Raw genomic sequence first — 72,089 nt, forward strand, 5'->3', positions numbered from 1 at the left:
GGGTCAAAAGAGCAGTAGAGCTGGATGTCATCAGCAAAAATGTGATAAGAAACATCTGGAAATCTCTGAATGATTTTACCGAGGGGAATCAAGTACAACAAAAACAATAAAGGACCCAGAACAGAACCTTGAGGGACTCCACACAACAGATCTGCCGATTCAGACCTCATTTGATTGGCAGATACACTAAAACTGCGCCCAGAAAGGTAAGATGAGAACCATTCTAACACAGACCCAGACAGTCTTCATCCCTCAGTCTTCTCAGCAGGATCTGGTGATCAACTGTGTCAAAGGCTGGGGACAGATCCAAAAGAACCAGAACAGTGAATTTACCAGAGTCAGCCGACATCATGATGTCACTGGACACTTTCAATAAAGCTGTCTCCGTAGAGTGATGTTTACGGAAGCCAGACTGAAACTTCTCATGGATGTCGCTCTGATCCAGGAACAGCTGCTCAGACACCACCTTCTCCAAGATCTTGGACAAGAAAGGGAGCTTAGAAATAGGCCTGAAATTACTGAGGTCAGTTGGGTCTAAGCCTGGTTTTTTCAGCAGAGGCTCCACAATGGCATGTTTAAATGCTTTGGGAAAAACCCCTGTGGAAAGGGAGAGGTTCACCATACTGGTAACCCAGGGGCCAATAACATCAAATACTTTGATAAAAAGCCTACAAGGAAGGACGTCATCTGAGCAAGAGGAGGGTTTCATCTTGTTCACTAGTGCCGAAATATCACCCAAAGATACAGCAGTGAAGGAAGACCAAGAGGAGGAGATGGGCTCAGAGACAGTAGGGGTTCCAAACAAAGGGGGAGAGATTTTCTCTTTGATCAATTTAATTTTGTCAATGAAAAATCTCAACAATGCTGTCAGTTTCAAAGAAGACAGGCGTGATTTGAGGAGCAGGAGACACGAGAGAATTAATCGTGTCAAACAAAACTTTGGGGTTTTTCCTATTTGCTGCTACCAGTTTCAACTTTCAGTTTTCTGATGTAATCAGATCTAGCAATTTCTACCATCTCATTGTAAGAAGTCATCAGATCCCTGAGGTGAAGTCTATGCACCTCAAGTTTAGTGGACTTCCAGAGACGCTCAGTCTTTCGACAAAGTCTCTTCAGACTCAGGAGATCTTCATTTGTCCAAGGGCACCTTTTTTTTCTGAATTTTCAAGTTTGATCCAACAGGTGCCACTTGATCCAGTATTTCAACACAATGACCAGTGAAACAGTGAATCAAACTGTCCACATCTGGACAGTCATCAAAGGAAAGATGGTCAAACATAGCAGAAAAACTGTCTGCAGTATCGGCTGAGATGACACGCCTCTGAGACCTAACTTTCAAAGGCTTAGGTTCAGGGATGAAGTTCAGGTTGAACAAGACAAGAGAATGATCACTCAGATGGACATCATGTACAGATACATTAGAAATGTTCAGGCCAAGAGTAAACAACTAAGTCTAAAATGTGGCCTTTTTGATGAGTGGGTTCAGAAACATGTTGCTCAAAATTAAAGGCTTCTGTTAAAGTTAAAAGTTCTTGAGCAGAACAAGATGTGACGTCATCAACATGAAGATTAAAGTCTCCAAGAATAAGAACAGATTCCATTTGAATAATGGAAGATAAGAAGTCACTAAAGTCTTTCAAGAACATCGCCGCAGGACCAGGCGGGCGGTAGATTGACTCACAATAGAAAGGTCTTGTAGAACCAACCAAGATCATCTGAGACTCAAAAGAAGTGAATTCCTGTGTCTGAATCACTTTGCAAGAACAACTCTCCCTAAAAACAGTAGCAAGACCTCCTCCACGACCAGAGAGGCGAGGCTTCCCCAGGACAGCGCTCCCTACTGGACAGAGTTCGTTCAGATGAATAAACTCTTCCTCTCTCTGCCAAGTCTCAGAAAGACATAATAAATCCAAATTAACTCTTGTGAAAAGATCATTAAGAATAAAGGATTTATTAGTAACGGAGCGAACATTTTATATTTGAGGGGGGCAAGCAAGACATTAAGAAGACCCACATTCACTACCGATGACGTCACTGACGACACCGCGTCACTGACAGGCGCGCAGAGCGGGATCTTTTGAAGGTGCAGCGCTAGCTGCTGAGGTGCTAGCTAGAGCATTGCCACCATGATCTCCATTGGTAGGGGCAGGAGGAGTATGTTTTTTAAAAGCTCTGAAAAATGGATGCATTGTATATGTAACCTCAGAATGATCAGCAGAATGGAATGCAAGCAATCTCTAGACTAGTGTTGTATGTCACTTGTTTACAAGGCTGAGTCCCTGAGGAGAATGAGATACAAAAAGTTGGGACAAGTCTGCTGACAGTTTTACAGGAGTGGAAAAGTAAAGATGGGTTTGTAAAATAGCAGCCAGATTGCAGAAGTTGGGTGGGGGCGGGGCTTTCTTTAGGGGTCTGCACGCACAGATCATTTGTGCTCAGTCTATGGCAGGGAGTCGACAGTGCTCTCTCCCCATGCTGTGACACATGACAGGGACTGTGGGCCCACACACCCTGATCTAGGAGAATAGGCTACAGCTTAGCTACTACAAGAATTTGGTTATGTGGTTTTGGTTGTTGTTGTTGACTGAGCAAATAAAGATTTTCAAGAAAAATATTAACTCTTGTTTTTATTATGTTATTAGCAATTAAGTATGTCACTACACAAAACACTATGACTGAATTTAACAGAGCTCCTTTGCTTCGCAGTTTACTGCTGCAAGCTGCTATTAGAAACCTGGCACTAGCTCATTTGCATACTAACGGGTGATTGGAAGTTGGGCAGACAGCTATCCCTCACAGTGAACCGGCAGCAGCCTGATACACTGAGCAGAGCGAAAAGGGGAGATGGAGCGGAGGTGAGAAACATGACATGAGAAACAACTTGATATATTTTATATTTGAGGGGGCAAGTAAGAAATTAAGACATTAAGAAGTGGAGCGGAGGAGAGAAGAATGAGATAATAAAAAATGTATGAAATTTAATATATTTTGGGGGATTTTGTTTGAGGGGGCACAACATTTATTTGAGGGGGCCAGGCCCCCTCTTGCCCCTGCCTAGACCCGGCCCTGGGCCACATCCTCCCCCGGCCGGGCCGCGTTTCAAGTCCAGTCCATCCCTTAGACCAGTGAAGGTACACCGCTCTACATTTGTGGGTGCACAGATGACATATGAACCTGAAGGGCACACGCAGCAGGATGTTCCGCGCCCGAGAACGTTGATGTGCAGTTCTCAGTTTCCAAAGAGACCAGGACATAAATCCACATCTCAGGATCTCCATCGTTTATGTCGTATTCATGGCCTGAGTCGAGAAGCTTCTGCACAGACAGGTATGAAGGACAGCAGTGCCTCACCTTCACACGCATCTTGTTGTGCAGATAATGGAAGTTGCGTTCATGCTCAAGATTGCAACATACGTGCCACAGACACAGGTGTGTGGATGATAGATGAAGACAAAACTGATCACGCTGTTGTTCGAAGTGATTCAGCCTCGTCTTCTCCTGAGAGATCAGAAAATGCTCGTTCTCAGACCAACAGCGGAGAATACAGCAGCTGTAGATCCCAACAGGGTGTCCATGAAACCGCATGTATCCTGCCTCAGATCAAACATTTCCATGTACTTCTTTCACCCAAAGATCCGGCAGAGACTGTCCTGGAGTCCAGTTGTTTGCAACAAGGTGCTAACATTTTTCACAGGCCGTCACTCAAGCATGAGTGTTGAGTTGAAAACATATTGTTTTTGATGACACTCGCCAACTATGCTGCCTGATGAAGCATTTGTCATCGAGTTTTTGATTTGGGAAAATTACAAATTTTTATTGACTACATAAAAATATAAACACGCTTTGTTTCTTTTCTGTCTTGTTTTCATGAGCTCTGGACTGGTTTCATGGAAATCTTTAGTTTCACTTGTTTTCTAAAAAAAAAAGCCCCACCCTTCACCCACTGTTTTGTTAACTGTTCTTCATTCTGTTGAGACACATCAGGGTAAGTGCTTCTTACCTACTTCTACATAACATTTAATTTGATTTAACTATACTTATTGATGTTTGCTGTATTACCTTTCATTTTCTTACCTTCATAACTTCCTTTGCTTGAAGTTTTTTTATATCATTTTACCAACATTTTATTGAAGAAAATCGATGTATTAGTTACAAAAAACTGCTTCATGAATATTAATATTCTAAAGACGTCTGTTTTATCATTTTGATAATGAATTTGCCATTTTTTACCATTTTATATGTATATATAAATAAAAGTCCACTTGAGAATGAAGTTGGGCCAGAACAAGAAAAACTGGATTAGTAGTTAAGCTGCACCCTTCAATGAAATGTGTAGCTTAACTATTAATCCAGTTTTCTTGTCTGGCTTCAAATTGATTATGAATCTTTTTTTTAATTATTTGGTTGTAAAACTTGGTCATATGTTTTTTGGTTGGTTGCCTCCCCTTCATCCTGACTGTTAATAACAATCTTCCAGTTTATACTTCAACAGAAGATTAACCGGGGGTTTGTCAAGTCTTGGTCGAAGTGCCTCTGTGAACGAAGCAAGGTAAAGAATACTGTTAATTAATAATAAAAAATAAAGATCCTTTGTATAACATTTGAAAAGTTTCTCTTCCAAGATGGGGACGATATACAACCTGCTGGAACGACACAGGCTCCAGAGTTTCTACAACAATTTTGTTCAGATGGGTGTAAAAGATGAGCTTGACTTTCTGGATATCACAACTGAAAATCTAACTCTGATGGGTAAGATTAGTGAAGAAACAAATCATTTGAAACAAATTATTATGCAGTTTCAAAAATAGATCAACAGAAATAACCACTTCTCTGACATTGATATTACCAATATTTGAGGATGTTACATAAATTGATTTAATTCATGAAGTTAGTTTAACTTATCAAATGTAAATGGTTGGATTGCTAAATGTCTGGACATTTGATTTTTTGTTGTGAATCCATACACACACCAAGTTGTTATTTGTATCATCTTTAATTGAAGATTTATCTCAAACAGATTCATCAGTTCAGATTGATGACACAGCTGAGCTTAAATTAAACACAACTGTTGTGCTCAACATCAGTCTTACTAAACAAAGAAACTGGAACTCAAGAAATGGTCCAAAATAGTCTGTAAACCATTGGTAAAGAATGTTTATATTATTTTGAAACCATATATATATTTACAGGCTTAACTCAGGTGGAAAAGAATCGTTTTCTGGAAATGAGAAAAGAGATTGAAAGAATCAGAAATCCACAACAACCAGTTCAGAATGTCTCTCCTGTTCATTCATTCAAGCTGATGTACACTTTTCCCAAGTGTCCTGAGCCAAAACACATCACAGGTGATCACTTTCTAATCACACAAGTATCTTAAGAGCCGTTTTGTTTTAATATCTAGATTCATAAGAGTGATTTTATTGTATAAAATACATTTAAATTCACTTTAAAGACATTTCACTGAGTAAAATATGTAATAATGTTGATAATATACTCCACACTGATATGTTAAGGATGAGTGTAAATACACAACGATTTATTTTCATTCACATTTTGGTCTTTCAGATATGGATCCAGCGAACAGCACACTTGAAGATTTGATGTTAAGAATCTGTCTTCAAGAGGGTGTTGATAATAACACAGGAGTCTGTCTCTTCACCAGAGAAGGGATGCCTCTGTCTGATGACCCTTTCTTTACCACATGTAGGCAATTTCATGTTTAATAAAACCATTTTCATTCAAATGTTCATGTTCACAGAATGATACAGTGTTAACTTCAATAAACTAAATGATTTTAAATGAAGTCATGTAGAGTCTTAGCTAATCTTTACCTTTGGTCTGAGATTCACGTTCATACAGAGAATATCTGTAATATACGGTACATTTATACATGTATGTGAATCTGAAAAACTGTTGTCACTTCTTTGTAGGGTCTCTTAAGGAAAGACATATTGAGAACGGATCTTTGATCTACGCAATGTTCACTCCAAAGTGTAACCTGACACGTTCCGTGCAGATGCCAAAACAAGATACGGAAAGTGGTGAAGATAAAATAAGATGCCACGTCATGCTGAAGGTGGGACTTTTTTCTCTATTTTATTTTGTTGGCACATGTTGTACAGTGTGTGAGACGAATATAAACCTTGTTTCCTTGTTCTGGAAAACACTAACTTTCAGGGTTTCTTTGAGCTGTCAGTCAATCTTGAAAGTGACACAATCAAAACACTGACAACAAGACTGTCGAATGAAACTGGAATACCGAGAAACGTTCTTCATTACAAGTAATTCAATGTTTTCACATTATTATCTTCATTTCCTGTAATTATGTTTGTAACCCAGTGGACTGTTCACAGAGGAGACCATGGCGTCAGTGATACACTATCAGGCTGTGGATTTACTGAAGAGTCTACGGTCTTCTTCTATTTATCGACCTTTCTGGCCGAAGACCAATCCCAGGAGATGTTTATAAATGACATTGAACCGTTGGTTAAACAAAGCCTTGTGGGGTTGAGTGTGATCCTCTCCTCACTTTTTGTCATTGTAAGTAATTCATTATATATTATGTATATCAAGTACTTCTCCAAACACTTTGGCATCTATTTTCTATATAACTATCTTTTAATAAAAGCTTCACTCTGGCAGAGGAATGTTTCTCAACAAGGCAGCGTCGTCTGAAGCTTGTGTGTTAAATACTTACCACTATTGATGATGAACGAAGGAACGAGAAAAATAACCTTTTTTCCTACATTAAGGAGGTTTTTTTGCATCAGTTTGGGTTACCTTACATGTGATGTGTGGTGGCTGGTCATGAAGTTCTAGTGAATTTTAGACAAGTTGAAGAACATCTCAACGGTAACTAAAGTACAAAGGTATTAGCCGTAATGCAATGTTGAAGCCATGACAGTTATGTATTATACCTGTATTTGTGGTTCTCTCTCCACTGATTAAGATAAACAGTGCCTGTCGAAATGGAACGTTTCATAGTGCTTTATCACTTCGCTGCTGGTGAAAGATTATTTTGGTGGTTTTATTAATATAGTTGTATCCAATTCCAGGAAGAAGGATTTAGGATGATATGAGACGTTGCATTGTTTTTTTGACATTTATTTTAGCGTTTGTCACAATAGGTTTTTAATTTCTATAGGGTTATTAGTATAGAAGCCTTCATTTGATTTTAGACTAACAGATTCGTCTCAATTGGTAACTATGAACTGAGTTCCTGAATTGTAGGCAAAGTTGTATATTTCTACCATTATTAGAACTAACCCGATAGCTCAAATGACCATGTGTTCTTTTTTAGCTACAAATTATGATTCAATTCAATTCTTCTTTCAGAAAGGAAAAGGGTGGAAAGTGAAAGAACTCATCGCTTACATCCGGAAACTGACTGGATGTCATCCACTTGCTCAGAGCTTGCATCAACTACTCTACAAAAATAAAATAATCACTAAAAACCAGAAGGTAAAGAATAGAAACGATGTCATTTGCTTTTAGATGTTGGAGAAAAACCAAAGTAAACATACTTAAAATGTTTTTTTCATGTGTCTCTATGTTGCAGATTGCAATCATCGAGGGCTTGTACACACTGTTCAGGGAAATTTTGCCCAAACCAGGAGCCCCTGGCGTTAAAGTCATTGAAGACTTAGACGTTTTTGAGAATTGTTTGTACTGCTGGGCCTGGCTCTTCAACGAGGCACAAGTACTGTCGCATCACATTCTTGATTTGTTCCACAATACATAGACATTGTGTCTTACTCAACCTTAATGTTTCAACAGAATCAAGGAACAGACGATGAGAACTTTGCATTCATCACTCTTACAAACGAGGATGGCAGTCGTTTGTGCGAACCAGTCAGAGTTCCTGGTGTTCCTGGCGTATTTGAACGTTCAGATATTGTCCAGAAAATAAAAGGTAAACTGAAAAGAATTGATTGATTGAGCAAGTGAAGGAATCTGTCAATGTGTTATTTCTGTAAAACCTTTCACCTCACATGTTTTATTCTCTTTTGTAAATCCAAGAAAATGTTTTTTTTTTAATCATTTGAACTTCTTGTTTTTAAAGGGATCACAAATTCCAAACTGCACTGAGAAGAACTTGCAAGAAACGTCACTGCAGAGAGACACTGGTGTGGAGAAGATCATCCTTAGTCTCCCTCCATGTATCAAAGTGTATGATCAGTGGATTCACAGTGAGGCAACAGCCCATAAGAGGTTTGTATTTTGTTTTATTATCGCCTTTTCTCCTACATTTGTTCAGTGTTCAGTGCCTTTTTATGTATTTGATCTGTCATTATCCTGTCCCAGATTAAATGTTTACTTGGATTAGACTCAGACTAGGCTCACAGATGGATGGATGGATAGTCATTTATTGAGTACTGATGTACTCTGATGTGTTTTTAATCACATTTTTGTAAATATTTCCAGTTTTGTTGTCAAAGCCTCAGAGAGCGTTGGGAATATGGCAGAAAAACTGAAATCTTTCAAGTTTCTCAACATCACTCCACCTCTACTCTTAAAGAATATTGGATTGGTTGACTGTTTTCTAGTCTGGCTGACTGAAGGTAAACCTGAGAAAAGGTTTTAAGTTGATATCTTAATTTCTACGTGAAGACCATTGCATTGTAAAATAGTTGAAGAGCAGACACTGCGTTCTAGTGGAATCAAGTATTCAATGCCTGAGGAAATCAAACATTCATTTGTTTTTGCGTTTTTGTTTACCATAGAATCCCATGTTGAATAACACCTTGTACATGTTATCATTAGACATCCTTGCTGTCTACACGAGCAGAGACAAGTCAAAACCCGACATGGTCAATATCTTCGACTGTCTACAAGGAAAATCCAGAACATTGGACGTGAACATGTTGGCTACCAAGTAAGTCATCTCATTTTACACGTATGAAAAAATAATATTTACCTGAACTAGATGTAATGCCAGGCGCCGCTCGCGTTAAAAAGATGAATTGAAAAACAAATAACTCGACAAACCCCTGAAGAGAGAGAGGACACAGATGATGGCCTTTCAGCAAAGAAATAACATAAAATAACACAGTCTGTAAGAGCAAAAATATTTACATAATACAATAACATATGACACAATGCTCAAAATGTAGGATTTTGATAATAAAATAAATAGATAAAAAGACAATAATATTAATGTCTAATAATAATTAATTAAAAGTAACAAATGCTCACATGATAAACATAATAATCAGAGAACAAAGTCAGCGTTTAGTAAGATCAATAATAATAAATGAAATTATATGAATGTAAATATGAAGTAAATATTGTGTAAAGTGAAAAAGAAAAGTATGAATTAGGGGCAGAAATAATGAGATCTGCCGTCCCTGTAGTTCTCATTCATCCAGGTCATGGATACCCAAGTTCTAAAGCAACTGGACTGAAATTTGAAAAAAAAACGTTTCATGTCTCATCCAATAGGCTTCTTCAGTTCCAAAAAAACGGGTCTAATTAGCTGATATACATCCTCCAAGAGTGAAGCAGAGAACTATTGAGAGGAGTTAGGCTCAATTTGTAGGTTGTAGCCCCCCCACCCCTGTAGAGAGACCGAGAGTTGGCGTCTTTAACTCCTTTCAAACCATCTTTCTTCTTTAACCGGCACCTGAACGTTGCCGTCCTCAAAAGAGTGTCCTGTGTCCTTTAGGTAGGTTGGTAGGTAGGTAGAAGTTTATTTACATGAAGGTACACGGCCTAGTCCTGACCGAGGAGCTGGCTCAACCTAGCAAGATAGATACAATGGAACTGAAAAGTCTTTTAAAAGAGACATCTTCCTAAAACTCAAACCAGTCCAGTCTCCTCACTTCGAACTCTTTGGATTCTCTCTGCTCATTTTTAATCTCTAACTTATCTTGTTTGATCAGCTGCAAATGATTTGATTAGTTGAAAATGTTTTAGACTTGAGCAAACATTCTACAATTCTACATGTGCGATGAATACAAAACAAAAATAGTGTATGATGAGAGTGAACATGTATACATTAACCAATATAGCTGTATAATAGAGCTAAATATACGATACAGAAGAACAACCCATTTAAATTCCCTCCCTCCCCAGAGCCTGAGCGTTTTCTATATGATCATTTTCAATACATTTTGTTGAGCAGTTTGTGAGTCTATAAGACATAAAGATCAGACACATTCAGACAAACGGACATCACGTTTGAAACTCATTTTCACATTCATTAGGACTGGCGACAGCAGAACTATGCAAACATTCCAAACGACCAGGACACCAAAGGAAGCAATTCTGGTAAGATCGTCTCATAAGTCACTTGAAGACGACTAAAATACATCTCCTGAAACCACTTTGATGAGGTTTAGAAAGAAAACGACTCATTTTTTCCGAACCTTTTCTCTTCACAGGTCTTGATCGACACCAGTGAATCAATGCGACTGAACTGCTACGGAAGTACAGACATAAGAAGGATTGACGTGGTGAAAGAGCTCTTTGACAACTTTGCTTCAAGAACCATGGCTTATGATTTCAATCATGTCATTGGACTAGTTAAGTTCGATACTGTGGTGAAAGTTCTTCACACATTTACTGAAACTTTGGAAACGTTCAAGGTATAGATGAATGTTTATTGAATAAGCTAAATTGTCAGATGTTTTGATGTGTGTCAAATACCATAATGTTTTTTAGGAGCACATACGAAAGATTGAGGCAAGTGGACAAACTTGTCTGTATGATGCCTTACTCTTGGGTTTGAACGAGTTGCTCAAAATCAAGGAGAAATTGCCTGAATGCAGACTTCGCATCCTGTGCCTGACTGATGGAAGTGATGTGGGGTAAATATGTAGAAACATGTATTTTATCGCACATTAACGCCTGTTGCTTACATGCCAAATTGTTGACGCATTTGAAGTTTGCACAATGATATATGAGTTCATATGGCAGAAGAAGAAGATGGAAACAAATATAAAACATTTTTAAATGTTTTTAATTATTATTATTATTATTTTTTTTAGCTCAAAAGCAAAACCTGAAGATGTTGCCTCCAAACTTGTAGCATATGGGGTTATTGTGGATTCAGTTCTTCTTGGGGACGCAGAAAACAACATGCTACATGGAATCAGCAACGCCACAGGTACTATATTGTAGAGTTTGCAATACTTAAAATATCTAACCTTAATTGTCTTAAAGGGCCAACTGTATATTTCCGTTTGTGTTTTTTTCTGAATTTCAAAAGCCCGATTCGCACGGGATAAGTATTTCCTGTTGACCTCTGATCATTTGTAATAATAGCGGAGAATGTCGTAGATTTAATCTGGTGAGATCGCGAAATGTCTGTGATTTGTAATGTAATAATTCAGCCACAAATGACCTAAAGTATTTCGCCAAACTCAGACGTTGGGTGATGATACTAGTCCTGTCCAAATCTGCATCTTAAGAAATTCTTATTTTTGCTTTTCCCTGATATTCTGGGACTACTGTGTTTGTCTTATGTGTCTTGGCCTTTTAAAGGATATATTTTAACTGTGTATTGTTTTTTTGTTAAAGCGCTTTGTGACCCTGGTCTAAAGAAATCTTTACAAATAACCTTTACTTAGTTTTGTATTAACTGCATGCAAGACAGATCCTTCTGGTTTAGACATGAAGATAAACTGTTACAATAGTCCAGGTGAGAAGAAACAAACACATGGATTACAAGTTCAAGCAGATCGTGTTGTGACAACATTTTCTTAAGTTTAGAGATTTTTCTCAGTTGAAGGAAACAGTTTCTGGTCAGTTTTCTTCAGTGTTGAACTAGAGACATGTCTTTATCAAATACAACACCCAGGTTTCTCAGGCTCAGTTTGACAGACTGACATAAGTCACCCAAGTACAGACTCAACCCTGGAATCTTATCATCAGGAACAATCACCAGAGTTTCTGTTTTGTCCACATTTAGCTTCAAAGTGTTTTCACTCATTGTTTGATCGGGAAATCTCTGAATGATTTTACCAAGGGGATTCAAGTACAGCAAAAACAATAAAGCACCCAGAACAAATTGTCCACAAATTGTAAAGGCAGTCATTGAAGAAAAGAGGGTCAAACATAGGAGCAAAACTGTCTGCAGTGTCGGCTGAGATGACACGTCTCTGAGACCTAACTTTCGAGGGCTTCGACTCAGGGATGAAGTCCAAGTTAAACAAGACAAGAGAATGATCACTCAGATGGACATCATGTACAGACAGATTAGAGATGTCTTTTTTTATGAGTGGGTTGAGAGACATGTTGCTCAAAATGAAAGGCTTCAGTTAAAAGTTCTTAAGCAGAACAAGATGTGACGTCATGAACATGAAGATTATAGTCTCTAAGAACAAGAACAGATTCCATATGAATAATGGAAGATGGGTCACTGTCTTTCAAGAACAACGCCCAGGCAGACGGTAGATTGAAACACAATTGAAAGGTCTTGTAGAACCAAGCAAGATCATCTGAGACTCAAAATAAGTGAATTCCTGAGTCTGAATCACTTTGCATGAACAACTATCTCTATAAACGACAGCCAAACCACCCCCATGATGGATGGATGGATGGATGGATGGATGGATGGATGGATGGATGGATGGATGGATGGATGGATGGATGGATGGATGGATGGATGGATGGATGGATGGATGGATGGATGGATGGATGGATGGATGGATGGATGGATGGATGGATGGATGGATGGATGGATGGATGGATGGATAGATAGATACTGTAGATAGATACTGTAGATAGATAGATAGATAGATAGATAGATAGATAGATAGATAGATAGATAGATAGATAGATAGATAGATAGATAGATAGATAGATAGATAGATAGATAGATAGATAGATAGATAGATAGATAGATAGATAGATAGATAGATAGATAGATAGATCACAGAGGTCCACGGATAATACTACTGCGAATATGTAATAAGAATGTTTTGTGAAAGTCTCTCAGGACATATTTGAAACTCTGAATTGAAAAATGAATTTTTTAATAATAATGGTTATATCACTGTGAATACAATTAGTATATTCAGCATATATTTGTTTTCTTTCAGGCGGATGTTGTTTCAAACCAGAGACCAGCAAAGAAGGTCTGAAGCTCTTTGAAATGGAAACGGTGCTCTCTCTGGAGAATAGGAAACCAAAGACAGAGCTCAGCATTAGAGACATCACAGAGGTCAGCACTGATTTAAATGAATGATTTTGATTAATATTGTATTCCAGGCATTTTCAAACTATATTTTACTTTCAAGAAAAAGCTGCTTGACATGTTTGGAACACTTGGTTATGATAAAGATCCAGGTGTGTCACTTCCAAGTGAATTAAACAAAGCAGTGACTTTAACAGTGAAGTGAGTAAAACAATACTTTTTGAATCATCATAATGTCATCATGTATAATGTCATCATGTATAATGTCATAATGTATAATGTCATCATGTATAATGTCATCATGTATAATGTCATAATGTATAATGTCATCATGTATAATGTCATCATGTATAATGTCATCATGTATAATGTCATAATGTATGTGGTTTTTACTCACAGTGCCTTAAAAAAGAAGGTTTCGATGGAGAAACACAAACGGATCCGGGAGGAACTGAAGAACCTGCATTGTGACCCACATCCTTACTTTAGGATCTTTCCATCGGAGTCAGACTTTTGTAAGATTCCAAGTTTATAATTTAGTTCTTAAATGATTAATTTAAAGGTAAGATTACCCAAAACAAACACAGACAGTCGGAGGTTCTCCAGATAGTCATAGAGAACTGACTCATAGACATTGTTTATCCTGATTTAAGGCTTTTGTTGTTAACTTCTGTACCCACTTAGATTGTTTTTAAATAAGGATGTTTATAAAACGACAACAAATGAACACAGTCAGTTATGTCCTTCATATGTTTTCATGTTATTAAAGTTCCTCTTGATGCTCTTCCTTTCATCTACTTTTAGAACAGCCTGCTGATGTTGCCGTTCCAAACCAAGAATGAAAATACAACGTTTGGCTAAACTTTTTCTTTCTTCAGCCTTCTGGAAACTCCTCATGCGAGGTGCCCCCGACACAGCCTACGAGAACGGAGTCTTTGAGCTCTACTGCCAGTTTGGAGATGATTACCCAGTGAAGCCGCCTGTAGTCCGCTTTGTCACTCCAGTATCCTTTTGAAGCCACAATTGATGGGAAAAGTTCTACTGAACCATCAGTTTCTTTTTGAATGTTGATGAAAGAGACTCTTTAACTGACAGATTTACCACTGCAACATCAACAGTGTTGGAAGAATCTGCCACACCATCTTCGACCGCAACTATAACGCCCACATCTCCATGAGAGAAATCCTCAATGCTGTTTTTGGACTTCTCATCATCCCTGGGCCGGAGGACCCGCTGGACAGGTTTTGTCACATTATAGACCTCAAACTGAACCCGAACCTAAGTCATGTACATGATGCTACTGAGAATTGTTAGTGATTCTTAAACTATATCAACAATTCTTGCATCAATGTTTGATTAAATATTGCATTTTTTTAATGTTGACTATTACAGAGAAATCACACACGTTAAGTATGTCTCGAGTATGATTTACCTGTGATGTGATTCATGTTTTTTCTTGTTTTTTTCTTATTACTGAAGCATTCTGGCAGAGGAATACTTGACCAACCGTGAACAGTATTCACAAGAAGCAAAGAAACAGGCAGAAGAAACTGCAAATCTCTCCATGGATGAAATGGAAAAGGTGAAACACACACTTGTTTCAGAATGTAGTCGTTGGATTTACATTATTGATGGAGGGATTTAAGTTTAGAAAAGAATCACCTGATATTTTTTCGTCTTTGTTCTCAAACCTCTTCCCTTGTGAATTTATATACGTTTGTTGAAACATCTACAGCTTCTCAGTCTCTCAAGATTGATTCCAACATACAACCTGGCTGTGAGGCTACAGCAGTTTATAATGTTGTCGTATACTAATATAATACTAAGAGTACAAACTCTTAAAGTATCACAAACCCTTTTGATTCCATACTTCAGTAGTTGTTTATCAGAGCTACAATGTTATTGCTGTCAGTCTGAGATGAAGCAAGAGATAAAAATATCTCTTATAACGCTCAGTCTCGCGGGACTTGCATCGGTTTCCTTTGAAACTGAGCGACATCAGAGAGGAGCCGCCGGCGCGTCGTGATATCACCAAATCAATAATAAATCCTTGTACACGCACACATAACACTTTATAAATGACGTTAACAACTTAGCTCGTTAGCATACGGTGAAGACGGACAGGTTTGTTTGGAAGTTCACGATCTTCTAAGAAAACAACTGAGACGAGATGAAAAGTTCTTACGATATGTTGCTTTAACAAAGGAGGTTGAAAGAGACGAGTGACTGGATCACTAGTGTTTGACTAGATCATAAGTTAGTATTATTTCCGTGGATATACTGAGCCGCGCTAAGTCAGCGTCGGCTAGACGCATCGCCATAGCAACCGAGCCTAACAAGCTGCACAGTTCACAGACAGACGGAGACGTAAACAACAACAAGACATAGAAGTACAAATTGACAACTTTACAGAACGTGACACTGATTGATCGAAGTGTGTATTTAAGAAATGCTTTGACTGATCGATTGATCAATGAAATATTTAAAAAAAAATTTTTTTTTATATATATATAAACTATCGCACATGTGTTAGATATGCATATCACACGCGCCAATATCGTGATATCGACATTTTTTCCATATATGGTGCAGCCCTAGTGCAACATTATTGGCATTAAATTGTGTTTCCATCTCTCTATCAAAATGAATTAAATAATTCAAAATATTTCCTGCATTCCTATAAGAATCATATTTGTGTTTTTTTCAAGAAATGGGTGGAGAAGTCTCCTCAGTTCATCCCTCCTCATATGATCTGTCCAATCACAAAGACCATGTTCATCGATCCAGTGAGGACCTGTTATGGCACAGTGTATGAACGCAGAGCTATTGAGGAACACCTCAAACAGTGAGTTCTTTTTCACTTTGTTTTTATCAGAAATACATTTTCGACCTAAATTTAAATTACCTTTGACTTGTTTATCATATTTGCCAACTGTAATGTAATAATGTAATAATACTGTAATGATCTAATGTCCTTTTTATTTTTGATGAATATTTGTTTTCTTTAGATTAATTGTTTATTTTACATTTAATATTAAGTTTGAATCGATTTAAAGATGTCAACGTAACAATATTTTTCAGACACCGCTACGACTTCTTGGGCGGTGAAAATAACCCCCTGGAAAATGGTGATTTGACTCCAGACTTGAACATGAAGAAAACGGTGAAAGAGTTTCGCTTACGCCAGATTCAGTAAATCATTCTGGAACATCCAACATTCTACACCAGGAACTTACTAATATAATTACTTTATTATTTAAACATGTTGATCAGCTTGTTAGTCTAGATCCGTATTAAACTGTCTTTCTGTTAGAAGTTGATTCAAAACTAAATCAATATTTTACATGATATAAATTAAAAGTATGAAATGGGCAGAAGGGAATTATTTACCAGCTATTTTCAAGAACGTTTATCATTGTTGTTTAATCCTGACTTTAATTAACTAAGAATCAACCGATCCTAGTGGGTTTTATGTTTAACTCTGTGTAGCTTTGATTCAATGATGATTTAAAAAAACAACTTGCATACAACAAAGTTTTTTGATAAAGAAGATTTTGTTATTATTATGAGCGGTTTCTGAAAGTAAAAATCACAATAAAGGTTTAACTCCATACATCTTGTTTTCGGCCTCTAAATGTGTGTTTATTAATGAATAAATTAACTTTCTACATCTTTTTTTGTTTCATCTACGTTTGACTTTTTATTGTTTGCATCTTTGACGATGTCGTGACTTATTTAGCTTTTTATTAAAATAATCACGCTGGATCGGGATGGTGGCTTTTTCATTACACGCTCGCCCCTTGGGTTCCATAAAAATAAAGGCTTGAGATCGTCTGTCAGCTTTACAATATTTATTTTACAAAAGCAAAAGAAAACTTGAGAGATCAAAAAACCTTTTCAAATAAATTAAACCAAGAGAGCTGTCACTGAGCGCTCAAAAAACTGTGCCGCTTCCTGTTCATCGAATTACCTTCTGGCTTGCTCATCAAGCCAACTACGGCAGCCCCAGCTTGTCAAAAGCGAAGAGTTAATTTCTAAATGTAAACAAACAAATAACTCAAATAACCATACTGAATAAATCTTGCATATTAACCATTAATCAAATATAACATTACCCAAAAATGGCTCTAACATACCAGCCCCTAATTGCTTATTACACAGCAATTACCAAAAACATACATCATGGAGCCATTATAACCAAATATAGGACGTCTGTCCCATGCAAATTGCATACTTTAGTCCATGTGTTAGATACTCAGTTCATATTTATAAATCCAGCAAGATCCTGGGGTCTGGAACTTAAAGTCTTATCCGGAACATAAAGTCATATAGCCCCTCATCCAGCAGTCAGAGGTGCACCTGAAAGAAAGAAAGGGGTTTGGTAGACTCAGTCAGCTGACTTCAGCAGCAGACAGAGCTTTGTGATTGGTCTTTGGATGATGTTGGTCTTCGTTTAAACCAAGACACTGCGTACAAGTCCCTTAGCTCCTGGAAGGGCCTTGACCACACGTCCAAGTAGCCAAGAGTTCCTCGGTGCATTGTCATCAATTATGACGACAATATCTCCCGCGGTGAAATTCCTTCTGATTTTATTCCATTTGTGCCTTTCCTGCATTAGTGGAACGTATTCCCTGGTCCATCGTTTCCAGAACAGGTCTGCCAGGTATTGTACCTGTCTCCACCTCCTGCGTGAGTATAGATCCTCTCTCTGGAACAGTCCTGGGCGGATTATTGGACATGTTTTCAATTGGAGTAAATGATTCGGAGTGAGGGGTTCTAGGTCATTCGGGTCATTTGTCACCGTTGTGATTGGTCTATCATTCATGATTGCTTCGACCTCACACAAGGCTGTCTGTAGAGCTTCATCGTCCAATGTTTGTTCCTCTAAGATGGAGTACAGAATCTTTTTGACCAATCTTATGAGTCTCTCCCACACTCCGCCGTGGTGAGGTCCTGAAGGAGGGTTAAAGGTCCAGTCAATTCCTTCTTTGAGTAATGCTCTTTGGATTTTGCCATTGTCCAATAGCTTCACAGATTCCTCCAACTCCTTTTGTGCGCCAATGAAGTTAGTGCCTTGATCTGACCTGATACTTTTTATTGATCCTCTGCGACAGAAGAACCGGCGGATAGCATTGATGCATGCATCTGTGTTTAGGAAACTGGCCACTTCCAGATGGATAGCACGGCTTACCAGGAAAGTAAAGATTACTCCCCATCTTTTGACATTAGCACGGCCACGTTTAACCTCAATAGGTCTAAAATAATCCACACCTACGTGGGTGAAGGGTGGGAGATCTGGTGTTATTCGATCAAGTGGGAGATCAACCAATGATTCTTCTTGCCAAAGAGTTTGCACCTGACAGCCAATACCGCTGATGGAGTTTAGATAGCATGTGTCCTCTTCCTGAATGACCAACATGTAGGTGGATACTGGTAAGTATTAACTTTGAAACATGAGAATGTTTAGGAAGGATTATTGGGTGTTTAACCTCAAGGGGCATAGCCATTTTACTGGTTCTTCCTCCAACTCTAAGAATACCAGTGTCAATGATTGGATCCAGTTTGCACAGAGAGCTTCCTTTATTGCACTGTTTTCCTTTCTCCAGTTCTGCACTGTCCACGTCCTCTACGGTGAGAGTAAGTGCCTGATTTGAAGGCATTTTGAGCAGAAGCATCTTGTCTTTCAATGACTTTCCATTGTCATGATCAGCTTGCGGGCAAATCCCGTTTTTCTCTGCCATCTGAAAGAGGAGTTTCTTTAACTTCATCATCCAACCTACTGCTCCTTTTAAGCTCTTCCAGGATGAATAGTACTCAAAGAGCATACATGTTGGAGTTTTCTCTGTCTGACTTGCAACAATGCTGGTGACAGTCACTTCCCTCCGTACTTCCGGGTCATCCGGGAGGATGGAGCCCAGTTCTTTTGGCATTTCAGGCCATTTTGCTTCAGTCTCTTTCAGGAACTCTGGTCCATGAAGCCAACTTCTTGACGTCAGGAATGGTTCAATGCTCAGTCCTCGTGATGCATCATCAGCAGGGTTTTGTTTAGAGTTTACAAACCTCCACTGGTTTACTTTTGACAGGTTTTGTATGACTGCGATGCTGTTGGCCACAAAAGTGTGAAACCTTCTGGTCCTATTTTGAATATATTTCAGAACGTTCTGGGTGTCAGTCCAAAATGTAGACCCTTGGAGGTCCATTTGCGGCTCTGTTTGAATCATTCTGCCCATTCGTGCAGCCAGTGTAGCAGCACTAAGTTCCAATCTGGGGATAGTCATCACTTCATTTGTGATCCTAAGGTAAGTCACAGTGCCATAGCCTTGTTCACTAGCATCACAAAAGGTATGCAATTGTGCAGTTTTCACTTGACCAAAGTTCTTGGGCTTTAGGCATCCGTCAATGTGAAATCGATCCAGCTGCTCTAGATCTTGAAGCCAGGCCTGCCATTGCTTTGAGATTTCCACAGGAATTACTTCATCCCATCCATGTTTAGCTTTGCATAGCTGTTGAAGGATTTGCTTAGCTTTAAGTATGAATGGGGAGAGAATACCAAGAGGATCATAAACAGAGCTGACGATAGAGAGTATATTCCTTCTGGTATGGGATGCTCTTTTTACAGTCACACGAAAGCCGAAGATATCGCTCTCAATGTCCCAATACATCCCTAGTGCTCTCTCGTTAGGCAGCTTCTCCCTGTCCAGATCCAAGTTCTTTACTTGTTTAGCCTTGTCTTCCTCAGGGATGGATGCCAGTACAGCTCGACTGTTGCTAATCCATTTAGTCAACCTGAATCCACCAAGCGAACAGATTTCTCTTAGACTTTTGACAAGATCTATTGCTTGTTCCTCTGTTGGTACCGACTTCAGACAGTCATCAACGTAGAAGTTGGACTTTACTTTGCAAGCTACGTCTTAATCAAATGCATGACTGTTGTCCTCTGCAGTTTTTCGCAGTGCCAAGTTTGCACAGGGTGGAGAGGATACAGCACCAAAGAGATGGACCTTCATTCGGTATTCCTCCAGATTCCTGCTAATGTCTCCATCTGTCCACCACAGAAATCTGAGCAGATTTGTGTCTTCTTCGTGAACACAAGCTTGGTGAAACATGCTCTCAATATCTGCCATAATGGCAATGGGCTCTTGGTGGAATCTGAGCAGAACTCCAATGAGCGAGTTTGTCAAGTCTGGGCCCTGAAGTAGTACATTGTTCAATGAGGTGCCTTTATAGGATGATGCACAGTCGAAAACCACACAAATAGATTTTTTACGTTTATGGTATACACCATGATGTGGTATATACCATATCTTGCCGTTTTCCAGTTGGAGATCCTCTGGAGGAACATTTTCAGCATATCCTTCGTTGATGATGTCCCTCATGAAGCCCTTCTCTTCTCTTTTCCTCATATCCTTTCTCCGGGAAGTCGTGTGCATATTGTTTCTCCAGAAGCTGCTCGAGGTGAACAATTGAGATCCGATTCACTAAGGCCACAGGATGTTCATCGTCCATGATAGGTGGCTTATGTGGACCATTAACCACCCATCCTAGCAGTGTTTTTACAACATATGGACCATCCTGTTGGGAATTAACGATTTTCTATGGTTCCATAGCCTTGGGTGCATTTACTCCTATAAGAAGTTCCACATCAGCATCAATTTCCTTTACCTTTATCTCCTTTAGATGAGGCCACTTGTCAAGGTCCAGCTGGGTAAGGATGTTTCTCTTTGTTACAGGGATCTTGTTCTGCATATAAACTTTTGGCAGTTTCAGATATGCATCCTCTTCAATATTGCTGACTTCTAGACCCGTTATTTCTTAGCTCTTGACTGTTTTTTCTGTTCCCATGGTCTGCAGAAGGACTTCAGTTCTGCGGCCGCCAGCGTTGAGGTTCCTCATTAGGTTCTCTGTACAAAATGTGTCTGCACTGCCCGGGTCCAGGAAGGCGTAGGTAAGTATACTTTTATTTAACTTGCACTGGCACAATTGCCAGTATACAGTCTTTACCAGCCCCAGTACTTTCACCCTCTCCCAGTGAGACAAGAGCACTGCTGATAGAGGTCTTTTCAGGCTTTGGCCTCCGCTCTGCATGTTGAGGTGAAGTAACATCGGTAGGTGGTTGAGAAGATCTTTTAATGTGCAGAATAGTAGGGTGTTTGAAATTGCAAGTTTGGCAGGTCATTCTTTTCATACAGTTTCTACTCATGTGACCCACTTTCAAACATCCAAAACAAAATCCATTCTTTTTCAGAAACTCAACTTTAGTTTCACGTGGCTGTGCATCCATTTTCTTGCACTCTGATAATGGATGCTTGCCAGCACAAAATGCACATACATCATAAGGAGCAGCGGACATCTTGTATTTAACAGGTGACCTCTCTGTTGCAGTTTTTTCAGCTGTGCTGTCAGACACCATTGCTACTGTGGTAGCAAAGCTGCTTCGCTTGCTCTTAAATGTGCTTGGTTTGGATTCAGCAAATGATCTTCCGGTTTTACTTTGGGAGGAGCCAGAATGTTACCAAAGAGTGGATCTTGTAATAGTTTAGCTTGCCTTTCAATATATACTACAAGGTCCTTTAGTCTTGCCCTCCTTTGGCTTCGTTCTAGAATATCACATGCTTTTATCCTCCATCTTTCTTTTATTTTATAAGGCAGTTTTGATATGATGAGCCTTAAGTTTGAGGGCAGGTCAAGCTACCCCATATCTCGCAGATCCTGCATTGTGTTACAACAGCCTCTTAGAAAGAGTGCATAAGAATGCAGTGCTTTTCCATCCTCTGCCTTTATGTTATCCCAGGTAAGGGCCTTTTCCATATATGCATTAGCAATCCTTAATTCATCTCCAAAGTGAACCTTTAGCAGTCTCTTAGCCTCTGCAAAACCAACATCAGCATTCATATGCAGACAGCTTCTAACCAGTTCTCTGCAGGGCCCTGAGGTGAATTGCTCCAGGTAGTATAACCTGTCCCGAATACTACTGGTCTTGTCCTCGATGCCATGCTGGAATGCCCTTATAAATATTTGGTAGTTTAAAGGATTACCATCTGGAATCTCCCTCGCAGGAAGAGATGTCTCTCTGGTCGCTTCAAATCTGGCTGTTGCATGGGCATGAGGTCTAGTAATAAACAAAGGTTGAGGAGGCACAGGACTTGGGCTGGCTTCAATCTCAGCAAATTTAATTGGAGATGGTTCTTCAATATCAATATCACTGTCAGGATTTTCCTCATAATTTTCCAAATATTCATTCATGCCATCATGTTGTGTTTGTGGTTGAATCAATTGTGGAGTTTTTGCATCAGGCTCCGCATTTTCCAGAACTCTCAATTTTGCAGTGGATTCTGCCAGGCTCATTTCCAGTTTCAATCTCTCCATTTTAGCTTTTAATTGAGCCTCCTCCATTTCCAGTGCATGCTTTGCTTTAAGACCCTCTGCACGGGCTAGGAGAGCCGCTCGCTCTGCAGCCACTTTGGTGCGGGCTGAGGAAACTGATGAAGTTGTTGATTTTGTTTTTCCTGAGGTTTTTGATGCATTGGAAATGCTGTCATGTGGCTCAATGAGCAACTGAGGGTCCGGTTTTTTCCATATTTCCACATCCTTTATGAAACTCGTGAATGTGGACATTTTTGGCTCATACCAGTTTATTCTTTCATGTTCCATTATTTCATCAGACAATAAGGTTTTAACGTTTGCATGCATTTCCTCAAACTCCTTCAGACACCTTTTAAATGTTGCAACACTCTCATTCACAGTCTCCACATTTCCACCAGGCAACAGCAAAGTTTTTATTTCGTTCATTTTACGCGTGCACGCTCCGAGCTTTCCTCTCCGCGATGCACTGAGTGACTTTAATTTCTCCTCCGCCGCGACAGCGCCAACGGGAGGATTATCACTTCCATCCATATCCATGATCATTTGTTTCTCAGTTTACAACTTCAGTTGAATTAGAGCCATTCGTTTAAGAACTGATGCACTTGATTTTTTATTCCAAAGTATCCGCTCAACATTCGTTTCCCTGTATTGATTGCATTACGCAGAAAACATATTTCCCCGTGCCATACAAGGTTCCAAAAGCAGCAACATCACAGGTGTTTCTTTTTTCCTTTTATCAAACATCCAATATGCGCATGCAGGCATTTATTCCATTGCTTGACAAAGAGATCCTTTTGTTTTATCTTTTATTTAGACCACCAGCGCTCCATTCATGAATCGCCCGTGTTTTGTTTACTCGCGGCTCCGCTGTCTTCCAAAGCAGTTGTAACTCTCGCCGTCTTGAGCTTGTCCCGCAGAGTTGATGCTCCACAAGGCACAGTTTTTTGACATCTTGTTTTCATCATCTCTAAATGTGTGTTTATTAATGAATAAATTAACTTTCTACATCTTTTTTTGTTTCATCTACATTTGACTTTTTATTGTTTGCATCTTTGACGATGTCGTGACTTATTTAGCTTTTTATTAAAATAATCACGCTGGATCGGGATGGTGGCTTTTTCATTACACGCTCGCCCCTTGGGTTCCAAAAAAATAAAGGCTTGAGATCGTCTGTCAGCTTTACAATATTTATTTTACAAAAGCAAAAGAAAACTTGAGAGATCAAAAAACCTTTTCCAATAAATTAAACCAAGAGAGCTGTCACTGAGCGCTCAAAAAACTGTGCCGCTTCCTGTTCATCGAATTACCTTCTGGCTTCTCTCCTAAATACACACAGGTGCGCACCGTGCGCTCATCAAGCCAACTACGGCAGCCCCAGCTTGTCAAAAGCGAAGAGTTAATTTCTAAATGTAAACAAACAAATAACTCAAATAACCATACTGAATAAATCTTGCATATTAACCATTAATCAAATATAACATTAACCCAAAAATGGCTCTAACATACGACTTGAATACTTTCGTTCTTTGGATGGATTTATTTCACTGGATTTTAAATGAGGTTGTTAATGGAGGTTAATGAATTTAAAACAATATAAATGGAGATGACATAGTAGACACAGCAGTAAGTATAGATGATGTCATCTGAAGGAGATCAGTGACTTCAGAGTAGTGGTGGGTGAGAGTGTAGAAGTCAGGTCTGCAGCTTGAATCAGGTGACCAGGAACACGAAGAGGGTAAAGGTAGAGATGGCAAAGGCCAAACAAAGGGCATATGACGACTTGTATGCTAGGTTGGAAAGTAAGGAGGGAGAGAATGATTTATACAGGTTGGCAAAAAAGAGGGATAGAGACGGGAAAGAGTTGAGCAGGTTCGAGTGATTAAGGATAGAGAAGTTGTGTTGACAGGTGGAAAGAGTACTTTGAAGAGCTAATGAAAGAGAGCAAAGCGTAGAAGAGGTGACTACTGTGAACCGTGATGTAGCAGAGATGAGTAAAGGTGAAGTGAGGACGGCATTAAAGAGGGTGAAGAATGGAAAGACAGTTGGTCCTGATGATTTACCTGTGCAGGTATGGAAGTGTCTAGGAGAGGAGGGAGTCGAGTTTCTGGTTAAACTATTCAACAAGATCTTGGAGAGTGAGGAGATGCCTGAAGAATGGAGAGTGTGATGGTGTCCATCTTTAAGAATGAGGGAGATGTTCAGGATTACAATAACTATAGAGGAATCCGGTTGTTGGAAAGAGTAGTAGAAGCTAGACTGAGAGCAGAAGTCAGCATCCGTGAGCAACAGTATGGTTCCATGCCTAGAAAGACTACTACAGATGCAGTATTTTCTTAAAGAATGTTGGTAGAGAAATACAGAGAAGGTCAGAGGTCATTGTGCCTTTGTAGATCTGGAAAAAGCCTATGACGGGTGCTGAGAGAAGAACTCTGGTACTGAATGAGGAAGTCTGGAGTAGCAGAGAAGTATGTTAGACTGGTGCAGGACATGTATGTTAGACTGGTGCAGGACATGTATGTTAGACTGGTGCAGGACATGTATGTTAGACTGGTGCAGGACATGTATGTTAGACTGGTGCAGGACATGTATGTTAGACTGGTGCAGGACATGTATGTTAGACTGGTGCAGGACATGTATGTTAGACTGGTGCAGGACATGCATGTTAGACTGGTGCAGGACATGCATGTTAGACTGGTGCAGGACATTTATGTTAGACTGGTGCAGGACATGTATGTTAGACTGGTGCAGGACATGCATGTTAGACTGGTGCAGGACATGTATGTTAGACAGGTGCAGGACATGTATGTTAGACTGGTGCAGGACATGCATGTTAGACTGGTGCAGGACATGCATGTTAGACTGGTGCAGGACATGTATGTTAGACTGGTGCAGGACATGCATGTTAGACTGGTGCAGGACATGTATGTTAGACTGGTGCAGGACATGTATGTTAGACAGGTGCAGGACATGTATGTTAGACTGGTGCAGGACATGTATGTTAGACTGGTGCAGGACATGTATTTTAGACTGGTTCTTGTCGTCTATTTTTCCATTTATATTGTCTTAACAATTATATTTTAAATCCATACAATTATGTACGTAAGATGGACACCATCACACTCTCCATTCTTCAGGCATCTCCTCACTCTCCAAGATCTTGTTGAATAGTTTAACCAGAAACTCGACTCCCTCCTCTCCTAGACACTTCCATACCTGCACAGGTAAATCATCAGGACCAACTGTCTTTCCATTCTTCACCCTCTTTAATGCCGTCCTCACTTCACCTTTACTCATCTCTACATCACGGTTCACAGTAGTCACCTCTTCTACGCTTTGCTCTCTTTCATTAGCTCTTCAAAGTACTCTTTCCACCTGTCAACACAACTTCTCTATCCTTAATCACTGGAACCTGCTCAACTCTTTCCCGTCTCTATCCCTCTTTTTTGCCAACCTGTATAAATCATTCTCTCCCTCCTTACTTTCCAACCTAGCATACAAGTCATCATATGCCCTTTGTTTGGCCTTTGCCATCTCTACCTTTACCCTCTTCGTGTTCCTGGTCACCTGATTCAAGCTGCAGACCTGACTTCTACACTCTCACCCACCACTACTCTGAAGTCACTGATCTCCTTCAGATGACATCGTCTATACTTACTGCTGTGTCTACTATGTCATCTCCATTTATATCGTTTTAAATTCATTAACCTTCATTAACAACCTCATTGAACGGAACAAGGCCTTTTAAATCCAGTGAAATAAATCCATCCAAAGAACGAAAGTTTTTAAAATCTTTATTGAATCACAGCTTCACAGAGTTAAACATTAAACCCACTAGGATCGATTGATTCTTAGTTAATTAAAGTCAGGATTAAAAAACAATGATAAACGTTCTTGAAAATAGCTGGTAAATAATTCCCTTCTGCCCATTTCATACTTTTTATAAAATGTAAAATATTGATTTAGTTTTGAATCAACTTCTAACAGAAAGACAGTTTAATACGGATCTAGTCTAACAAGCTGATCAACATGTTTGAATAATAAAGTAATTATATTAGTAAGTTGCTGGTGTACAATGTTGGATGTTCCAGAATGATTTACTGAATCTGGCTTGAGCGAAACTCTTTCACCGTTTTCTTCATGTTCCAGTCTGTGGTTAAATCACCATTTTCCAGGGGCTTATTTTCACCGCCCAAGAAGTCGTAGCGGTGTCTGAAAAATATTGTTACGTTGACATCTTTAAATCGATTCAAACTTAATATTAAATGTAAAATAAACAATTCATCTAAAGAAAACAAATATTCATCAAAAATAAAAAGGACATTAGATCATTACAGTATTATTACATTATTACATTAGTTGGCAAATAAGATAAACAAGTCAAAGTTAATTTGGATTTAGGTTGAAAATGTATTTCTGATCAAAAAAAAGTGAAAAAGAACTCACTGTTTGAGGTGTTCCTCAATAGCTCTGCGTTCATACACTGTGCCATAACTGGTCTTCACTGGATCGATGAACATGGTCTTTGTGATTGGACAGATCATATGAGGACGGATGAACTGAGGAGACTTCTCCACCCATTTCTTGAAAAAAACACAAATATGATTCTTATAGGAATGCAGGAAATATTTTGTATTATTTAATTCATTTTGATTGAGAGATGGAAACACAATTTGATGCCAATAATGTTGCACTAGGGCTGCACTATATATGGAAAAAATGTCGATATCACGATATTTGCGCGTGTGATATGCATATCTAACACATGTGCGATAATTTATATATTTAAAAAAAAAATTCATTGATCAATCGATCAGTCAAAGCATTTCTTAAATCCGTACTTTGACCAATCAGTATCACGTTCTGTAAAGTTGTCAGTTTGTACTTCTATGTCTCGTTGTTGTTTACGTCTCCGTCTGTCTGTGAACTGTGCGGCGCAGCTTGCTAGCCTCAGTTGCTATGGCGACACGGAAGTAATACTAACTTATGATCTAGTCAAACAATAGTGATCCAGTCACTCGTCTCGAGGTGGATTTATTATTGATTTGGTGATATCACGACGCGCCGGCGGCTCCTCTCTGATGTCGCTCAGTTTCACAGGAAACCGATGCAAGTCCCGCGAGACTGAGCGTAATAAGAGATATTTTTATATAATCATGTCGACACTGAAGCGCGGAAATAAACAGAGGGGATATATTGCATCATTTTCCTTCTCTAAACCCCCGGACCTTCACTACAGTACTCGCTCCTGTGCTCGACTGCGAACGTCTGCGCGTGCACGCGGCTACATTTTTAGGTGAAGGAAAAAAAATTGCAATAATATCCATATTGCAATTCAAGACGCCAATATCGAATATCGCACATATTTCCAATGTCGTGCAGAACTATTGCCCCCTTCCTTCCATATCAGATTGGCTCTCAAAAAATCTGCTGCCTCGTCAGTGACTGCTGACATAAGCCTTTACGGATATTATTTATTATTAAACAGTCGAGGCAAACTGTTTACATAGAGCCAGATTCATAAGAGGTAACAACAAAAACTAGGACAAACATCTCTTGCTTCATCTCAGACTGACAGCAATAACATTGTAGCTCTGATAAACAACTACTGAAGTATGGAATCAAAAGGGTTTGTGATACTTTAAGAGTTTGTACTCTTAGTATTATATTAGTATACGACAGCATTATAAACTGCTGTAGCCTCACAGCCAGGTTGTATTTTGGAATCAATCTTGAGAGACTGAGAAGCTGTAGATGTTTCAACAAACGTATATAAATTCACAAGGGAAGAGGTTTGAGAACAAAGACAGTAAAAAAATAGCAGGTGACTGTATTCTAAATCTCCTCCATCAATAATGTAAGTCCAACGACTCCATTCTGAAACAAGTGTGTGTTTCACCTTTTCCATTTCATCCATGGAGAGATTTGCAGTTTCTTCTGTCTGTTTCTTTGCTTCTTGTGAATACGGTTCACGGTTGGTCAAGTATTCCTCTGCCAGAATGCTTCAGTAATAAGAAAAAAACAAGAAAAAACATGAATCACATCACAGGTAAATCATACTCGAGACATACTTAAAGTGTGTGATTTCTCTGTAATAATCAACATTAAAAAAATGCAATATTTAATCAAACATTGATGCAATAATTGTTTATATAGTTTAAGAATCACTAACAATTCTCAGTAGCATCATGTACATGACTTAGGTTCGGGTTCAGTTTGAGGTCTATAATGTGACAAAACCTGTCCAGCGGGTCCTCCGGCTCAGGGATGATGAGAAGTCCAAAAACAGCATTGAGGATTTCTCTCATGGAGATGTGGGCGTTATAGTTGCGGTCGAAGATGTTGTGGCAGATTCTTCCAACACTGTTGATGTTGCAGTGGTAAATCTGTCAGTTAAAGAGTCTCTTTCATCGACATTCAAAAAGAAACTGATGGTTCAGTAGAACTTTTCCCATCAATTGTGGCTTCAAAAGGATACTGGAGTGACAAAGCGGACTACAGGCGGCTTCACTGGGTAATCATCTCCAAACTGGCAGTAGAGCTCAAAGACTCCGTTCTCGTAGGCTGTGTCGGGGGCACCTTGCATGAAGAGTTTCCAGAAGGCTGAAGAAAGAAAAAGTTTAGCCAAACATTGTATTTTCATTCTTGGTTTGGAACGGCAACATCAGCAGGCTGTTCTAAAAGTAGATGAAAGGAAGAGCATCAAGAGGAACTTTAATAACATGAAAACATATGAAGGACATAACTGACTGTGTTCATTTGTTGTCGTTTTATAAACATCCTTATTTAAAAACAATCTAAGTGGGTACAAAAGTTAACAACAAAAGCCTTAAATCAGGATAAACAATGTCTATGAATCCGTTCTCTATGACTATCTGGAGACTCTTAGTACTGAACCTGAGTTTCTCGCACTCCTACCACCTCCGACTGTCTGTGTTTGTTTTGGGTTATCTTACCTTCAAATGAATCATTTAGGAACTAAATTATATTATATTATTATATTATATTATATTTGGAATCTTACAAAAGTCTGACTCAGATGGGAAGATCCTAAAGTAAGGATGTGGGTCACAATGCAGGCTCTTCAGTTCCTCCTGGATCCGTTTGTGTTTCTCCATCGAAACCTTCTTTTTTAAGGCACTGTGAGTAAAAACCACATACATTATGACATTATACATTCAAAAAGTATTGTTTTACTCACTTCACTGTTAAAGTCACTGCGTTGTTTAATTCACTTGGAAGTGACACACCTGGATCTTTATCATAACCAAGCGTTCCAAACATCTCAAGCAGCTTTTTCTTGAAAGTAAAATATAGTTTGAAAATGTCTGGAATACAGTATTAATCAAAATCATTCATTTAAATCAGTGCTGACCTCTGTGATGTCTGCAATGCTAAGCTTTGTCTTTGGTTTCCTATTCTCCAGAGAGAGCACCGTTTCCATTTCAAAGAGCTTCAGACCTTCTTTGCTGGTCTGTGGTTTGAAACAACATCCGCCTGAAAGAAAACAAATATATGCTGAATATACTAATTGTATTCACAGTGATATTACCATTATTATTAAAAAAAACATTTTTCAATTCAGAGTTTCAAAAATGTCCTGAGAGACTTTCACAAAACATTCTTATTCCATATTCGCAGTAGTATTATCCGTGGACCTCTGTGATTTGTAAATTACCTCCTCTGTGTTATTTAAGGACATTTGCACAGGATAAGTGACGTCTGCTTTGCTGTGTTCTAATTGGAAAAACAATTTCCCAAAGGTGACCTCCTGAGGGATCAATAAAGTTCCATCCATCCATCCATCCATCCATCCATCCATCCATCCATCCATCCATCCATCCATCCATCCATCCATCCATCCATCCATCCATCCATCCATCCATCCATCCATCCATCCATCCATCCATCCATCCATCCATCCATCCATCCATCCATCCATCCATCCATCCATCATGGGGGTGGTTTGGCTGTCGTTTATAGAGATAGTTGTTCATGCAAAGTGATTCAGACTCAGGAATTCACTTATTTTGAGTCTAAGATGATCTTGCTTGGTTCTACAAGACCTTTCAATTGTGTTTCAATCTACCGTCTGCCTGGGCGTTGTTCTTGAAAGACTTCAATGACCCATCTTCCATTATTCAGATGGAATCTGTTCTTGTTCTTGGAGACTATAATCTTCATGTTCATGACGTCACATCTTGTTCTGCTTAAGAACTTTTAACTGAAGCCTTTCATTTTGAGCAACATGTCTCTCAACCCACTCATCCGAGTGATCATTCTCTTGTCTTGTTTAACCTGGACTTCATCCCTGAGTCGAAGCCCTCGAAAGTTAGGTCTCAGAGACATGTCATCTCAGCCGACACTGCAGACAGTTTTGCTGCCATGTTTGACCCTCTTTTCTTCAATGACTGCCTTTACAATTTGTGGACAATTTGTTTTGGGTCCTTTATTTTTTTTGCTGTACTTGATTCCCCTTGGTAAAATCATTCAGAGATTTCCCGATTTTTGCTGATGACATCCAGCTCTACTGCTCATTAGATCGAGAACCCCAGAGGCTGAACTTAATCAATTGTTCGCTAGAAACCAAACAATGAGTGAAACAAAACTGAAACTCTGGTGATTGCTCCTGATGATAAGGTTCCAGGGTTGAGTCAGTACTTGGGTGACTTAGGTCAGTCTGTCAAACTGAGCCTGAGAAACCTGGGTGTTGTATTTGATAAAGACATGTCTCTTGTTCGACACTGAAGAAAACTGACCAGAAACTGTTTCCTTCAACTGAGAAAAATCTCAAAATTTAGGAAAATGATGTCACAACATGATCTGGATCTTAAATCCATGCGTTTGTTTCTTGTCTGGACTATTGTAACAGTTTATCTTCGTGTCTAAACCAGAAGGATGTGTCTTGCATGCAGTTCATACAAAACTCTGCAGCCCGAATTCTGAGCCGCTCTAGTAAGTTAGTAAGAAGGTAAGTAAAGGTTATTAGTAAAGATTTTTTTAGACCAGGGTCACAAAGCGCTTCAACAATCAAAAAACAATACATATTTAAAATATATACTTTAAAATGCCAAGACACATAAGCCAAACACAGTAGTCCCAGAATATCAGGGAAAAGCACAAATAAGAATGTCTTAAGATGCAGATTTGGACAGGACTAGTATCATCACCCAACGTCTGAGTTTGGCGAAATACTTTAGGTAATTTGTGGCTGAATTATTACATTACAAATCACAGACATTTTGCAATCTCACCAGATTAAATCTACGACATTCTCCGCTATTATTACAAATGATCAGAGGTCGACAGGAAATACTTGAAATTCAGAAACAAACACAAACGGAAATATACAGTTGGCCCTTTAAGACAATTAAGGTTAGATATTTTAAGTATTGCAAACTCTCCAATATAGTACCTGTGGCGTTGCTGATTCCATGTAGCATGTTGTTTTCTGCGTCCCCAAGAAGAACTGAATCCACAATAACCCCAGAAGCTACAAGTTTGGAGGCAACATCTTCAGGTTTTGCTTTTGAGCTGAAAAAATAAAATAATGAATAATTATAATAATAATAATTAATAATAAGAATTAAAAATATTTAAAAATGTTTTATATTTGTTTCCATCTTCTTCTTCTGCCATATGAACTCATATATCATTGTGCAAACTTCAAATGCGTCAACAATTTGGCATGTAAGCAACAGGCGTTAATGTGCGATAAAATACATGTTTCCATATATTTACCCCTTATTACTTCCATCAGTCAGGCACAGGATGCGAAGTCTGCATTCAGGAAATTTCTCCTCGATTTTGAGCAACTCGTTCAAACCCAAGAGTAAGGCATCATACAGACGAGTTTGTCCACTTGCCTCAATCTTTCGTATGTGCTCCTAAAAAACATGGTATTTGACACACATCAAAACATCTGACAATTTAGCTTATTCAATAAACATTCATCTGTACCTTGAACGTTTCCAAAGTTTCAGTAAATGTGTGAAGAACTTTCACCACAGTATCGAACTTAACTAGTCCAATGACATGATTGAAATCATAAGCCATGGTTCTTGAAGCAAAGTTGTCAAAGAGCTCTTTCACCACGTCAATCCTTCTTATGTCTGTACTTCCGTAGCAGTTCAGTCGCATTGATTCACTGGTGTCGATCAAGACCTGTGAAGAGAAAAGGTTCGGAAAAAATGAGTCGTTTTCTTTCTAAACCTCATCAAAGTGGTTTCAGGAGATGTATTTTAGTCGTCTTCAAGTGACTTATGAGACGATCTTACCAGAATTGCTTCCTTTGGTGTCCTGGTCGTTTGGAATGTTTGCTCAGTTCTGCTGTCGCCAGTCCTAATGAATGTGAAAATGAGTTTCAAACGTGATGTCCGTTTGTCTGAATGTGTCTGATCTTTATGTCTTATAGACTCACAAACTGCTCAACAAAATGTATTGAAAATGATCATATAGAAAACGCTCAGGCTCTGGGGAGGGAGGGAATCTAAATGGGTTGTTCTTCTGTATCGTATATTTAGCTCTATTATACAGCTATATTGGTTAATGTATACATGTTCACTTTCAATCATACAATATGTTTGTTTTGTATTCATCGCACATGTAGAATTGTAGAATGTTTGCTCAAGTCTAAAAAATGTTCAACTAATCAAATCATTTGCAGCTGATCAAACAAGATAAGTTAGAGATTAAAAATGAGCAGAGAGAATCCAAAGAGTTCGTAGTGAGGAGACTGGACTGGTTGGAGTTTTAGGAAGATGTCTCTTTTAAAAGACTTTTCAGTTCCATTGTATCTATCTTGCTAGGTTGAGCCAGCTCCTCGGTCAGGACTAGGCCGTGTACCTTCATGTAAATAAACTTCTACCTACCTACCAACCTACCTAAAGGACACAGGACACTCTTTTGAGGACGGCAACGTTCAGGTGCCGGTTAAAGAAGAAAGATGGTTTGAAAGGAGTTAAAGACGCCAACTCTCGGTCTCTCTACAGGGGTGGGGGGGCTACAACCTACAAATTGAGCCTAACTCCTCTCAATAGTTCTCTGCTTCACTCTTGGAGGATGTATATCAGCTAATTAGACCCGTTTTTTTGGAACTGAAGAAGCCTATTAGATGAGACATGAAACGTTTTTTTTTCAAATTTCAGTCCAGTTGCTTTAGAACTTGGGTATCCATGACCTGGATGAATGAGAAACTACAGGGACGGCAGATCTCATTATTTCTGCCCCTAATTCATACTTTTCTTTTTCACTTTACACAATATTTACTTCATATTTACATTCATATAATTTCATTTATTATTATTGATCTTACTAAACGCTGACTTTGTTCTCTGATTATTATGTTTATCATGTGAGCATTTTGATACTTTTAATTCATTATTATTAGACATTAATATTATTGTCTTTTTAATCTATTTATTTTATTATCAAAATCCCACATTTTGAGCATTGTGTCATATGTTATTGTATTATGTAAATAGTTTTGCTCTTACAGACTGTGTTATTTTATGTTATTTCTTTGCTGAAAGGCCATCATCTGTGTCCTCTCTCTCTTCAGGGGTTTGTCGAGTTATTTGTTTTTCAATTTATCTTTTTAACGCGAGCGGCGCCTGGCATTACATCTAGTTCAGGTAAATATTATTTTTTCATACGTGTAAAATGAGATGACTTACTTGGTAGCCAACATGTTCACGTCCAATGTTCTGGATTTTCCTTGTAGACAGTCGATGATATTGACCATGTCGGGTTTTGACTTGTCTCTGCACGTGTAGACAGCAAGGATGTCTAATGATAACATGTACAAGGTGTTATTCAACATGGGATTCTATGGTAAACAAAAAAGCAAAAACAAATGAATGTTTGATTTCCTCAGGCATTGAAAACTTGATTCCACTAGAACGCAGTGTCTGCTCTTCAACTATTTTACAATGCAATGGTCTTCACGTAGAAATTAAGATATCAACTTAAAAACTTTTCTCAGGTTTACCTTCAGTCAGCCAGACTAGAAAACAGTCATCCAATCCAATATTCTTTAAGAGTAGAGGTGGAGTGATGTTGAGAAACTTGAAAGATTTCAGTTTTTCTGCCATATTCCCAACGCTCTCTGAGGCTTTGACAACAAAACTGGAAATATTTACAAAAATGTGATTAAAAACACATCAGAGTACATCAGTACTCAATAAATGACTATCCATCTGTGAGCCTAGTCTGAGTCTAATCCAAGTAAACATTTAATCTGGGACAGGATAATGACAGATCAAATACATAAAAAGGCACTGAACACTGAACAAACGTAGGAGAAAAGGCGATAAGAATAATACAACAAAAATACAAACTTCTCATGGGCTGTTGCCTCACTGTGAATCCACTGTTCATACACTTTCATACATGGAGGGAAACTAAGGATGATCTTCTCCACACCAGTGTCTCTCTGCAGTGACGTTTCTTGCAAGTTCTTCTCAGTGCAGTTTGGAATTTGTGATCCCTCTAAAAACAAGAAGTTCAAATGATTGAAAAAAAACAACTATTTTCTTGGATTTACAAAAGAGAATAAAAGTGAAAGGTTTTACAGAAATAACACATTGACAGATTCCTTCACTTGCTCAATCAATCAATTATTTTCAGTTTACCTTTTATTTTCTGGACAATATCTGAACGTTCAAATACGCCAGGAACACCAGGAACTCTGACTGGTTCGCACAAACGACTGCCATCCTCGTTTTTAAGAGTGATGAATGCAAAGTTCTCATCGTCTGTTCCTTGATTCTGTTGAAACATTAAGGTTGAGTAAGACACAATGTCTATGTATTGTGGAACAAATCAAGAATGTGATGCGACAGTACTTGTGCCTCGTTGAAGAGCCAGGCCCAGCAGTACAAACAATTCTCAAAAACGTCAAAGTCTTCAATGACTTTAACGCCAGGGGCTCCTGGTTTGGGCAAAATTTCCCTGAACAGTGTGTACAAGCCCTCGATGATTGCAATCTGCAACATAGAGACGCATGAAAAAAACATTTTAAGTATGTTTACTTTGTACATCTAAAAGCAAATGACATCGTTTCTATTCTTTACCTTCTGGTTTTTAGTGATTATTTTATTTTTGTAGAGTAGTTGATGCAAGCTCTGAGCAAGTGGATGACATCCAGTCAGTTTACGGATGTAAGCGATGAGTTCTTTCACTTTCCACCCTTTTCCTTTCTGAAAGAAGAATTGAATTGAATCATAATTTGTAGCTAAAAAAGAACACATGGTCATTTGAGCTATCAGGTTAGTTCTAATAATGGTAGAAATATACAACTTTGCCTACAATTCAGGAACTCAGGTCATTGTTACCAATTGAGACGAATCTGTTAGTCTAAAATCAAATGAAGGCTTCTATACTAATAACCCTATAGAAATTATAAACCTATTGTCAGACTGTGACTAACGCTAAAATAAATGTCAAAAAAAAAATGCAACGTCTCATATCATCCTAAATCCTTCTTCCTGGAATTGGATACAACTATATTAATAAAACCACCAAAATAATCTTTCACCAGCAGCAAGTGATAAAGCACTATGAAACGTTCCATTTCTACAGGCACTGTTTATCTTAATCAGTGGAGAGAGAACCACAAATACAGGTATAATACATAACTGTCATGGCTTCAACATTGCATTACGGCTAATACCTTTGTACTTTAGTTACCGTTGAGATGTTCTTCAACTTGTCTAAAATTCACTAGGAGAACTTCATGACCAGCCACCACACATCACATGTAAGGTAACCCAAACTGATGCAAAAAAACCTCCTTAATGTAGGAAAAAAGGTTATTTTTCTCGTTCCTTCGTTCATCATCAATAGTGGTAAGTATTCAACACACAAGCTTCAGACGACGCTGCCTTGTTGAGAAACATTCCTTTGCCAGAGTGAAGCTTTTATTAAAAGATAGTTATATAGGAAATAGATGCCAAAGTGTTTGGAGAAGTACTTGATATACATAATATATAATGAATTACTTACAATGACAAAAAGTGAGGAGAGGATCACACTCATCCCCACAAGGCTTTGTTTAACCAACGGTTCAATGTCATTTATAAACATCTCCTGGGATTGGTCTTCGGCCAGAAAGGTCGATAAATGGAAGAAGACTGTAGACTCTTCAGTAAATCCACAGCCTGATAGTGTTTTACTGACGTCTTGGTCTCCTCTGTGAACAGTCCACTGGGTTACAAACATAATTACAGGAAATGAAGATAATAATGTGAAAACATTGAATTACTTGTAATGAAGAACGATTCTCGGTATTCCAGTTTCATTCGACAGTCTTGTTGTCAGTGTTTTGATTGTGTCACTTTCAAGATTGACTGACAGCTCGAAGAAACCCTGAAAGTTAATGTTTTCCAGAACAAGGAAACAAGGTTTATATTCGTCTCACACACTGTACAACATGTGCCAACAAAATAAAATAGAGCTCAAAGTCCCACCTTCAGCATGACGTGGCATTTTATTTTATCTTCACCACTTTCCGTATCTTGTTTTGGCATCTGCACGGAACGTGTCAGGTTACACTTTGGAGTGAACATTGCGTAGATCAAAGATCCGTTCTCAATATGTCTTTCCTTAAGAGACCCTACAAAGAAGTGACAACAGTTTTTCAGATTCACATACATGTATAAATGTACCGTATATTACAGATATTCTCTGTATGAACGTGAATCTCAGACCAAAGGTAAAGATGAGCTAAGACTCTACATGACTTCATTTAAAATAATTTAGTTTATTGAAGTTAACACTGTATCATTCTGTGAACATGAACATTTGAATGAAAATGGTTTTATTAAACATGAAATTGCCTACATGTGTTAAAGAAAGGGTCATCAGACAGAGGCATCCCTTCTCTGGTGAAGAGACAGACTCCTGTGTTATTATCAACACCCTCTTGAAGACAGATTCTTAACATCAAATCTTCAAGTGTGCTGTTCGCTGGATCCATATCTGAAAGACCAAAATGTGAATGAAAATGTATCGTTGTGTATTTACACTCATCCTTAACATTTCAGTGTGGAGTATATTATCAACATTATTACATATTTTACTCAGTGAAATGTCTTTAAAGTGAATTTACAATGTATTTTATACAATACACTCACTCTTATGAATCTATATATTAAAACAAAATGGCTCTTAAGATACTTTTGTGATTAGAAAGTGATCACCTGTGATGTGTTTTGGCTCAGGACACTTGGGAAAAGTGTACATCAGCTTGAATGAATGAACAGGAGAGACATTCTGAACTGGTCGTTGTGGATTTCTGATTCTTCCAATCTCTTTTTTCATTTCCAGAAAACGATTCTTTTCCACCTGAGTTAAGCCTGTAAATATATATATGGTTTCAAAATAATATAAACATTCTTTACCAATGGTTTACAGGCTATTTTGGACCATTTTTTGAGTTCCAGTTTCTTTGTTTCGTAAGATTGATGTAGAGCACAACAGTTGTGTTTAATTTAAGCTCAGCTGTGTCATCAATCTGAACTGATGAATCTGTTTGAGATAAATCTTCAATTAAAGATGATACAAATAACAACTTGGTGTGTGTATGGATTCACAACAAAAATTCAAATGTCCAGACATTTAGCAATCCAACCATTTACATTTGATAAGTTAAACTAACTTCATGAATTAAATCAATTTATGTAACATCCTCAAATATTGGTAATATCAATGTCAGAGAAGTGGTTATTTCTGTTGATCTATTTTTGAAACTGCATAATAATTTGTTTCAAATGATTTGTTTCTTCACTAATCTTACCCATCAGAGTTAGATTTTCAGTTGTGATATCCAGAAAGTCAAGCTCATCTTTTACACCCATCTGAACAAAATTGTTGTAGAAACTCTGGAGCCTGTGTCGTTCCAGCAGGTTGTATATCGTCCCCATCTTGGAAGAGAAACTTTTCAAATGTTATACAAAGGATCATTATTTTTTATTATTAATTAACAGTATTCTTTACCTTGCTTCGTTCACAGAGGCACTTCGACCAAGACTTGACAAACCCCCCGTTAATCTTCTGTTGAAGTATAAACTGGAAGATTGTTATTAACAGTCAGGATGAAGGGGAGGCAACCAACCAAAAAACATATGACCAAGTTTTACAACCAAATAATTTAAAAAAAGATTCATAATCAATTTGATGCTACACAAGAAAAACTGGATTAGTAGTTGAAGCTACACCCTTCATTGGTGGGTGCAGCTTCAACTTCATTGAAGGGTGCAGCTTAACTACTAATCCAGTTTTTCTTGTTCTGGCCCGACTTCATTCTCAAGTAGACTTTTATTTATATATACATATAAAATGGTCCTATTTTGACTCTCAAACTAATGGTCGTGATGAGACTTAATGTGATACAAATGCTGCTGTAATACAAGAAGGCTTAGTATAAATATCTTTAGTATATTAATATTCATGAAGCACTTTTTTGCAACTAATACATCAATTTTCTTCAATAAAATGTTGGTAAAATGACAAAATAAAGCTTCAAGCAGAGGCAGTTATGAAGGTAAGAAATTCAACAAACACAAAAAAGTACTGTTGTCAAAACGTCAATAAGTATAGTTAAATCCAATAAAATTTTATTTAGAGGTAAGTAAGAAGCACTTACCCTGATGTGTCTCAACAGAATGAGATTCAATTAAAAATACTTTTCATTTATAAGGGGTGGGGCTTTATCAGAAAACAAAAGTGAAACTAAAGATTTCCAGGAAACCAGTCCAGAGCTCATGAAAACAAGACAGAAAAGAAACAAAGTGTGTTTATGTTTTTATGTAGTCAATAAAAAATAGTTCTTCATTTTCCCAAATCAAAAACTCGATGACAAATGCTTCATCAGGCAGCATAGTTGGCGAGTGTCATCAAAAACAATATGTTTTCAACTCAACACTCATGCTTGAGTGACGGCCTGTGAAAAATGTTAGCACCTTGTTGCAAACAACTGGACTCCAGGACAGTCTCTGCCGGATCTTTGGGTGAAAGAAGTACATGGAAATGTTTGATCTGAGGCAGGATACATGCGGTTTCATGGACACCCTGTTGGGATCTACAGCTGCTGTATTCTCCGCTGTTGGTCTGAGAACGAGCATTTTCTGATCTCTCAGGAGAAGACGAGGCTGAATCACTTCGAACAACAGCGTGATCAGTTTTGTCTTCATCTATCATCCACACACCTGTGTCTGTGGCACGTATGTTGCAATCTTGAGCATGAACGCAACTTCCATTATCTGCACAACAAGATGCGTGTGAAGGTGAGGCACTGCTGTCCTTCATACCTGTCTGTGCAGAAGCTTCTCGACTCAGGCCATGAATAAGACATAAATGATGGAGATCCTGAGATGTGGATTTATGTCCTGGTCTCTTTGGAAACTGAGAACTGCACATCAACGTTCTCGGGCGCGGAACATCCTGCTGCGTGTGCCCTTCAGGTTCATATGTCATCTGTGCACCCACAAATGTAGAGCGGTGTACCTTCAGTGGTCTAAGGGATGGACTGGACTTGAAACGCGGCCCGGCCGGGGGAGGATGTGGCCTGAAGACCCACGTGTTCCCTTGTCCTGCGCACTGACTGAAAGACAGAAATAAACAAGGAAAATACGATATGTTATTAATATTATAGGATACAATCATCACCATAATTGACCAGAAACCAAAAATTAGTATACTAGTAATGTTAGCGGTAGAATAATAGAGTAATATGAGAGTGTTTCCTTAACTTAAAAGCGAGATAAAAAATATTGTTAAATTGAGACCAAACATTTAAATGAAGTAACTTCTTACAGTAATTTGTGATACGTTTTGATTAAAACCATCCTCATATATACGAGTTATTAACCCTATGGACACTCACAATTCAGTTATAATATAATGACCTCAACGATATTCCATTTTATGAACAGGTCTGTTACACTTGAACGTGCGCTCCTGCAATAATTGCCCAAAACAGTCGTTTTAACGACTACTTGTCCGGATATTATGCTCATATCACTAAAGATATGTGTCAAGCATCTCGAATCTATGATCGTGATGCTCTTTTCAACATCAGAGAGTCGATGGAGGATTATAACCGCGACCGTTATCAACGTCCGGTGAATGTGTTTCCGGCTCCTTCTCATCGACTCGGACTCTGTGGAATATCGTTTGATCTCTCGGGTACCGGGCGATTTCCACAAGCGAGTCGGTCTGGAGTTCAGGTCAGGATGAGACGCGCAGTCGCGATCGCTCGGAAGAACTCTGACGTCATCTAACGTCATCGATGTTTGATCGACATTCCTCTCGCTGAAGAGCAAGACGACACATCAGCGCTGCCGTCTGTCCAGACCTCAACGAAAGGTGGTAAGATTTTTCATTTCCTCTCTTTAATTCGGCTTTTACTACGGAGTTGAACGTCAGTGACAGCTGGTACCCACGTGACCGCTGTTTGCTTCAAAAGATCCCGCTCTGCGCGCCTGTCAGTGACGCGGCGTCGTCAGTGACGTCATCGGTGCTGAATGTGGGACTTCTTAATGTTCGCTCCATTACTAATAAATCCTTTATTCTTAATGATCTTTTCACAAGAGTTAATTTGGATTTATTATGTCTTTCTGAGACTTGGCAGAGAGAGGAAGAGTTTATTCATCTGAACGAACTCTGTCCAGTAGGGAGCGCTGTCCTGGGGAAGCCTCGCCTCTCTGGTCGTGGGGGTTGTCTTGCTACTGTTTTTAGGGAGAGTTGTTCTTGCAAAGTGATTCAGACACAGGAATTCACTTCTTTTGAGTCTCAGATGATCTTGGTTGGTTCTACAAGACCTTTCTATTGTGTGTCAATCTACCGCCTGCCTGGTCCTGCGGCGGTGTTCTTGAAAGACTTTAGTGACTTCTTATCTTCCATTATTCAGATGGAATCTGTTCTTATTCTTGGAGACTTTAATCTTCATGTTGATGACGTCACATCTTGTTCTGCTAATGAACTTTTAACTTTAACAGAAGCCTTTAATTTTGAGCAACATGTTTCTGAACCGACTCATCAAAAAGGCCACTTAGAAAGACTTAGTTTTTACTCTTGACTGGACATCTCTAATGTATCTGTACACGATGTCCATCTGAGTGATCATTCTCTTGTCTTGTTTAACCTGGACTTCATCCCTGAACCTAAGCCTTTGAAAGGCCTTTGACCCTCTTTCCTTTGATGACTGCCCAGATGTGGACAGTTATATTCACTGTTTCACTCCTCATTGTGTTGAAATACTGGATCAAGTGGCACCTGTTAAATCGAACTTGAAAATTCAGAAAAAAAGGTGCCCTTGGACAAATGAAGATCTCCTGAGTCTGAAGAGACTTTGTCGAAAGACTGAGCGTCTCTGGAAGTCCACTAAACTTGAGGTGCATAGACTTCACCTCAGGGATCTGATGACTTCTTACAACGAGATGGTAGAAACTGCTAGATCTGATTACATCAGAAAACTGGTAGCAGCAAATAGGAAAAACCCCAAAGTTTTGTTTGACACGATTAATTCTCTCGTGTCTCCTGCTCCTCAAATCACGCCTGTCTTCTGTGAAGCTGACAGCAATGCATTGTTAAGATTTTTCATTGACAAAATTAAATTGATCAAAGAGAAAATCTCTCCCCCTTTGTTTGGAACCCCTACTGTCTCTGAGCCCCTCTCCTCCTCTTGGTCCTCCTTCACTGCTATATCTTTGGGTGATATTTCGGCACTAGTGAACAAGATGAAACCCTCCTCTTGCTCAGATGACGTCCTTCCTTGTAGGCTTTTTATCAAAGTATTTGATGTAATTGGCCCCTGGGTTACCAATATGGTGAACCTCTCCCTTTCCACAGGGGTTTTTCCCAATGCATTTAAACATGCCATTGTGGAGCCTCTGCTCAAAAAACCAGGCTTAGACCCAACTGACCTCAGTAATTTCAGGCCTATTTCTAAGCTCCCTTTCTTGTCCAAGATCTTGGAGAAGGTGGTGTCTGAGCAGCTGTCTTTGTTTCTGGATCAGAGCGACATCCATGAGAAGTTTCAGTCTGGCTTCCGTAAACATCACTCTACGGAGAAAGCTTTATTGAAAGTGTCCAGTGACATCATGATGTCGGCTGACTCTGGTAAATTAGCTGTTCTGGTTCTTTTGGATCTGTCGTCAGCCTTTGACACAGTTGATCACCAGATCCTGCTGAGAAGACTGAGGGATGAAGTGGGACTGTCTGGGTCTGTGTTAGAATGGTTCTTATCTTACCTTTCTGTGCGCAGTTTTAGTGTATCTGCCAATCAAATGAGGTCTGAATCGGCAGATCTGTTGTGTGGAGTCCCTCAAGGTTCTGTTCTGGGTCCTTTATAGTTTTTGCTGTACTTGATTCCCCTCGGTAAAATCATTCAGAGATTTCCAGATGTTTCTTATCACATTTTTGCTGATGACATCCAGCTCTACTGCTCTTTTGATCCAACTGAGCCCCAGAGACTGAACAGCTTAGTCAATTGTTTATAGAAATCAAACAATGAGTGAAAACACTCTACAGCTAATTGTGGACAAAACTGAAACACTGGTGATTGCTCCTGATGATAAGGTTCCAGGGTTGAGTCAGTACTTGGGTGACTTAGGTCAGTCTGTCAAACTGAGCCTGAGAAACCTGGGTGTTGTATTTGATAAAGACATGTCTCTTGTTCGACACTGCAGAAAACTGACCAGAAACTGTTTCCTTCAACTGAGAAAAATCTCTAAACTTAGGAAAATGTTGTCGGAACATGATCTGGATCTTATAATCCTTGCGTTTGTTTCTTCTCTTCTGGACTATTGTAACAGTTTGTTTTCATGTCTTAACAAGAAGGATGTGTCTCGCCTTCAGTTGATTCAGAACTCTGCAGCGAGAATTCTAACCCGCTCTAGTAGAAGAACTCACATTTCTCCGATCCTTAAAACTCTTCACTGGTGTTAGGGGTTTTTGTGTTCCGATGAACCGACCCCTCCCCAGCCTCGTATGTGGTGATGGAATGAAGGACAGACACATTGATGAGTTTAAGAAAAATGCTTGTTTAGTGAATTATGCAAAAGTCAGAGACAAACTTACGTGAACACGGGCGCTAGCAAGCAGAGAGATCTATCGCAGACGTCTTCGAATGCCAGAACGCAAAGATCAGACAAAATGGTGGATCTTTATAGTAGAATATTCAGGTTAACGCCTCTAGTCAAATGTGAATGTAGGATTGGTCAGTAACTCTAAACACTTGATTCTAAGATGGCCGTCGCACGTGATCGTAGTGGAAACTTACTGAAGGTTGTTGATTTCTAGAATCTGTCTGTTCTCAGCGACTTGTGTCCTTCAGTGTGAATTCTCAAACAGGTGTCCACAGACTTCCTGGGAGTCTGGGATTGTTTAATCTTTCTGTGTGTGAGGGTTTGTGACCTCGGCCTTTGAGTTGTGAACCTGAGTTTAGTTTAGGTGAATGCAATGCAAGAATAGGATTATTTAATATGAATTAAATATGAAAGATTATCAGTTAATCAAGTGACTATTTGAAATGTGTGTTAAATCTAGATGATTGATTACAGTAAAGTTGTCATTTCCTTACATTCCCCCTGATTGCATCATGAACTAATGATGCAGTAAAACAAGGACAAGTCTGATTTCAAAATAATGGTCGCGATTCTGATTATAAACTAAACATGCTAAACTATCATCCGTATAGTGCTACACAAAGATTACATATGGTGAGAAAGCAACAGAGGAAACACAGATTCATTTAATGAAAACAATTATACATTATGAGCATTTCTCTCAAATCACAAAAAAAAGAAAAAATCCAAAAAAAAAAAGAATAATAATAATAATAATTCCAAATTATGCTATGAATTAAAACTGAAGAAATTGAATGCCAAATCATCAAAAAAAAAAACATATTCACACTAAGTAACTCAAATCTAATAAGTCTATTTTGAAGTAGAGATTTTGTTAAAATATATATTGATATCGAGCCAGTATCCACTGCTTTGAAAAACCTCTTTAACGAGGTAAAAAGAAAGCAGCAGCCCCGTTGTCGGCGACTTGGATGTGGGCTCACAACAGTGCATCATTGAGCTCGTCCTGCAACATAGGAAAGAAGTGAACAGCATCGCATTCTTTGGACAAATGAGAAACAATAGATCTTTAAATCATGCTTTTTATTTAGAATTGACTCATACTACTTCATGCAGACAAAATTAACCCCTTCCTATTTACTACCTAAGTCAGAGAGATAGTAAAACACAGTCGTACCTTATTCTCGAGCTGTTTTCTACACCAAAAATTTAAACTAATTGAATGCAATCCGGACAGAGCTCCCTTCAGCAGTGTTGATCGACAGAACCGTGCAACAAGAATCACCAAACATGTAACAAACCTATTATCCAGCTAAGTATCTATCTAAGTCCTCCCCCTGAGGGACAAATAAACAACCTTATTTATTTGTATTTAAAAAAATGTTTTCTTGGATAACTTTATATCCAAATCTATTGTCAAATCATTTAATTGATCATAATACTCTTTGTATTAACTCTCTTAAATTAGATTAATTAATTATTAATTAAATTAAATTAAAATATATGACATTATTAGCTAAAAAAAATATTCTAAGCTTCGTTTAATCATTATTATTCCTCTTAGATTTGGTATGAAAGTCTATTGCTAAAGTAAATGGATAATATCAAATAGAAAAAAGTGACTGTCAAAAGTGACCATTTCTGCATTCCGTTTATTTATTTAATTATGTTTTTTCTATATTAGCATTTCTATTGTTGGATTTCCGGACCTAAGTTTAACCAATTAATAAAATACCAAAACTAAGACCTACTTTATGAATAATAAAAAACAAACTTAAAAAAAAAAAAAAACTTAAAAAGTAAAAAGTAAAAATATACTCTATGAAATATTTTTCAATTATAATTATAATGATTCATTCTTTTCTTTTCTTTTCTTCTCCTCTGTTAGATATAGAACTCCACTAAAAATGTTAACGTTAATTTTCCATTATTAACCAATTCGATAACATTTTATTTTAAGTGTCTTTGTCATGAGTGGAACACAGCAGGAGACCCAGACGCGGAAGTGAATAAATCCTCGGAGAATCGTTCGGAACAAAAAGTCTTTTAATGTCCAAAAAACGGTCGGAAGGGACCGGAACAAAAAACAGGACAGGCGCTCGGGACGCAGGCAAGAGGGCTGCTGGCTAAACACTAACTGAAGCTGGAGCAAAAAACGTGCACAACCGCCCACTTCTCCACTATAATGCTCAGGCGTGGGTTTCGTGGGTTCGCGTAGAGCCGGCAGTCTTTCAGTGTGAGCAGGTGAGACAGTCGGAGCGCGCACAGAGGCTGCGGCGGCTGCAACAGGTGCGGGAGGGGCCAAGCGAAGAGTGAGCTCACCCACAGCAGCTGACAGCTGGACGAGCGCTGCGTCACTGTCCCGCGTCACCTCCTCCAGAGAACATAGTCTGGTTCCTTGGGAACCGAGGGCTCGGCGGAGCTCCTTTACTTCCGCTGGGTCCATCTGGTGGCCAGAGTATTCTGTCATGAGTCGAACACGGCAGGAGACCCAGACGCGGAAGTGAATAAATCCTCGGAGAATCGTTCGGAACAAAAACTCTTTTAATGTCCAAAAAACGGTCTGAAGGGACCGGAACAAAAAACAGGACAGGCGCTCGGGACGCAGGCAGGAACACGGCTGGAGATCAGGGTCTCGAACAGCAACTAAAACAAAAGGGAAAAAGACTCACGTGAGCAACTAAGAACGCTGACAACGTCAGGGGGCTTCAAAAAACAGATCGTTCAGATTCTTAAGAGCGTAGCGATATCGAGATGCCAACCTGGTCAGGAAACTGAATACTCTGGCGAGTTCTTCCGGTCAGATATTACTTACTTACTTACTTACTTATGAGTGGGAAGAACCCGCCATTCAATCATCCCCAGCCGCGCACCTGCCAGCATCTGTAAAGACAAAACAGAGGACACGTACCAAACACGGAAACACACTTTCAAAATAAAACCGGAAGGAACATACACATGACAGTACCCCCCCCTCTAGGTAGCGCCTCCAGGCGTTCTACCCGGTCTTTCCGGGTGCTCCCGGTAAAAGTCTCGGAGGAGGGAGAGGTCCAGGATGATGGCAGTGAGATCATGTCCTATGAAGGATTTTATAGAAGTGATAATTGATAATACAATTAAAATGATTGATTTTAAGATTCTTTAGGGAACGGTTTGGTGTCATAAAGAAAAATATAAATGCTTTAAATAACTATAAGGGGTTAGAATATTTTTGGGAACTTTTGATAATTGTTGATTTGAGGATTACTTTAAAATGGTTAAATTCTAAAACTTAAACTGGAAATCACTTAGTATGAATTTGATTTGAGTAAAGTTTAATAAAAAAATAAAAAATAAAAAACGTTATGAGTCGATCAACTGGATAAATGAATTGAAGAAAGAACATTTAAAAGAAATAACCGCTTTATATTTGATTCATCAGTTTGATCAGATGATAACTGAACTTATGCATTTGACTGACTTACAGACATGACATGACGTAGACCGAACACTGTGCATCTGCAGTGCAACAGATTTTGTGTCTATGTGTTTGTGTGTTTGTGTGTCTATGTGTCCATGTGTCTATTTGTCTGTGTGTCTATGTGAGAGCCAGGATGCAAGAAGATGAGATCATGTGTGTGTTTGCACTGAGAGAAAGAAGCAATGAACACTAACATATACCGGCATGTGATACGTGCATGTGCATGATTCGATTGATCATTGTTTTGATATTTGTCTAACGAAGTGAACAAGATTTATCCTAAAGGTTCCAGGAATGCTGCACCTCAAGTGAGGTGGGGAAGAGTCCTCATAAATCTCTTCTTTCCCCAATCCTGTGTGTGTGAGAGTGAAAGACCCCCTTCACCTCCAAACGTTTATTTTGCAGGATCAGGTCGGAACCTGAAGGCTCCATTTCACATATCAATGATGTTTAGTAACAGTGTTTGTTTCTAATGATGACTTAAATTCTCCAGGAGCAGAAGCAACACACCTGTCAGTAGTTTGGTGGTCTAGAGACACCAGGACCTTGTTGAGTGTGTTGTGTCTCATGATATTGTGATAATGTGTAACTGTCTTGTCCTTTGTGATGAACATTGTGCGCTTGCGAAATAACCTTCAATTTTATAGAGAAATGATTTGCAGCACTGTTAGGTTTAAGAGTGGGACCTCCATGACTAAGGTAAGACCAGGAATTCATAACAAGAAAAGATTTTTCGAAATTTAGGAAGGTGGTGATAGCTGCCGCGAGACGATGCCTGGTTGAGTTTGGAGACTGTGCTGGGTGGGACCATGACTAAGAGCTCACCGCCGACATGGCTTTGAGGGTCTGAGAAAGGAGACCTAGTCCAGATGAACGGCAAGTCTAGCGGAGAGGTCGAAGGTGCCACGCTGGAGACAGGACCAGCCGAAGGAGGGTGTAACGTGAGACCAGACCAGACACGTGAGGGTTCTACACGGGAAGCTGAACCGGCTACATCCAAGTCCGGACCGGATTGGAGTTCCAGGTGGACAGAAGATGCGTGCTGTCCCCAACAAGTGGTAGAACGTTACCACCAACTGCGGCCCTACAATCTGCGGCCCCTACTTCCTGTGGTCCCTGCATCCTCACTCCTTGAAGTCTCACTGCTTTTCACCAGCAGTGATCCACCCCTGCACCTGATGAAGTCTCGCTGCCAGCGATGACCTTTTCCACCACATCACTACCGCTTGATGGCAATTTTCCTGCTTTTGCCTATTTCCTTAAACCATTTTGAAATATGGCTTTCCACAACAACCAGCGGAAACACCCTACAATGCCTACATGAGTGCATTGTCCTGAGTCTTGAGCCCACATGGACTGGGGCGCTCAGGGAATTTCCATTTCTTTCTATCAAAGAGGTGCTGAATGGAATCCTGCGCCTCCACCAAGCGATCATGTCCCTCATTGAGAGTTTGTTTTGCTCATGAAATCATCTCAATTCACTTGATGAACTAAAAAGTTTGGAAGCCCACAAACGACATTGGTAGTTCGCTTGAATACTCTTTGAATGATATCCCTTGTAATGCTGCCTTTCTGACACAAACTTGGGAATTCAATATTGAGGTTTTCTTGTTTTAAGATTCACACCGGAAGTGATAAAATCTTGGTTGGTTTTGAACAAATAGATAGATAATGTTATTGAGATTTCACTGTAGCAATTGGTATTGTTCAGTGAAAGGAGGGTGTATGATTCATATCAAATTCACAGGTTAAATAGTTTTTGAATGCTTCCAAAAGTAAGAAACAGACACATAGGGTGTCCGTAAAAATTGAAAGATTGTATGAGATGATGTTTTTGGGAGTAATCTGTGAGCATGAATTTAGTTAGAAGCCACAGTATATAAAAATAATAATAATTTGGAAAAAAGAAATGAGAAAAATCTAATTGTATAATCTACAAAGTCTGGGATTTGTAAAACAATAATTGTCTTTGCATATTATAATTCTCACGTATAAGGCCATATATGAAATTGTGTTTAGGTTTTGGGGAAATACATGTAGAAATACATAGACCCTATGATTAAAAACTCCAGAATGAGTTATTAGAATAATTCGCAATGTTTCCCATTAGAAAAACTACTAATACATAACTTAGAAAGTCTGGCATTTTAAAAATTAGTTGACATTTTACATTTAAAAACATTAGAAGCATTATTTTGAGTTAAGAATTGCGAACTAATGTTAAATATAGTTGGTTTCATTTATGTAAGCGAAATAATGAAAGAGGCTTGGTGACATAGTTTTGTAGAAACTGGTCAGTTTAAAAATAAGATACATTTAAAAAATATAAATGAAAAGCTAATAACATTGAAATGTAAAATACCTAAGGATTACAAGGGGAAATGAATGAAATGTGAAAGGATTTTGTTTTATTTTTTTGTTTAGAAAATTGATATTTTGGGTTTATTTCATGGATTACATAGGATAGGAAAATAAGTTTGGGCTTCAGCCTGCTCCTTTTTTCGATTACAGAGTTTGTTTAAGGGTTTGTGGTGAGAAAATGGTGTGTAGAAGTTATGAAAATAACTGCAAACTGATTGATCATTTACCATATACCAGATTTTGAGACAAAAGGTTTTGAACTTCAACATTTTAAAGGTTGACCTCTGGTTTCAGAGGTCAAAGGAGGGATTGAAGACATATTCTAAATTACTTTCCTATAGGTGTATCCATTGATGAGTTGAATGTATGTCCTTTGTGTAATCAACTGTTAAACATTGATAATGTCATCTCTCATTCAGATCTTAAACATCCTGTGTTGTGTTTTACGACAGCTCCCTTCCTCACAGCAGGGGTTATGAAGTTTCAGGGCTCAGGGGCTCTGCCAACTGTGTCTTAACTTTTATGGCCCTTGGTGACATGGCTTAAAGGTGACTGTGAAGATAACATACTGTATGTATTGGGGGAGGAAGGATAAAGCCACGGTAACAAATGTCGTGATTGTTTAGACAAGGATGTTCCCGACTTTTGAAGTATCAAGACACAGAATTTATGGTCCACGAACCTGGTTGGAGATAACAGGTGTGAAGGAGGTCAGGAGATTCTTTGTTTAGATTAGTGATCAGATCAAACAACATCTGTTGTTCATTATGGAGTCAGATTTGGTTCTGGGAGTGTCTTGAGTGTCTTGGCTTTAAAAGACGAGACGATCTAAAGATTAAGTGCCACTCTCTGGGAGGACCTGGGTGAGCCAGGATGACTGACAGAGACTGGACCAAGCGCTGGAACTGTGGTATTTCTGAACAATCTGAACAATTTGAATAATTTGCATTTCTTTGTTTAACTGTTGTATTTAAGGTCTTGTAAGGCCTACTTTGGTAATCATACTTTGTTATTAATAAATTGACTGTCTTAATTCTAAAATGTCACTCTTCCTTGGATCAAACTAATGCGCAGAACTCATTAGACAGGAAAGAGATTTGAGTTCCTTTAATACATATATTTAAAAGTATGCTCGTCAAGTTTTTAGCTTTACTCATGCTGGCTCATGTTTCTTGTTCACCTTCTAACAAGGAGATATTTTGATATATTTAAAAGTCTGCAGTGGACAGTGGCTTCTTATGTCTCCCTCACTGGAGCTTCTCAACACCACCTCTGACAGGACAAGAATGTATGAGAAGGTCAGTTATGCATCTATTCAGGTGATGATGAGGATATTGTGTGTGTGTCATGAGTTGTGTATTCAAAACTTTGATCTGTGGATGTCAGTTAAAGTTTGTCATGTGTTTTATTTGAATAAACCTTGAAGTTAGCAGAGTTCAAATGATCAGTATGTTTTGACTTCATGGTGAAGAGAGAAACAGAGGCGGGTGTTGGAGGGAATTACAGTAGTATATTTAACTTATTGTTAAAATAATAAAATGTATTTAGAGTAATAATTGAAAAATTAAAAAACAAAATAAACTGCAATTGATTCAATTAATAATTAATTAAATAATTAAACCAATTGAGTCAGAACAAAAGTCAATTAAGGATCAAGCAAAGAGAAAACCAGCAGGGGGCAGCATAGCAAATACAACACCAAAGATCAGACATTGAGAGAAGAAGAAGGGAAAACAGGAACTAGATATCAACAAACGTACACACGTGCAAGCAGTCAGTGACACACTTGTTTCAGATAAGCAGTATTAGCTTTAGACAAAACACAAGTTACACGCAATGTGACCAATTGTGAGTTGATCGATTGATAATGTGAAATAGGAAGAGAGGATGGTCAAGATCATTAATACGTACAGCAGTGAGCCAACAATCAATGTTAAAAGTGTTATTGTTATTGAACACAGCAGAAGAAGGAGAAAATTGAAATGTGAGTTGGTTTGTTTTTCTTCTTAAACCAATGATACCACTAATTAACTGTATATATTCATATATACCTCAATTAAGAAACAGGAATAATAGTATAATAACTATTGTCAACAAAGAATGTTACTTAATAAAGAGAAAAGAAAATTATATCAAACCCAATCCATATACTTAAAAGAAAAACAATAAAGGAAAAAACTAAACAAAAAATAATAGAAATCAATAAAAAATAGAAAAATAGAAATGACAACAATGGATAAAGGTAAGAGAAAACGTAATAAGCCAACAATTCAAACAAACAGTCGGGATCAACATAGAATTCAAGATGACGTAAGAATGTGTGTGCGTCTAGAGAACACATGAATACAATGGGAGGGTCGGTGAGGAAAAGAAGGAAGTCTCAAAAGTTCAACCTCCAAGCGAAACCACTCCCAGTAACAAGGAAAAACCCCTGAGTTATCTATCATAACCTCAGGTTCTACGAGTTGGTGCGAAGCCCTCTAACGGCTTCGCTATTGGTTTACCCCGAGGCACCGCCTCGTCTCTGAGAAAGCTTAATGAACTCGCCACCCAGCAGGGGGCAGTCCACTTCCTATAAAGGCGGGAAGCACCCGCCGCACTTTCTCCAAATGAAAACTCAGCGAGAAGGGCGGCCGCTGGGCGACGAGGTTAGAGGGCTTCGCACCAACTCGTAGAACCTGAGGTTATGATAGATAACTCAGGGGTTCTACGTCATTGGTGCTCCGCCCTCTAACGGCTTCGCTATTGGTTTACCCAAAAGGCGAAGCCTGACGGGATAAATGTACCCCCAGCTGGACGCCGCTCCTGAAGCAGCATCGCTAGGGCCCCACCGGCCCAGGATCCAAGTCCACTGGAGCCGTGGGCCTCGAGGGGGGGCACAGCAGCGCTCAAAACCGTATGAGCTACTGATCCCGCCGTCACGTCGAAGAGAAAGGCCTTAGCAAGGTAGACGTGGACGCCCAAGAAGCAGCTGAGCAGATATCCTCTGCTGCCACATCCCGCAAAAGAGCCACTGAGGCTGCCACGCCACGGGTGGAATGTGCCCTCAGACCGCTAGGAGCGGATCCACCCGCTGCTCGGTAGGCCCGGATAATGGCCGATCTCACCCAATGAGAGAACCTCTGGGGGGGAGATCGCCTCTCCCCGTCGGCATCTACCGTGGCAGACAAGAGGGCATCAGAGCGCCTAAACACGGCCACCCGCCGCAAGTAACAGGCCAACGCCCTCACTGGACACAACAGGTGGAGACGTTCCTGACCCGGGTCCGAGTGGGGCGGCGGGTGAAAGGCCCGCAGCGTGAAGGTCGTCGCCCGGAACAAGGAACTCAGAATCTTCGGGCGGAACGCTGGGTTAGGACGCAAAGACACCGAAGACTCCTCGACGCCAAAGGAAGACACTCAGGGTTAATGGAGAGGGCACAAGCTCACTTGCTCTCTTCGTGGTTGTTAGTGCCAGAAGGAGCGATACCTTGAACGACAAGATATCCAGTGGGACTTGGTCAAGAGGCTCGAAGGTCGGGCCTGTGAGAGAGTCCAGTACCAACTGGAGATCCCACTGAGGGCTGGAAGGCCTTGCAGGAGGTCGAAGCCTGCAGGCACCCCGCAGGAAACGCGCCACCAAGGGGTGGGCGCAAACCGAAGCACCCTCAAAACCGACATGCCTCGTCGCTATGGCTGATGCGAACACTCTCAGTGTCGCCACAGTCCGCCCGTTATCCAGCAAATGTTGCAGGAAAGACAGGATAGCGGAGACCAAACAAGAGCTGGGGTCCAAGGACCTGTCTGAACACCAGCGGGAGAAATCCCCCACTTTGAGGCATAAAGCCTGCGTGTTGACGGGGCCCGGGCGTTCTCCAGCGTGTGGAGAACGTCCGGGTCCAAAGTCCCGATCAGCTCGTCCCGTGCAGGAGCCACACCTTGAGAGGCCGGCCCAGCACCGGGGGCGCTGTCAGAGTCCCCCCCCCGCCTGACACAGGGCAGCGGGGCCCCAAGGGATGGCCCACGGGGCCCCGACCGCTATGCGCACCAGCTCTGGGAACCAGAGCGCCCCCGGGGAGTCTGGTGCTACTAGAATTAACCTCAGCCCCCCCCCGCCTCGCCCTCCAAATCAAGGGGAGAAGGAGCCGCGGAGGAGGGAAGGCGAACAGTAGACCGACCGGCCACCTCGAATGGGCTAAGCGTCCACGCCTAGTGGGGGGCAATCCGAAGCCCTGAGGGAGAACCAAAGAGGCCATTTGAAGTTCTCCTTGCTGGCGAAGAGGTCTGCAACCGGGTGACCGAATCGAGACCAGATCTCGCTTGCCACTGCCTCGGACAGACCCCATTCGTCCTGGACGGCCCCCCCTCGACAGTCTGTCAGCTACTGCATTCAGCTCGCCCGGTACGTGCTGAGCTCTGAGCGAAAGCAGGTGACAGTCTGCCCACAGCCAAATCTTCTTTGCCACACTCAGAAGGGCTGGGGATCTGACCACCTTGGCGATTTACGTACGCCACGGCGGTGGAGCTGTCGGATAGTACTAGGACGTTGGACCGTGACAGTTGGGGAGAGAGGTGAAGCAGGACATTGTGAATCGCCTTCAGCTCTAGCCAGTTTATGTGTCTGAGCACCGGACTGCTCCAGACCCCACTGGCGTAGGCCTGACCCGAGGTGCCTCCCCAACCTGTCAGAGAAGCGTCTGTAAACACTTGAGTGTAACGAAGGACGCAACCCAATGGAACTCTCCACCTGAGGTTGGCTAGAGAGTTCCAAACTGGATGTCCTGCAAAACCCGAGCGGGAAGGCGCACTTTCCGACCTCTTTCCCGCTTGAGGTCTAGCTTGAGACGACCAACCATCTCTGAAGCTCCCTCATGTGCAGCAAGCCCAGCCGAACAACCGTGTGGGCTGCTGCCATGAGCCCCAGGAGGGACATAACAGTGCCTGCTGTTGTCACGTGACACCGAGCTTCCAGCAACTGTGTTGTCAGTCGGAGAATGGGCTGGATACGCACGTCCGGGAGGCGCGCGTATCCCTCCTCCGAGTTCAACAGTACCCCCAGGTAAACTAACTGTTGAACTGGAGTCAGAGCGCTCTTGCTGAGGTTCACTGTGAACCCCAGGGTGGCAATATGGCTCAACACCTTCTGTGTGTGAGCGTAACTTTCTGCCTCTGACCTGGCAAGGATCAACCAGTCGTCCAGATAGGTCAGATCCTTACCCCACTCACTCTCAATGGCTCCACTGCCGCTTCCACACACTTGGTGAAGGTCCTGGGTGCCAGAGAGTAGCCGAACGGGAGTCGAGTGTATTGAAACACCCGACCCTCGAGGGTGAAACGCAAGTACTTTCGATGTCTCTTGACTATCGGTATGTGAAAGTACGCGTCGGTCAGGTCGATAGATGTCATCCAATCTCCTGGACTTACACCTGAAAGCAGTTTCTTGACCGTCAACATGCGAAACGGGCGGGTAGCTATGAACTTGTTCAAATAGCTGAGGTCCAGAATGGGCCTCCAACCCCCGGTCTTCTTCGCCACGAGGAAGTACCGGGAGTAAAACCCTGTCATCATCTCGGCTGCAGGGACCAGTTCTACGACCTCCTTCTGCAGCAGAGTAGACACCTCGTTTCTCAAACAGGATAATTTCTCCTGCTCCGCCATACGCGTCCAGAGAATCACTGTAAACGCGGGGGTTGACGGGCAAAATGTAGCGCATAGCCCCGCCTGATTACTCCCCCCAGCCAAGTGGGTCTTAGAAGTAAAACCAGGCGACTCCAAGCCGAATAATGTTCTGTCAGAACCGCAGCCCTGGCGAACCTTGGGTAGTCCTCCGGCCCGCCCCCCAAGGGCCGTAGACGAAAGGGCATCACACAAGCCGCGCCTCTCTTGAATCCACAGAGCATGTACTCGAGTTGGATTCACTAGAACCCCCACTCTCATACATAAAACCGGCTCTGTGGGAGAAGCGCGCAAGTGCGCGTGAGACACCTCAGATGCGCGTCGTGCGTGTTCCCTTCCCCCCCCCGGAAGTCTTCCCAACTCCCTGAGCACTTCTTAGTGTCACCGGAGCTGACAAAACCCGCGATGTGGAGGAATGTGCTGGAGAATTAACCCGGAGCTGAAGTGAGTTAGGTCGCGCGCGTCGGCACCGCATCACTCACCCGGTCCCGTACATTCTCAAGCTCCGCTGGCGGTCCAGACCTGCTCGTCACTCGTGAGATCCGACCGCCACGCACCTCTCCAGTTGATCGACCAGACGGGGCGGAAGTTCTTCGCCCTCGCCTGGTCTCAGGACGGCGAGAAACTCGCACGTAAAAACACCAGGTTGCGTCAGTTCCATGGCGTTTCTCCGCCGCCAAACGTGACGTCCTCCACGGTGCCAGTGCTTGTAGACAGCGCTGTGGGGGAAGGAACAACCTCCGGTCAACATAGACATGTCTGGACTAGTTCCACTCACCTCCGCTGTCAAGCTCTGTCGGGCACGAGCGCTGGTCGACGCGGAAGTAAACACAGCTGACTCAGCCGGTCTCGCGGACCTCTGCTCGTCTGTAAACAAAACACATGTGGTTGGAGTCTGCCCCTCATTCGTGTGGACAGACTCCGTTATTATAGTCTCGGCATGACCCGGGCGAAGGGGTTTAAACCCTCCTTCGAACTGTGTTCTGAGAGGAAACTCTCGCCGTCTATGAACGGCGGAGCATGTTAGCTTAGCATTAGCGGCGAAAGTCTCTAATGACGCCTGTGAATACGTCACACTCACAGGCGGAGCCACATGCACACTACTAACATCTCTCAGAACGAACCACAGAAACGTCATACGTTCTCTTGTTTTATTCCCGACACATTCCCTTGAATGAATAGGGTGGAGGAGCCCTCGGCCGTCGACTCTGCTGCGGCTGCTGGCTCCCCGGCTCGCGCTGCGGATCTTGGCGACGCTCACTCGTCGCACGCCGCCGCTGTTGCCGATGTTGTTGGTGCTGCTGGGGTGGCTGGTCTCTGGTGACACTTCCCCCCAGCACCAGATGATGATGCCGACGAACGGGATCTCCGTCTCCGCGTATCCCCGTCGCGCCTCGTCATCACGCCAAACGTGACGTCATCCATGACGTTTCTCCGCCAAATGTGACGTCATCCATGGCGCCGGGATTTTCTTGACAACGCTCATCGGCGGTCAACCCCGTCAGCGCATGTCAACACGGAAGTAAACACAGCTGATCAAGCCGGTCTCGTGGACATTTGCTTATCAGGCCGACGAACGGGATCTCCGTCTCCGCGTATCCCCGTCGCGCCTCGTCATCACGCCCATGCAGGTGATGGCGGAGCTGCGCCGCCTCCTGCCGGGCCATTCCTCTCAATGGTGCGTCCGTTCCATGGCGTTTCTCCGCCAAACGTGACGTCATCCATGACGTTTCTCCGCCAACGTGACGTCATCCATGACGTTTCTCCGCCAAACGTGACGTCATCCATGGCGCCGGGATTTTTTTGACAACGCTCATCGGCGGTCAAACCCCGTCAGCGCATGTCAACACGGAAGTGAAGTAAACACAGCTGATCAAGCCGGTCTCGTGGACATTTGCTTATCTGGAAACAAAGCACATGGTTGAGTCTGCCCTTCATTCGTGTGGACAGACTCCGTTATTACAGTCTCGGCATGACCCGGACGAAGGGGTTTAAAAACCTCCTCCGAACTGTGTTCTGAGAGGAAACTCTCGCCGTCTATGAACGGCGGAGCATGTTAGCTTAGCATTAGCGGCGAAAGTCTCTAATGACGCTTGTGAATACGTCACACTCACAGGCGGAGCCACATGCACACTAACACCTCTCAAGTGAACCCGTCGAGCGCTGCAGGAGGGCCATGTGGCCTGCAAGAGATACTCACCTGATCGCTCTCGCATACCTCATGGTCGACTCCATGCAGCGAGCCAGTCGTCCTCCTCGTCGACGTCTGTTCATGATCGAGGGACGACTCAGCTCGACTCATCAGGGCCCAACACGTTGGAACGTGAGCTTGTCGAGTGCAGCTCAAAGGACTGCCATGTTGTTTTCTTAAACAACATGGCAGTCCTGTGTTGATCATAATCATGATCTGAGGCGGCGTGGGTCGACAAGCCTCGAACGCTTCCCAACACTGTCAAAAGCCGTGGGAAGCGCTCGGAAGGCCACATAATCATCACGTGTGATTTGGGCCTCTAGGCAAAACGAAGCAGACATGTGTGTCTCCTCTTCAGGGAGTCTTCGTGCACACATGGTTCACTTCAATATTCATTCGCCATCATTACATTCCACTGTCAGGAGCTTTCTCGCTGAGTTGAAAAAGGAGGAAGTGCGGCGGGTGCTTCCCGCCTTTATAGGAAGTGGACTGCCCCCTGCTGGGTGGCGAGTTCATTAAGCTTTCTCAGAGACGAGGCGGTGCCTCGGGGTAAACCAATAGCGAAGCCGTTAGAGGGCGGAGCACCAATGACGTAGAACTCTTTCGGAGCTCATTCGGCCTTGAAGCAGCTGAAGAGACAAGTCTGCCAAGCAGCAGTTCTTATCAGCAAGAGATAGTGTCCAAAGACACACGAACCTGGACTCTCAGCTGAGTCACAGAAAGTCAGAGATCTCACACAAATGAATGCTAATTTTTTACAAGTACCGCAGCGAGAAAAAATATTCAAAAGATAAAAATATACAGACACAGACAATTTAAACAAACAATATGTCATGACAATACGACGACAACAGTATTTTACCAAAACAGGCCAGAGAGACACACTATGCTACGTGGAACGAGACTCTTACCAGCCTGTCGTGTCTAAAGTGTTGAAGTCATAATGGCAGGAGCCTCTCAAATCGCTCAATTAGCTTCCAAACACCCTGGATAGGAGCCTCTCAACTATTCCATTCTATTTCAACCCCCGTCGAACTAACTCTAAACTAATCACCAATAGGCCAAGCATCCTAACTAGTTTAGGAATCTGAAATTTAAAATGTCAGACGCCCCGTAGAGGGAGCCACTTATACTTCCACCCCTACTCAGAATTCCCCAGGGTTACCAGGTCGTGTAACCGTCTCCTCTGCCTATCAATTCAACTTAAATTCTAATCAGCGTTTTTTCTTCAAAACTTCACAACGTTTTTTCTTCAAACTTCACAACGTTTTTTTTCTTCAAAACCCGGGACACGATAATGTCGTCTACACTTAATACAACAAAAAACAACAACTGACCATGCAATACCTCAAAAAACGAGCACCAGCTTGAGAAAGCACTATTGAAAATTATAATCTAAATTTGTGACAGAACCAGAGACTTAAAGTTTTTTCTTCCAGGCAACCAAAACTAATATAAAATATATATGTAATCTTTCCTAACCAAACTAAATATAAACTTAATTTTAGATTATAGATTATAAAATCTATGTAAAAATAAGATAAAATCTTTCTCACCTGATTCTTGAAGTAAGGTAAAGTTGCCGCGGCCTGGTTGCCTGGAGAACAATCAGCTTAGAGTTCGTCTCAGAATCGAAAAGGCCTTCAAACCATCAGTCCACGCCAAGGGTCACATGCACCAAGTTGTTAGGGGTTTTTGTGTTCCGATGAACCGACCCCCTCCTCAGCCTCGTACGTGGTGGTGGAATGAAGGACAGACACATTGATGAGTTTAAGAAAAATGCTCGTTTAGTGAATTATGCAAAAGTCAGAGACAAACTTACATGAACACGGGCGCTAGCAAGCAGAGAGATCTATCGCAGACGTCTTCGAATGCCAGAATTCAAAGATCAGACAAAATGGTGGATCTTTATAGTAGAATATTCAGGTTAACGCCTCTAGTCAAATGTGAATGTAGGATTGGTCAGTAACTCTAAACACTTGATTCTAAGATGGCCGGTCGCACGTGATCGTAGTGGAAACTTACTGAAGGTTGTTGATTTCTAGAATCTGTCTGTTCTCAGCGACTTGTGTCCTTCAGAGTGAATTCTCAAACAGGTGTCCAGACTTCCTGGGAGTCTGGGATTGTTTAATCTTTCTGTATGTGTGAGGGTTTGTGACCTCAGCCTTTGAGTTGTGAACCTGAGTTTAGTTAAAGTGAATGCACTGCAAGACAATGATGATTTAATATGAATTAAATATGAAAGATCATCAGTTAATCAAGTGACTATTTGAAATGTGTGTTAAATCTAGATGATTGATTACAGTAAAGTTGTCATTTCCTTACAATACAAATAAGAAATCCTTTCAGTGGCAAAAATAAAGTAACAACATAAGCATCGAACATCATGACACAAGTACTGACCTGAGTCCACGGTTCGTTACGTTTGGTGATGTGGAGGCAGTCGAGGATGCAGGGGAAGTATACGACTCCAGGTGTGTTTGCAAAGATACTCTGAGCTCTTTTAACTCTGAAAGAAACACACATTTAGGAAACTGAAAAAAAAGTTAATGGGCCAGCTTTAGTTCAAGAATCTGTCTAAAGTAAATTTGGTGACCATCAGAGTTGTAATTACAAACCTATTACAAAATGTATGTGAAATATTGAACAGAAATGGTGATTTTGAAAATTTCAAGAAGAAATAAAAAAAACCAAATGAGTGTAGTAACTTGATATGAAGGTACTCCATAAGTGACATGAATTTGGTGACCATCAGAGTTGTAATTACAAAGCTATTACAAAATGTATGTAAAATATTGCGTGAAAATACTGATTTCAAATAATTTAGAGGACATTTTTAAAAACTAATGAGTGTAGTAACTGAAGCCTCATTATATTTCTGTCAATCTGTTTGCATAACCTTATCACCTGTATTTGTTCGGGTGACACGTGCTGAGTGTTCTATTCAATAAAGGTCAAGCCCGAACACTCAGGAAACGTGTCAATAACTTCTGTCTGTAACTTTCCACTCTAATGTGACAAGTCAATTGTCAGTAGTTTTCCATCCATCACCACCCCATGGGTCAGACATAACACCAACTGAATGTTACCTTATAAGGACTTGTGTGCAACAGTAGACAACGACCTTGTAAGAATATATGCGCATGTTTTCACACTCGTAACTCAGAGCTCTGTACACCTCTCGTTGTTATGCGTCTTGTGTAACATCTTTAATAAATCTTTTTGCCAGACTATATTGGACCGGACTTTTTCTCTCACTAACTCAAGGATCCAACAAATCTTCAAGACTACTTCAAATTGGCGTCACGAACAGGATCCTTTGAGAGAGAGGGTTCGGAGGTGCCGGATCCCATTCCGGGGGAGGTGGACTCGAGGCGCCGAGTAAAATAAGGTAAAAAGCATCGAACTCATTTATTATAAAACGAGTCTTTACCTCTCCCTGGGTGGGTAAAGGTGTTCCTATTTCCAAAGTTTGTCAAAATGTGTTAAGATATTGGATGTATATGATGAAGAGTTTTTTCCTCGCGTTGGAATAAGTTGTAAAAATTTCTTGTGTTTCTTGGGAATACTACGTCCTCGTGTTGGAGTAGAAAGAATACTGTATTGTTGTATGGGATAAGCAATACAGGCATTGTTGTGGCAGGGTTTAAAAATTTTTAGAAAAATCCTCGAGGTGAATAGTTGTTATAAATTGAATAGAAGAATAGAGGTGTTGGCTTGTTCCGCAATTCTCGTGTTGAATTCCGTCTTGTTCGGAGGAAGAGTTAACTGGTCCCACATTCTCGTGTTGAATGCCATCGTGTTCGGAGGACAAAATTGATAAGGGGGTGTTAAAACATTGTATTGTTGTAAAAATATATAGGAACTAGGACGCAGTCCAGGAATACTGGTCTTACTGATAACTAGATTAACTAAAAAAAAAAAAAAAAAACGATTAAAATTTTAATAAGGAAATAAACCTAAATTAAAATGTCAAGTAAATTACAGAAAGAATTTAATCTTTCCACAGATTGGATTGATTGGTCAAAATGTGTTCCGCATCCTCAGAAAATGTCTTTGTCAGAACAATTTCAGGCTGCAGTCCAGGTCTATAGTGGAAATTTTGCGCCAAATGAACGAGATGAAAAAAAAGCAAAAATGGTGAAATGGTTTACAGAGACTCAAAATGCAGGTTACCTTCCCCAAAATAGTTCCATTCATCTTCTAACTGATGTGTTAAATAGAGTAGAACACAAGTTTATCGGAAGAATAAACGAAATGGAGGCGGAAGGCACTTCGAAATTAACATTGAAAGGGTAAAGTCCACTGGATGGTGCCATTATCCCACCTTGTTTCAACTTTCCTTTTCCATCTTCCCCCGCCTCTTTCTCAGAGGGCGGGATTGACTCCACCCCTTTGATACCAGCAGCTGTACTTCCTGTATCTGATTTAGTCACAAGCAGAGCAGCGGACAGATGCAACCATCTTACCAAACATTTTGTGTCTTGAAGATTTTTCACTCTCCCTGCTCTATCTCTAGAAAGTTGAAACAAGGTGGGATAATGGCACCATCCAGTGGACTTTACCCGGTACTGTCAGAGGAATTACGATTACCGGATTCACACCAGACTGACACACCTCCACCATATTCATCCAACAATCCATTCAAATCTCATACTGCTTCTCCACCACCACACCCATTATCAATACAAATGCCGGTATTTAATATAACAAGAGGAGTTGTTGCGGGAGATTTTGAGGGAGATGAGGGCCAATCAGTTCAACTGACCATTGACAAAAGTAAACCAAAGATGGGAGGAGGAATAAGTTGTCCCGACTTTCTTACTGTAGAGGATGTAGCAGCTCAACACCACTCCATCCTCATGGAAAAGGCCGATATGTGGGATAAAGGAATAATAAATGACCGCGAGATGACAGAAGTGTCTTTTGATACAGCAAATACATTTTCAAACTTTACTTTAACGGGAAAAAAGGGGCGGCAGATGAAGGAAGATGTCGAGTACTGGAGAGACCGCCTAGCGGATATACAGAAAAGGAAGCAGCAAGACAGGAAAAGAGAGGACGAGGAGATTGTGGAAGAGAAAATAAGAAGAGAGGCAGAAAGACTTTTTCTGAATCACTTGGCGAGAAAGGCTGAAAAAAGGGCGGTCGGAGGAGAGTCATACAGGGAGCTAAATCCATCTTGCCGAGAGGAAGAGGCAGGGGAGGTAGAGGGGACTGAGAGGCTGACAGGTAGAGATGGCCAAAGAACAGGTGCGACTCATACACGAGGCCATCCAAGTAATCTACAGGCGCCGGTACTCTTTAAGAATGCCCCTGGAGGAGGTGTGGCTCCCCAGTACAAACCCTTTTCTATTTCTGATATTCAAGCACTTGCTAGCCAGATGCCTCAACTTTCAGCTGGTGGTGCTTCGTGGTTATCTAAATGTACTACTCAGACTGCCGGTTTGCTTCTATCAGCGGGTGATATGAAAGCACTTGTCGCTAGAACGAGCTCTCCCGTTCAAGCAGGGCCCATATGGCTGAGATGTCCATGGCTGAATTCTGATCCCGCCACGTCTATCTCTCAGCAACAGGGTAGGGAATTGGCAATTGTGATCAGGGAATTGTTTCCAGCTCCTTCCATGTTGTTCTCTGAACTGGTATACACCCCAGGACCCGTTGAAGATCCTTCTACCTTTATGGCTAGAGCAGAAGACGATTTTGTAAACAAAACTGGTGAAAGCCCGGCCTAGATTCCTATGGCCAGCTCTCTCTTCAGAGCGGCGGTGTCCAGAGGTTTGCCCCCGGCTATACGCACGCTCGTGAGCGATAATCCTGACTTGGCAACTGCTGATCATACAAAATGGTGTTATCATGTGAAATATCTGCTGCAAAGACAGGATGATAAAGCCCGGGGTGATGATGTTAAAATTAAAGCACTAGAAACTTACTACTTACTTAACTTACAGGTGCAAAGAGCTAAACAAGATTACAACCAGGCTAAGAAGATCACCAAACCCCAGGTACAGGCCCCGATTCAGGCCCCCGTAATGCCAGACCCACCCCCGTTTCCCCAACCCATTCCCTACTCAGGCCCTACTGATTGGCATTCCACCGCCGGGATTAGATGCCTATGAGAAGAAAAGTCCACCTTGCGCCAGGTATGCATCAGCACTTGCTAAAGTTTTACTGAAAACATCTCACATAACGTTAAAGCACTCAGTCATCATAATGACATCACATAGTGTTTTACAATATGTCACGAGTTACCTTTTCACAATGACAGCGGGAAGACAGCAGAAGCTGGAAAAGATTCTTGCTGCACCAAACCTCGTATATATACACGATGGCGTGAACATGGCTGATGGGATGAATGTTGGGACCCCACACATGTGCGCAGACAAAGACAAACAAGCTCAAAAAATCAGGGAACATTTGTACATAACTCCTCTGACAGAGCCAGAAAGGGTGCTGTTCACTGACGGGTGTTGTTTCAGAGACAAGGAGGAATTATTGTCCTCTTTTGCAGTGGTAGAACAGATAGGGGATGAAGAGATCCCGTTGATAAGTGCAAAGATAAAAGGGAAACAATCAGCACAAAGAGCAGAAATAATGGCGCTCACAAGAGCTCTAGAAGAATCTGTAGGACAAGATGTAAATATTTTCACAGACTCAGCGTACGCAGTTACAGCGGTACATTTTGGATTGGCAGAATGGTCCAGGACTGGATACATGACTGCCTCAGGAACTCCTGTTAAAAACAGTGAAGACGTAATGAAATTGTGTGCGGCACTTATGTTCCCGTCAAAAGTAGCTGTAGTCAAATGCAAAGGACATTCAATCGGACTTGACAAAATATCAAAAGGTAATCGTGCGGCAGATGCATTGGCAAAACAAACCGCGGGTTATCAGCCACAAGGGCAAATGATGGTGGTTCCAGCTGAAGAAATGGATGAGCAGTCATCCTGGTCAAAAATTCTTCACATTCAATCTCAAGCATCACCTGAAGAGATTTCCATGTGGATAAATCAAGGCTCAGGGAAAACAGAAGAAGGTGTCTGGTGTAAAAGGGGACGCCCGGCTGCACCAGTAGCCTATCTGAAATCTCTAATCCTTGAGGCACATGGTCCTACACATGTAGGCAGAGAAGAAACAATTCGAAGATTGGACAATTAGTGGCATCCATTTAAAAACCAAATGCTGAAACAAGCACTAATCTCGTGTAATGTTTGCAATCAAGCTGCAATTAGGCCTACTCTCAAACCACTACCAGGACTAACACACCCTTCAGTTTTCTTTCCAGGACAAATGGTTGTTATCGACTATACTGACATGTTGGTCCCAGTTTCTGGATACAGGTACCTGTTGGTGATGGTGGACGCCTACTCAGGATGGCCAGAAGCATATCCTTGCCGGAAAGAAGATGCAAAAAGCGTCTCTAAACATTTGGTTAACCATTACATTCCAACTCATGGTTTTCCCCATTGTCTGAAAAGTGACAATGGCACGCATTTCAAGAACACCCACTTACAACAGGTGGAGCGCCAATTGGGCCTCAAACACAAGTTTGGTTCTGTTTACCACCCCCAGTCACAGGCACAGGTGGAGAAAATGAACAGGACGTTGAAGGACAACCTCAACCGAGTCATGATAAGTACCGGAGTCAACTGGCTCGCGGCACTACCAATGGTACTGATAAGTGTTTGAATGTCTGTTAATACCCGGACGGGCTACTCTCCATTCGAACTCCACACAGGTCGCTGTTTTCCAGGACCCCACGCTCCATTACCAATATCAAACCTAAAGGGTAAGACAACACACACGCCATTTGTCTCAACTGTACAGTTTCTTGGCTCCAGGTTCTCCAAGCAGACTGAAGAGGACCCCAAGCAACCCGTCCCACTGCAGGTCACCCCGTGTGTCTACCTGAAGGTGCTCAAGCGAAAGTGGACGGAACCACGCTGGACTGGTCCTCATCGCGTACTGGAAAGGACGTCTCACGCCCTCCGGCTGGAAGGCAAAGGAGACACCTGGTTCCACCTGACGCAGTGTGCAGCTGACCCCGAGAGCTGTGACAAACCCCTCCTCAACGTCAACGCCCACACCCCATCTACAACCCTGCCCCCCACCAACGTTGTCCCCCACACCCCATCTACAACCCTGCCCCCCACCAACGGCGTCCCCGTCAACCTGGACAATCCTTCATCACCCCCGTCATCACTGTCTAACGTCTGACTGCTTGGCATGGCACCAAGAGTCGTGTGAGGAATTTTCCCTGCATCAACAACTGCCGCAGGTTTTTGCCCACACACTGAGCACTGAACACTGTCCTGATCAAGAAAAGGTGCAAGACCTCCTTGAATCCGCTGTTTCATTTTGCACTCTTTGAGTTTCGTTACGTTCTCTCGCATTTTTAATAATTTAGCTGTTGCACACTTAGTATTACCCATGGCTACCAGTATTCCTCGACATGTAATACGCTTGCATGTTTCTCAGGCGATCATTTTAAAGGGTTTTAAAATTTGTAGCAATTTTGTATTCCGTTTTTTATCCGTTTTTATCTCTTGGTTGTTGTCCTCCTTCAGAGGCCAAAAGGGGAAGTTGAAGCCTCATTATATTTCTGTCAATCTGTTTGCATAACCTTATCACCTGTATTTGTTCGGGTGACACGCACTGAGTGTTCTATTCAATAAAGGTCAAGCCCGAACACTCAGGAAACGTGTCAATAACTTCTGTCTGTAACTTTCACCCCATTAGTCAGACATAACACCAACTGAATGTTACCTTATAAGGACTTGTGTGCAACAGTAGACAGACAACGGCCTTGTAAGATAACGGCCTTGTAAGAATATATGTGCGTTTTTTCACACTCGCAACTCAGAGCTCTGCGCACCTCTTGTTGTTATACTTGTGTAACTTCTTAATAAACCTTTTTGCCTGACTTCACGGACCGGACTCTGTCTCTCTACCCAAAGGATCCAACGAATCTGCTCGACTACTTCAGTACTTCATAAGTGACATGAATTTGGTGACCATCAGAGTTGTAATTACAAAGCTATTAAAAAATGTATGTGAAATATTGCAAAAAAATAGCGATTTTGAAAATTTTAAGAAAAAAATAATAAAATAATGAGTGTAGTAACTTGACATGAAGGTACTTCATAAGTGACATGAATTTGGTGACCATCAGAGTTGTAATTACAAACCTATTACAAAATAAATGTGAAATATTGCGTGAAAATAGTGATTTAAAAGAATTTATCGGAAAATTTGAAAAACTAATGAGTGTAGTAACTTGACATGAAGGTACTTTATAAGTGACATGGATTTGGTGACCATCAGAGTTGTAATTACAAAGCTATTAAAAAATGTATGTGAAATATTGCACAAAAAAGGTGATTTAGAAAATTTCAAGAAGAAATTAAAAAAAACTAATGAGTGTAGTAACTTGATATGAAGGTACTACATAAGTGACATGAATTTGGTGACCATCACAAATGTAATTACAAAGCTATTAAAAAATATACGTGAAATATTTCACAAAAAAGGTGATTTAGAAAGTTTCAAGAAGAAATTAAAAAAACTAATGAGTGTAGTAACTTGATATTAAGGTACTACATAAGTGACATGAATTTGGTGACCATCAGAGTTGTAATTACAAAGCTATTAAAAAATGTATGTGAAATATTTCACAAAAAAGGTGATTTAGAAAATTTCAAGAAGAAATTAAAAAAACTAATGAGTGTAGTAACTTGATATTAAGGTACTACATAAGTGACATGAATTTGGTGACCATCAGAGTTGTAATTACAAAGCTATTAAAAAATGTACGTGAAATATTGCACAAAAAAGGCGATTTTTAAAATTTCAAGAAGAAATTAAAAAAACTAATGAGTGTAGTAACTTGATATTAAGTTACTACATAAGTGACATGCATTTGGTGACCATCAGAGTTGTAATTACAAAGCTATTAAAAAATGTATGTGAAATATTGCACAAAAAAGGCGATTTTTAAAATTTCAAGAAGAAATTAAAAAAACTAATGGGTGTAGTTGTTATGTTTAACGATGCTGAACCCTAGAGCAGACAGAGGCGATGTTCCAGGGAATACAAAAGGGGTTTATTGAATAGGAGGGGAGCAGGTAGTGGATGAGGAAGCCGGAGGGAGAGCGAGGTCGGCGAGCTGGAGTGAGTGATCCGGGTTACTGCAGGCAGAGGAACAAAAGTTAGATGAGGTCCAAAAAACAACAAGAGACTAGAGTAAGAGAGCGAGGTAGCAAATAAACTGAGCCAGGCACGTATAGTTACCACGGTTGTGCGTAGTATGATCTGGCGCCGACCGCGGGGAATCCAAGGGTTTATGAAGGGGGTTGATTGGGGATCAAGACCAGGAGAGCATGATTGATGATGAGGACCAGGTGTGAGGTGAGACGACAGGGGGAGTGGCAGACCAGGAGGAGGAAAACACAGCAGACTGCTGTGACCACAACAGTAGTAACTAGATATGAAGGTACTTCATAAGTGACATGAATTTGGTGACCATCAGAGTTGTAAATACAAAGCTATTAAAAAATGTATGTGAAATATTTCACAAAAAAGGTGATTTTTAAAATTTCAACAAGAAATTAAAAAAACTAAAGAGTGTAGTAACTTAACATCTCATCTCATCGTCATAAAGGCGCCGACGAGGACGGCTGCCTCTCCAGTAGCTCAGCAGCAATTTCTATAATTTTTCCGTGTTTTTATCAAATTTTTTTACTATAACTTTTTAAATGGATACTTTTGAACATGGGGAGAATCGTCTTGTTTACTCAAGAGAGGATCTACTATCACATCAGCGCCGGTATCGCGGCTGTCGTGCAGGGAAGCGGCAAAAGGCTAAGCTAACGGACAATCGGAGACGTCACAGACCAACGATCCCACCGATCATGATGTCAATTCACTGACGAATAAGATGGACGAGCTGTCTGCCCTCAACAACCAGCGGATCTACAGAGAGAGCAGCTTGTTGATCTTCACGGAGACGTGGCTCACTCAACTGACTCCGGACTCACACGTGGACCTGCCTGGTTTCAGCTCCGTCAGAGCGGACAGAGACGCGCGCGCGTGTGGGAAGCGCAGAGGAGGAGGTCTGATCATGTACGTGAATAAACGCTGGTGTAGTCCGGGACACGTTACTGTGAAGAAAGTCTCGTGTTGTCAAGATTTAGAACTGTTGGCTGTCAGCATGCGTCCATATTATCTACCGCGTGAGTTCAGTCACGTGATCGCGCTGTGCGTTTACATTCTTCCGAGCGCTGCGGCTGCATCTGCCTGTGAGAAGATCCACACAATGACAGCTCGACTTCAGAATCAACATCCTGAAGCGTTTATCATCATCTCTGGAGACTTTAATCATGCCAACCTGGACTCTACTCTGCCTACTTTCCATCAAGCTGTGGATTGTCCCACCAGGAATAACAGGACAATTGACCTTCTTTATTCCAACTTGAAGGACGCCTACAGAGCCAAACCTCTCCCTCCACTTGGAAGGTCCGATCATAACCTGGTCCACCTTCAGTCACAGTACATTCCTCTGGTGCAGAGACAGGCTGTGACTACCAAGACAATCAGAAAGTGGACACCAGCTGTGGATGACGCCATCAGAGACTGCTTTGAAACAACAGACTGGGATGTGCTGCTGAAGTCTCATGGTGAGGACATCGAGGGACAGACACACTGTCTAACAGATTATTTAAATGTATGCTTGGACGTCGCCCCTACTAAGACTGTCCGCTGTTACCCTAATAATAAACCGTGGGTAACAAAGGAGGTCAAGGATGTCCTTAACAGGAAGAAAGTGGCATTCAGGAGCAGGGACAGGGACGCCATGAGATCAGCTCAGCAGGAGGTGAAGCGATGCTTGAAGGAGGCAAAGGACACCTACAGGAGGAGGTTGGAGGAGAAGCTGAGCCTAGAAGAAATAAGAGAGGTCTGGGATGGTGTTAAAACCATCACTGGACACAAGACCAAGGCCTCTCTGACTGCAGTGGACACGGTGGAGGAGGCAAATGGACTGAACAACTTTTTCAACAGGTTTGAGCAGGTCACCTCACCCTCACTGCTGCCCGCCTCAGGACCTGCCCCACCTTCTTGTGCCCCCCCCAGCTCCACACAACCACTTCCCAGCTTCACCTCACTCCAGGTACAGGATGTACTTCGGAGGATTAGTCCAGGGAAGGCTGCTGGTCCTGATAAGGTGTCTGCTCGACTGCTAAAGACCTGCGCTGCTGAACTAGCTGAGCCGCTCCAGCATGTCTTCAACCTCAGTCTACGGCTGGGGAAAGTACCAACTCTGTGGAAGACTTCCTGTATCGAAAAAGATCCGACCGAGCGAGCTGAATGATAACAGACCGGTGGCACTGACTTCGCAGCTGATGAAGACACTGGAGCGGCTGGTCCTCAAATATCTCAGGCCACAAGTCCAGCACGCCAAGACCCCCTGCAGTTTGCCTACCAGCCAGCAGTTGGTGTGGAAGATGCCATCCTTCACCTCCTGCATCGGACCTACTCCCACTTGGATAAAGGAAGCGGTTCAGTGAGAATCCTGTTCCTAGACTTTTCTAGTGCCTTCAACACTATCCAACCCACTCTGCTCCAGGACAAACTGACTAAGATGCATGTGGACACTGGTTTGGTCTCCTGGATTACGGACTATCTTACTGATCGACCACAGTATGTCAGGCTGAAGGATATCAAGTCTGACACTGTGGTGTGCAGTACAGGAGCACCTCAGGGGACAGTACTGGCCCCTCTCCTCTTCACCATCTACACTTAAGACTTCTTCTACAACTCAGAGCTGAGTCTCGTCCAGAAGTATGATGACGACATTGCCATTGTTGGATGCATCAGGGACAACAGCGAAGACGAGTACAGGAGTCTGATACGTGAATTTATGGACTGGAGTGAGAGGGACCACTTGCAGCTGAACACCTCAAAGACCAAGGAGCTGGTCTTGGACTTCGGGAGGTCCAGGGCAAAGCCACGTCCAGTGTCCATCAGAGGCGACGAGGTGGAGATAGTTGACAACTATAAGTACCTCGGTGTGTGGATGGACAGTAAACTGGACTGGTCTCGCAACACAGACCATGTATATAAGAAGGTTCAGAGTAGACTGTACTTTCTGAGGAGGCTTCGATCATTTAACATCTGCAAGAAGCTCCTCTGCATGTTCTACCAGTCTGTGGTGGCCAGTGTCATGTTCTATGCTGTGGTGTGTTGGGGTGGAAATGTTTCCAAGAGGAGTGTCAACAGGTTGGACAGGTTGATCAGGAGGGCTGGCTCTGTGGTTGGAATGAAGCTGGACTCACTGGTGACAGTTGCTGAGAGGAGATCACTGAACAAACTACAGTCCATCATGGATGATGACAGTCATCCTATGAACACTGTCATCAGTGAGTCATTCTGTTCTATGTTAGTCTAATCTATGTTGTTTGTTGGAAAAAACAATTTCCCGAAGGAGACCTCCTGAGGGATCAATAAAGTTTTACCTTACCTTACCTTACCTTAACATGAAAGTACTTCATAATTCACATGAATTTGGTGACCATCACAATTGTAATTACAAAGCTATTAAAAAATGTATGTGAAATATTGCACAAAAAAGGTGATTTTTAAAATTTCAAGAAGAAATTTAAAAAAACGAATGAGTGTAGTAACTTGATATGAAGGTACTTCATAAGTGACATGAATTTGGTGACCATCAGAGTTGTAATTACAAAGCTATTACAAAATGTATGTGAAATATTGCACAAAAATAGTGATTTTGAAAAGAAATGTAAAAAACTAATGAGTGTGGTAACATATATATGGAGGCCCTTCTTTAGTCACATGAACATGGTGACCATAAAAAATTAAATGAACGAGTTATAAAGACCGGAATTAAATGAAGTCAACCCTTTTTTCGGTGTTCGTCTATTGGAGGACGGTCCCTTATACACCGCCTCACTTGCTCACTTGCCGCCTGCATAGAAATCCGTGTATTTTCTCAGGAGAATATGACGAGATATTAAGGTTCAAACGCGCTTGTAGTCAATACAGCAGGTGACTGTGATTTGAAAAAGGTAAGATTTGTAATTCAACACCTTAGCATTCCCGAGTTATTAACGTGCAAAGATTGAGCCAACTTTACTTAAGTAGTTCAGTAACTATTTAAAAACTCGCATTAATAAGAAACTCAGTGTGTTTGCTGTGTTTACGTTAAATAACTTTCCTCGTGTCTCGACAGAAATGTTTTGTGACAAGAAAGATAAAGAACACGTTGTAAGATGCAACATTAGCAAAAGTAATATTGTGTAGTAGTTTGTTTTTACCTGAGTAGTAGTTTGTTTTTACCTGAGTGAAGTTGTCGACAACTCTACCCATAGTCACCCAGACATTGATAACTTTGTGGGCAGTTTTACAGACTCGTTGCACAATACGCTTGACTTAATCGCACCACTAACTCAAAAGACTGTTAACAGAAGTAGTCTTGCTCCCTGGTATACTCAGGAAACACGTAAATTAAAACAGGATTCTAGACGACTAGAGAAGAAATGGCGTTCATCAAAACATAATGAATTCTACCAGGACTGGCAGGATAAGTTAAAAATATACAAGGCATCTCTTCGAAAAGCCAGAGCCAGATATTACTCATCACTTATAGAAGCAAATAAGAATAACCCCAAGTTCTTATTCAGTACTGTAGCCTGGCTGACACGGAGCCATCAGTCCATTGAGCAGTCCATCCCTCCTCATCTTAGTAGCAGTGACTTCATGAAGTTTTTTAATGAAAAAATTGTAACTATTAGAGGAAAGATTCAAGACCTCCTAGATT

General features: G+C 41.0%; 2 protein-coding genes across 3 annotated transcripts; one reads left to right on the forward strand and one right to left on the reverse strand.

Annotated features, from left to right (window-relative positions):
- Positions 1 to 3,945: 3,945 nt before the first annotated feature.
- On the forward strand, positions 3,946 to 16,751 carry LOC148064198 (uncharacterized). Its single transcript, XM_087811717.1, has 26 exons — positions 3,946 to 3,985; positions 4,478 to 4,549; positions 4,623 to 4,749; positions 5,190 to 5,345; positions 5,566 to 5,703; positions 5,931 to 6,076; positions 6,178 to 6,281; positions 6,354 to 6,540; positions 7,336 to 7,461; positions 7,559 to 7,699; positions 7,777 to 7,912; positions 8,061 to 8,211; positions 8,425 to 8,561; positions 8,764 to 8,875; positions 10,206 to 10,269; positions 10,383 to 10,586; positions 10,663 to 10,808; positions 10,989 to 11,107; positions 13,044 to 13,165; positions 13,242 to 13,339; positions 13,538 to 13,653; positions 14,017 to 14,141; positions 14,234 to 14,379; positions 14,618 to 14,720; positions 15,847 to 15,983; positions 16,220 to 16,751. Exons 3-26 carry the CDS (start codon positions 4,623 to 4,625, stop codon positions 16,332 to 16,334), a joined length of 3,156 nt encoding a protein of 1,051 aa, XP_087667843.1. The 5' UTR covers positions 3,946 to 3,985; positions 4,478 to 4,549; the 3' UTR covers positions 16,335 to 16,751.
- A 9,572-nt stretch (positions 16,752 to 26,323) lies between these two features.
- LOC148064199 (uncharacterized) lies at positions 26,324 to 39,153 on the reverse strand. Of its 2 annotated transcripts, XM_087810555.1 has the most exons (26): positions 39,144 to 39,153; positions 38,495 to 38,566; positions 38,295 to 38,421; positions 37,699 to 37,854; positions 37,340 to 37,477; positions 36,967 to 37,112; positions 36,762 to 36,865; positions 36,503 to 36,689; positions 35,572 to 35,697; positions 35,344 to 35,484; positions 35,131 to 35,266; positions 34,837 to 34,987; positions 34,488 to 34,624; positions 34,174 to 34,285; positions 32,776 to 32,839; positions 32,459 to 32,662; positions 32,240 to 32,385; positions 31,914 to 32,032; positions 29,874 to 29,995; positions 29,700 to 29,797; positions 29,523 to 29,638; positions 28,977 to 29,101; positions 28,739 to 28,884; positions 28,398 to 28,500; positions 26,945 to 27,081; positions 26,324 to 26,710 (listed from the first exon to the last, which is right to left on the reverse strand). In XM_087810555.1, exons 3-26 carry the CDS (start codon positions 38,419 to 38,421, stop codon positions 26,596 to 26,598), a joined length of 3,156 nt encoding a protein of 1,051 aa, XP_087666681.1. In that variant the 5' UTR covers positions 38,495 to 38,566; positions 39,144 to 39,153; the 3' UTR covers positions 26,324 to 26,595. The 2 variants fall into 2 exon arrangements, with proteins under 2 accessions (XP_087666681.1, XP_087666682.1); XM_087810556.1 differs by lacking the exon at positions 39,144 to 39,153 and having other exon boundaries at positions 38,295 to 38,434; positions 38,495 to 38,553.
- Positions 39,154 to 72,089: the final 32,936 nt, after the last annotated feature.

This window comes from Callionymus lyra, chromosome 16, assembly GCF_982586985.1.
Source record: "Callionymus lyra chromosome 16, fCalLyr1.hap1.1, whole genome shotgun sequence".
Classification (NCBI taxonomy): Eukaryota; Metazoa; Chordata; class Actinopteri; order Syngnathiformes; family Callionymidae; genus Callionymus; species Callionymus lyra.

Bases quoted from the DNA above. Each gene is read 5' to 3' on its own strand.
- LOC148064198 (XM_087811717.1), top strand. From the start codon at position 4,623: ATGGGGACGATATACAACCTGCTGGAACGACACAGGCTCCAGAGTTTC. The intron at 5,346-5,565 runs GTGATCACTTTC...TTGGTCTTTCAG, and splicing joins TGAGCCAAAACACATCACAG to ATATGGATCCAGCGAACAGC. The intron at 6,282-6,353 runs GTAATTCAATGT...GACTGTTCACAG, and splicing joins AGAAACGTTCTTCATTACAA to AGGAGACCATGGCGTCAGTG.
- LOC148064199 (XM_087810555.1), bottom strand. From the start codon at position 38,421: ATGGGGACGATATACAACCTGCTGGAACGACACAGGCTCCAGAGTTTC. The intron at 36,690-36,761 runs GTAATTCAATGT...GACTGTTCACAG, and splicing joins AGAATCGTTCTTCATTACAA to AGGAGACCAAGACGTCAGTA. The intron at 29,639-29,699 runs GTGAGTAAAACA...TTTTACTCACAG, and splicing joins GCAGTGACTTTAACAGTGAA to TGCCTTAAAAAAGAAGGTTT.